The sequence below is a fragment of the Amphiprion ocellaris genome, chromosome 13 (genome assembly GCF_022539595.1).
Source record: "Amphiprion ocellaris isolate individual 3 ecotype Okinawa chromosome 13, ASM2253959v1, whole genome shotgun sequence".
NCBI classification, from domain to species: Eukaryota; Metazoa; Chordata; class Actinopteri; family Pomacentridae; genus Amphiprion; species Amphiprion ocellaris.
The window spans coordinates 18236172-18307421 of NC_072778.1; the positions used below are offsets into that span (position 1 = coordinate 18236172).

Consider the following 71250-nt stretch of genomic DNA (forward strand, 5'->3'; position numbering starts at 1 on the left):
AAAATCTGAACTCTTGATCCCTGCAGTGAGGTAATCTGGTTGCTCTTTTATGGTGTTGGGAGCATTTTGCTGGCATAATATGGGTCCACTTATCTCCTTAAAGGGAAATGTCACTGCAAATCAATACAAAGTTGTTCTGAGTGATTACCTTTATTGGGTGGCCTAACATCTTGTGAAGACACTTTGTGTTTGTTATTTCCTTCAGTTAGTCTGTACGTCATTGTGTCTACTGAATTCAGGAAATCTGGGTTTCATAATCATAATTCAGGAAACCTGGGTTTCCTGAATTAACACCCCTGCATATCAGAAAATGTAGCACTGATATTTTGTACCTCTGTTTGGTTAGGGTTAGACACAAAAACAGCTTGGTAATGTTTATGCAAAAATTAAGGTTTGGGTTAATTTAGAGGACCATTGTTATCACCTTTACTACAAGAAGCATGTTTCCAAGTGACATTGCCTAAAGGTGTTATGTGGGAAACAAACAGCAGCATCCTATGTTAAAATATGCAATTTTTAAAATGTGACTTTATAATTTTTGGACATTGTAAAGGGGTAGGCAAGCATGTAAAAAAAAATTACTAAAAACATTACTAGTATGTTTGACCTTTCTCTCTCTGCTCTTGATTTAGCAAAAAGGTCAAATGTATGGATGGATGCTAAACCTTATGAATATATAGATTGAACCAGAGGAGGGGTTTTGGTGATGTATGGTTGGGGGTAATGGGTAGCAATGTGCATTTAGCGCAAGCTACATGTCATGTGGGTGATAAGGGAGCTTTGTGGTGGATGCTGGGCTGGCAGGCGGCAGTTAGAAGCGTAGATATGGCAGTGGTGTGTGGAGCATTGCTCATCATTGGTAAGTAGTGGGTGGGGGAGAGCATACCAACAGTATTGGAGTTAGTCAGATAAACAGCTCTTCTTGTTCCCTGGGAGGAGAGGGGGTTAAAGCCTGGTGGCAGTCAGCCAGCACTAGTGATGGCACCAACTGTCACTGGCAGACCCTCACTCTCTGCTGCCGTGCTAACTAAAGCCTCTATGTGTGTGTTGTGTGAATTCAAGTGTTTCTCCATCCGTCAGTGGTCATTTCTGCATTAAGACTACGCATAAATTATGGCATTCAAAGTAGTGGTAGGTGGATCGATATCTAAAGTATTTACACTATTGATCCGGATAAGGCATGAGTTGTATAAAGACATTAATGTAGAAGTCTTGGATACGGATAGCATCAATTAAACCAGAAACAATTAATTGATTGACAGAAAATAAAGTAGCAGCTTTTAAAAAAAACAAAACATACTCATATAATATATACATATAATTAAGTAATTAAAAGAAATTAGTAAAAGAAAATGCTTAATGTTTAAGGAAATCATTTGATCGTAATGAAAATAGTAGCTCATTAATGATGCATTCATCTCATAAATCATGACATGGCTCTTCTCTACATAATAGTACATTAGTAAAAGTAATATATGTCACTATAAATATCTGTCTGTTGAATATGAGGCTGGAGTCAGTAGACAGCTGATCTCAAAGACAGAATACAAAGGGAAACAGCTAATCTAGACATAACCAGACATAACCTCTAAAGTGCAGCAATTAATATGCTATATCTTGTTTGTTTTATCCGTACCAAAGCTGAACATGAGGTTTTATAGGGGATGTGCCGACCTATTTCATTGTGACTTCCTGGAGTCCCTGCTGGTTGTCTGGCAACCTCTCAGTGATTACAGTACACATATAGTGGACAACATTGTGCTGTATATTAAAATGTACAAATGGGTGACGAATTACAGGAAAATCCTGAACCCTATACCTCTACTGTGAGCTGGTCTGGTGGCTGTGCTGTGTTGTAGGGGGCACTTTGCTGGCATATCCCCTTACAGGGAAGGGTCACTTCAGATCAATATAGAGCGGTTTTGAGTGATCACCTTTATCTTATAATGAAACATTTCTGTCCTCATGGAAGATGTCTCTTCCAGGGTGACAAAGCCCTTACACAAGGAATTAAATTAAATGGCTTAATGTGTATGAAAATGATATTTGTATATGGCCTTCACAGTCACCAGCTCTCAGTCCAGCTGAATGGCTTTGGGAGATTTTGGAACAATGTGTTGGACAGCGTTCTCTACCAGCATCATTAAAACACCAAATGAGCGAATATGTTTTGGAAGAATGGTGTTCATCCCTTCAGTAGAGTTAACGAGCTTCGTAGAATTGATATCAAGGTGCACTGAAGCTGCTCTGGTGGCACTCTAGTAACACTTTTTATGTTGGGATTTCCTTTGTCACCCATCTGTATGTGTGTCAGTAGTGCGCTGGTTGTCTCCGTGCTAATTCAATTATGTCTCCAGGTGAATCCTCTAGTAGTCACTGTACTGTGGTTCATATTCAGCACTAAGTCAAGTGAAACAGTCCCATCCTCTCTGCTGCTCTCTGTGTGCTCCCTCCCATTAATCACAACCTTATAAGACTCTCAACCACTTCCGCTCTACCACCCACTCCTCTGTCCTCTCTGTTTCTTTACCATATTTAATCACCTGCAGTCAGTGGTCAGGCAGATCTTTGGCCTGTGATGATTGGCTGCACCGACCACTGGGCGGGGCCATCTGTGATGAATCACAGGCACGTACCAGCGCAGCAGGACTGATCCTCTCTCATTCTCCCTCCCCCTCTCTCCCTCTCTACCTCTCACTCTGCCTTCCATACATATGCCAGAGCACAGACTGCAGCAGAACGCAGGGCCGGTAGGATTTTCCTCCTCATATTGGAACAGCCAGGAAACCAGCAGAGACAGTCCCCCACTGACTGGCAGAGAGACGTTATTCATGGAGAGTCCACTGAGGAGTACCTGACCCCTGAGCTGCTGAGTGTGTAGGTGAGTGTGTGTGTCTGTTTATCCGCTGTATATGTGTGTCCATGCATGTGAGTTCACTGCAGAAGCAGCAGCACTGCAGATACACCGACCAGGGGCTCTGCTCATCCCTCTCTCCCCTCCCCCCACTCTCCTCCTCGTTATCTCCTCTCCTCTTCTTCTCCTCCTGGAGCATCCATTGACAAGCAGCGACTTCACACATTTCTGAGAGCACAGTGCTGTGTATGTTGCTTGTGTTTGTGAGGGAGTAGAATTGGTCCAGCCACACCTGGACTCAGCAACTGCAGTGTGGACATGAGGTGCGCTTGATTTTTCTTGCTGTGTGCTCTCGTGAGGCACAAATCAAGCTCGCCGATTGCAGTTTGTGAACTGTTTTCAAATAATCCTCCTTTTGCAGGTTCGCGTCTGGCTCTCGGAAACACTTGTGTGGACTCCCAGACGCACCCATCCCTCCTTCGGGACTGCCCCACTCTCTCCCTACCTGCCCCTCATCCTTCATTTAAGGAAAGGATGCCCGGCTGTGCGCCCCTGTGCTGAGGAGGCGTCGGCGGGCAGCAGTATGGGCGCTGTGCTAGCCGACATCCCCACCACCCCCTCCACCACCAATCTGCCACCACCACGCTGCCCCACCAAGACGGGCGCTCCCCCCAGCCCCGCTGATGGGCGAAGACACTGACGCCACCCCGACACTCAACCACCGCGGCTTCCTCCCCGACCACAACTATGTGACTGAAGGTAAGACGATGACAGAGGAAGCTGTATATGTTTGTAGTGTGTGTTTTAAGTGTTCCCCATGTGAGTGTACATCTGTGTACTGAACTTTTGGAGAGTATATGTGTGACTGAGTGTGTGTGTATGCTAGTCTGTCAGACCAAGCAAGCTCAGGACGGCATCCTAATCTTCGATAAGCTCCGTGTTGAGAAGTGCTCAGACAGAGCCACAGAAAGGGCAGCAAGAACTAGGGAGCCAAACATTCTCCTCTGCCATATTAAACCATATTAGACGAGTTTTTCACTTGTCCCTCTTCTCATACTATCCTTTTCTCTTTTGTTTGTGCTTTCATAGCCACTTTCTTACCTTGTGTAACAGCTATTTTGTTACACAGCAGGGAAGAATTGATCCTGCTTGTGTTTGATTGTGTGTATGTGTGTCTCAGTTTGTGTTTGTCGGTCACAGAAAAGGAGGTTCTTTTTCTCTTTAGAATGTATATTTTTTCCAGAAACTTCCATCACGTTCTTGTTTACTTATTGCACTGCATGTCATCTCTCACATCATATGAGAGTCATGCTCATGTTCTGTCTGTTGCTCCCCCTCTTTTATCTAACAGGTGCGTGTGTCAGATTAAATAGATAGCATATTAGATCTCAGGTGGGGGAATATTGAAAAACCCCCCAGCACACAAACCGAGCAAACCTCTGAATTCCTTTGGTTTGTTTCGTAAAACAAATGGATTATAACCCTGGATCACTAATCTCAGTAACACGACTAATCTTACCTGCACACTGGCGTCCCTGTCTGCCCTCCTGCCTTGTCTGTTTCTTACACTCAGCTCATTGTTCGGCACGCCTCTTAGACCAGAACAGCGGATTATCATTTGGGGGTCATGAGCACGTTGCAAGCTTATTTGTGATCCTCGTATCACTGCAGAAAGGGAATTATGATTCCTGTGTCTGTGCTGTAACGTTATTTCTTTCACACAGAAGCCTATACTGTTGTCTGGAGAGATCCATAGTGCTGCCTGTTGATTGTGTAAACACTTGTGTGTACATTCAACACATTATATTAGATGCTATCTCTGTGCCTGCCTTTGTTTGTGCGAATGTGCTTGTCTGTTTCCTCTTATACAGTAGTACAGCATTTCCTTGAGCAATATGTGTCTTTGCCCACTTTTAGAAAATGATTTTGATCAGTGAGTGGCAAAAAAAATCATCACTGTTAACATCCATCACCACCCATCTGTTATTGCCATAGAAACAGTCAGTGATGATAAACATGCAGCTTTTCATGCTTGGCCAGTATGATTGACAGGTTGTCTCCACCCACCAATAATGGCAGTATTAATTATTCCACACGTCTCAGGCAGACACAGACATTATTCAGGATGAATTGCTGATGAACTCACGCCAAGGTGGACACAGCACTGAACGCTATTGGTCTGAAAGAGCTGTGCAGCAACGTTGACAGCCTGAATGCAGAAGAATGCAGACGGATGTGCTCTAAAAATCAATCATGCAGGAGTTCCCCTGATGACCAGCAAATGTTGTTTTCCGTCACAGATAAACTAAATTTTTCATTACCTGCCTCTTCTTCTACAACCACTCCAACCCCCCTCCACCTTTCCTCCATGTTCACCCCATCCCCCGTCTGCCTCCCCATTTCCATCCCCCACTGATATCCCCCACTCTTTCCCCATCGGTCCTCTAATGCAACTCGCAGCATTGCCCGGTGCTGAAGTGGCGCATCTGCCAAACAATTATCCAACAGTGCTCTAAAGGCTGCTCAAACACAATGTGCTTCTGTATGTGTGTGAGAAGGACAGATTGGTAGAGACAGACAGGGAGAGGTGGTACATGTGATTTTATGCTTGGGTGTAGTTTGTTGTCTCCTGTGTGTCTCCATCTTTCTTTACTTTTCGCCTCCGTTGCATTCATATTTCACGTGTGTGTTTGTGCAAATAGTCTGCATCTTTTGGTTGCTCAAGTTTGTGTCTGTATGTATGAGTGTCTGTCCAGAAGTGTTTTGTGTGCGTATATGTGTGTGTGCGTGCGTGCATACGTAACTGCGTGTTTGTAGATTTTCCCCCGGGGATTCCCTTGCCCTTTAACTCCTACAGGGAAGGGGTGGTTAACCTCCCGCTACCTTACTGCCCTCAACCCTTCCCTCCATCTCTTCCTGCCCCTCCTCTAACATGTTTTGCCTTTCAAAATATCTCCCTCTGCTACAACCTCGCCTCCAGTTGTGGTAGCATTGGATTCAAGGATGGATGGGGAGACAGTAACATATTCAAAATTTTGACATTTTCAAGACTTTTGTAAGTAAATTATTTATGAAGTGTAATATTTCATAAATAATGCACACACATCAACTCCATTATTATTCTGTACCATATACAAACGTGTCTGTCATTATTGCTGTTGAGTGAAACTGTCTGATTTCAAGGACCTAAAAGAAGCAACCTGGATTGATGTTTTAGACAGAAATGTTCTGGTTTTGTAAATGTTTCATAATCCAGAGTGGTTAGAGAATTTGTCAATGTTTTAAGAAGCTTACAGTCCTGTCACAGGTCCAGAAACTGAGAAGACAAAAATATTATTTGCAACTGTGAACAAGAAAGTAGAAAATAATGCGTTTTGTTTCATGTAATTTTAAAATGAACAGCTTTAGATCTTTGAATCATTCAGTAACTTGTATTTGGCAGATTTAATTATTTTTCATATACTGAACATAATTAAGGAGTAATTACATAACAAATTAATCAGAGATGAAACCAACTGGTCACAGGAGAAAATGTGAGGGAGTACTCCACACTTCTTGCTTTGTTCTCCACCTTGTGGCATGCAGCAAGCACGAGTATGATCACCTGCAAAACCTAATTTAATTAAAGAAACCAGACAGACTCTGTCCCGTTAGGTGTCTATCTCCGTTCATCCCTCACGTCTTGCTAGCCTTCCCGCCAAACCCAACATGTGAATATCTCATGTTACGTAGTTATAATGTGATCATGAATACACCACCAGTAGAATTTCTTTGGTGAGTACTCATGACCGAATGTGGTGATGTAGTAACTCAGTCCCTACCCTTGACCCTACCCCTTACCTCCCCTTGCCCGTTCCTCCCTTCCTTCCTTCCTTCCTTCCTTCTTTCCTTCCTTCCTAACCCTCTGCATCCCTGTTGCTCTCCTCCCTCCCTTCCCTTCCGTCCATCCTTGCTCCTCTTGCAGGGCTGCTCCTGGCTATAGCCTGAAGAGCTCCGCCCATCCTGTCCACCCCTCTCCACCCTGGAGTCCTCCCCCAGGATGTTGAGCCCCATCCAGGTCCTGTGCTCCGACATCACTACCCTTTCTCTGGAGCCTGAGCCGTTTGCCTCTTACACTGAAGGTGTGTGCTCTATCCTCTTCTATCCCGAAGGTCGTATCTATGTCACACAATTGCGCCACATGACCCCAAGGCGAGAGTTTATGTGTGTGCACCTGTGTATAAGTGGTTGCATGTGAGAGTGTGTGTGATTGGAGGAAGTGTGTGTTGCGAAGTGTGTGTGTGAGTTTGAGTCAGGTGAAATCTCACGAGTCCTGAGTGTTATAAATATCTTAAACATCCCTTTGTCTGTCTGTCTGCCTCATCCTTTTTGTGGGTCTCTATTTTTGTGCCTGCCTCTTTATTTTTAGCTCAGTCTGCCTGCTTCAATATGGATGGGTGTGTGTGTGATTGATTTCTTTAAATAGTTTAACCAGATGACACTCTGTCTCCTTCAAAGCACAGCTATCTTATTTCTATTTTTATTTAATATTGAGGAAGGCACATGCTGACACCCACACTCATGCATATGAACATGCAAGCTCTAAAGATATATACAAATATCTGTGCAGACATCCACACATGCAGAGCTACAGCTAAGGACTTTTTCACTCTTATTTCATCAGTAAATTATTTTCTTAATTTACTGATTAATTGTGCGGCATAATCATAGGGGAAATGTTGCAGTCTCCCAGAAAACTGACAAGTAGTTCAGATGTTGAGGTTTCTATTGTGACTAAAGAAACCACAAACCATTTACGTCTGAGAAGGTGTTACCAGGGAATCGTCTGCATTTTGTCCCAAAAATTACTTAATTACAAAAAATATTACTAGATTGACTCATCTAATTCATCCCCTCTCCATATACAGATAGTGACGAGGACAGCATAAAAAGAGCAAATAATCTTTGAATGAGGGATTAAGTTTCAGCATTTATGAAGCGTTGACACATAATCTTAGTTTTCAATATCACTGAGGTTAGACTGAGAGTAAACTAGCTAAGCTCCTAATCTTTTTTTATGTTACAATCTCACAAATCTGATGAAATAGATTTTTATCAAAAGCGAATCACCCATGGCAGCTTTGAGAATCCATGTGTTTGGAAGAGGTTTTCGTGGCTAGGTAAAGGAGGATTACAGGTGTATTCCACATGTGCTAAAGCTGGCTTGATTTGTGATTCTAATTGTTTGTGTCTATAACCATTAGGCTCACACCAGCTCTGCTCCATTGTGCCGATGTGTTTGGAGAAATGGCAGCTTCCCTGCTGTGCTGGGCTTAAATCACTCCTATCCACACGTGCACCTCTAACACAAACACATGCACCAGTTTTTTTTTTCCAGATAACACCAAAACTGCAGGACAGGGATCAATTTAACGTCTCCCTCCGGCAGTCTCTCCCCCTCGCCTCCTTCGCTCCGTCCTCTGCCTCCAACCAGTTTATTTCTCTACAGCGTAATTGAGTACACACACTTGTGCGCGCACACACAGGAAATGCTGGGTGCTTCAGCTACAGCAAGCACACACACACACACACACACACACACACACACACTCACCAGCACACACACACTCACCAGCACACACACAGATCTCCTGCTGAGTGGTGGCTTGTCCTTGCTTTTAAGGAGTGTGTGTTTTTGGCTCGGCTTTAATGGTCTGTGTTTACCCAGTCCTAAGATATCTATAATTGGGACTGTAGGACGTCTGCTCCCCTCTATGTCCCTATAGAAACCTTAACAAAAAATAAGGATTCCCCCCCCCTCCCTGTGCCTTCACCACCACCCTCATCTATTTCACAAGCCTCCTCTCCTCTCCTCTCCTCTCCTCTCCTCTCCTCTCCTCTCCTCTCCTCTCCCCTCCCCTCCCCTCCCCTCCCCTCCCCTCCCCTCCTCTCCTCTCCTCTCCTCTCCCCTCCCCTCCCCTCCCCTCCCCTCCCCTCCCCTCCTCTCCTCTCCTCTCCTCTCCTCTCCTCTCCTCTCATCCTTATCTAATTTTGGAAGAGAGCTAACCCTAATTTGCGCAGTAAATTGTTTTTTAGTGTTTTTTATTCTAACATTTCAGTACACAATATATCCAATTAGATTAATATGGTTTTCGCAGCGAAGAATTTACTTTTTTCATTATAAATCATATTGCAAATAAATTTTCTGACTGACTGATTAATAAACTGATCATTTCAGCTTTATCTGTCAGATATTTTTCTTACTTGTTTTGGTCACACAGCATTCACTTTTTTAAAATAAATTTTACACTGAATTAAAACATAGAAAAATAGTAAATTCTCTTTTTTTCACACTGAGTATTTTTGCATAGTAAATTACTTAACTCAGTCACAGTTAATGACTGACCAAAGTTGAGTTGTTTTCTGGTTGTGATCATGGAGGAGGTGCTTTTTTAATGTGTCATTGGGTTAATTCATGTTTGTGTGTTGTTTTGTGTTGATATGTACTGTATGTGTGGGCGCATGCACTTGCAGTCACAGTGTGTTCCCTCAGCTTCTGCACTGTGGCAGTGAGTCAGACAAGCCTGCTGATGCTAATGGGCTGTCTGTAGGAGACAGATACAGCTGGCTTGCTATATTGTAGCACACACAAATTTTCATCATAAGACAATGACATACAGTTTGACAATATAACAGTCACACATTCATATTACACAGTGCACTGGAAGGTGTCACCTTCTTGAGGAGAACCACAGCACATACGATGAGGCTTGTTCCCGCAATGGTTATTTGTATTGCTAGTGGTTTATTTGTCTGTAGTGTTCTAATAAGGAGAGTGAAAGAGACAGATGGATGTGAGTTTTGTGCGTGAGCACGAGAGAGAACCACAAAGACAAAGGGGGTGGAGGTTGAGAAGAGAAAAGAGGATGAGACCGGAGAGTGTGTGCTCCATATTTTATTCAGCCATAGTGTGTGCTGCTCCTGTGGTTTTGCTTAGGTTAGCTCTTTCTCTGTGTGACTGGACTGGAGACACAGTTGCTTGTAAGTGTTCAGACACTCACTCAGTGCATCAAGCATGTGCATTTTCCCTGCTGTGCATACATGTGTTTGTGGGTTTGACTGGATGCATAGGGGTCTGTGTGTTTGCATTACTTCCATCATGTGTGTGCATACATCAATTATCCGTATATCCTCAATTAGGACCGAAATGGTCTGCCCCTTCTCCCGGCATTAATTGAGCAACATTTGTTAGTGGACAAAACTACAGCAGCATAATCATTTTACCGTGCTCCTTCTTCCTGCGAGGATTGGATTGATGAGTCCCACTTCCTCCTTCACCAGACTTCCATATACGGCTAACCGTTACGAGTACGGCTGCTACTGGTTGGCTCGACTCGTTACCATGGCAACCTCTACTCACCGGAGGACCCCTCTACCGCCTCCGCCCCAGCGCCTTTTCCCTCCACCTTCCCGTTTCCTATCCTTCCCATTCTTCCACCACCAGCATCACCGCCACTATGTTACTGCTAACATACAGCCAGGCAAACTGAGTGCTGTGGGGGAGGGAGAGAGAGGAAGGAAGCTGAATGCATAGACAACCAAGAAGAAAATGAAAGAGTGAAATGGGGCAAGAGAGAGAGATTGGGGGAGAAGAAATGAGATATGAGAGAAGAGCACGTGGGGGGAGAAGGATCAAGAGAATGGGAGAAAAGCTTTAAAATAGAGAAAAGAAACTGAAACGGAATAATATAGACGGTATTACACCACCTGAGAGAGCAAGACACGTAAGAAACTAAGCGAAATGTGAGAAACAAAATTGTAATAACCAGCGGATAGGTGACAGTAATGAAGAAAGAGATAACCAGTAACACAGGAACAGGGTGAATAAGGTTGTGTTGGTGTAGAGATTGAAGAGCAGTCCCTGCCTCCCCTCATCATAAAGTCTCTCTCTCTCAAGGCCACCACAGAATAGGCCAGGCTTTGAATCACTCTGACTCTCAATAAATACACTCTCCACACTCTATTTTTATTACCGTGAAAGCTTATTGAGAGCCATGTTTTTTTTTTATCCAAACTGAGCACAGTGGATTTTTAAAGCTAGTCTGTGATATTTTTGAAGATATTATTTGAGTATTTGTTGGTGCAGTAGCAGATTTGATCTTTTGCTGCACAAAAATCTCTGTGAGGCAGAACTGCTCTGCAGGCTACAGCGCTCAGCCAGTCAAAAAATGTATCTTAAAATGCCAGATTTTTTTCTACTTGTAAGTAAAATGCCAGGAGAATCCAGTGCGAGCTTCAATGCCATCCATCCATCATCTATACACCATTTATTCCACTGTAGGGTTGCGGGGAGCCGACTCGGGGTGAAGGCAGGATAGACCCTGGACAGGTTGCCAGTCTATTGCAGGGCTACACATAGATACAGACAACCAAGCACACTCACATTCACACCTACGGACAATTTTTAATCATCAGTTAACCTCAGCATATCTTTGGACTGTGGGAGGAAACTGGAGTACCCAGTGAAAACCCATGCTGCACAGGGAGAACATGCAAACCCAGGAAGTGAACCAGGGATCTTCTAGCTTTGAGGTGACGGTGATATCCACCGAGCCACTGTAAATGTTATTTGAAAATAACTGTAGGGATGAACAATGTGGGGAAAATATAATTTTTTCTAACAGATGGTGCAGTTGCGATTTCCAACAGAATTTTTGAAATTAAAGCTTCAGTTCAGTTTTGACTCTGTAATATTTTTATACATACGATGGAACAGTGCCATGTAGTACCATCAGAAGAATTACAATCGTGTAAGGATAATCGCACAAATTTGTAAAACCATTGACTGTTTAAACTAGTTTAAACCATGGGATGTGCTACAAAATATATATTCTAAATTGTGGTTTTCGCGATTTGGGAATCACATTGTTTTAAATGGAAATTTCTATTTTAAATTGGTTAATAGTTTAGTCCTAAATAACAGCCGGTTCTGGTTTCAGGAAGCTTCAGTTTAAAGGGTCAGCAATGAGTATTCTGTTAGAATTGTCCAGCTTTTATGTTTCTTATCTTCTTAAGGATGATTCATTGTCTATAGCTAACTGTTAGCAAACGAGGAAGTATATGCAAACAATTTTATGTCCAGTGTTTTAGATGCTTTTATTATAAAGTCTGCAAAGACATATCTGGTCTCCAGCAAAAATTACGTTTTTTAAAATATACTGCTGCAGAAAACTGTTCCTACAGGGTGTTTTAACTCAGTCAAACCGTGATGTGTGCAACCAAAGAACATAGTGGGTTTCAGGATGATGGAAAGACAGATTCTTGTAAAAAGAGTTACATAAGAATACAACCTGAGAGCAAAATTTGTAGCTACAGCCACGGTCACCCTTTGAGTAGCCTTGACAAAACAGCTAAAATGGCTCTATCTCAAGTAAATAAAAAACAGTCTACCAGCACCTCTCAGGCTCTCTAATTACGATTTTATATCTGTTTATTCTTTACCAAAACAAAAGTGTAAAAATTGTATAGGTAAGAACATTCTTGAATTGTATTGTGTCAGCAGTTTTATGGAGCCTAACCTCTTGGCTTAACAACAAGACTGTAGAAAGCCAAGAAACTTTACTTTAAAATAACTTCATTTGCAACAAACTAATTTCATTAGTCTTCAAGAAACATGCACACTCAGTTCAGTTCTGTCCATAAACAAACTGGATCAGTTTTTTTGTTTTGTTCAAATATGTTAAATGGTTTGTATTTATATAGCGCTTTACTATACCCAACTTTACATTATACTTCACATTCACCCATTCACACAGTGATGGCGGAAGTTGCCATGCAAGGCACTAACCATGACCCATCAGGAGCAGTTAGGGGTTCGGTGTCTTGCTCAGGGACACCTTGGCCAAGATTCGAACCAGTAAATTTTTAACCACACTATGGTTACAAGACGGCCACTCTACCCACTGAGCCACGCCGCCCCATTCACGTTCATCCTGAATACATAAATGTAGATAGCATTTTAAAATTCATTCATTTGCAACCATGGCAATTGTGATCTCGTAGGACAACCTAGCTAGGGCAGAATAGTTAGTTTGAACATGGGAGTTTGAGACGACCTAAGCCTACTAGATATGGCTTCAAACCAGGTTAGCTACTTCCCTACTGACAGCATCATTTTTGTTGAAGCTCAGTCTGTAATCACTTGAAAAGAGGTTTAACCACTGGATACTTTTTGCGTCTGGAGCAGCTTTGTCTTCAAATAATTATTTACAACTAAATCTACAATCTGCTGCATAAAGGGGGAAATGAAAGGAGGATAAGAAGACAGAAGGACAGGAAGTAGATTACATGCAACATTAAACCAGATTCAGGCCTCAGATGTAACATTCACTTGCCCTTTGTTATACAGCACAGCGGAGTGCTTGCAGGAGGAATCGCTGAAAGCACTGGGTCAGTACACTAAATGCTAAATGGTTAATAATGTACTCGCTCCTCATATTGCTGTGTTTATCTGGTCAGAGTGTGTTGATGTGTCGGGACACAGAGCTTGTGATGTGGAATTTGTGGCAAATATACAAATTAATGTACTGAAAAAGAATGTCTCAGTGATGTTTAGTCACTAATTCAAACTGGCAGGTGTGAATGCTCATTCAGACACTACAGAGCTTGTAGAGTACACATTTATGTCGGCACACGATGAACTCAAGTGATGCTGTAATCTTGTGCGTCATTGTCTATGTGTCATCGTGGAACATGGATAACACCTGTGCCTACTTTGAAACAGCTGTGTGTGTGTCACTTTGATTTTCTGTATGTTTTGATGGACTAATATGTTCTCTTTAATATGAATTCTCTTTTAGAGCTTACGCATGGTTGCATAATCTGTGTGTCTGTGATCAAATATTGTCTTACTCCACACATTAATTTGCATATTCTAATCCACTTACATGTTAATGTATTGACTGTTTGTTTTGGTTTAATAATTTAGAGTCAGATAAACATTATGGAGATGAATAATGATGTGGGGTCAATTAGCTAATGGCTACTCTCTCTTTCTCTTTCTGCCATTTCTTCTCTCATACATCTCTCCCTCTCTATCTGTCTCTCTTTCTTTCTCCATCTCTGTCTCTATGTGTTGCTCTTTCCAGCTGATATCATCTCTACTGTTGAGTTCAACCACACAGGAGAGCTCCTGGCCACAGGGGACAAAGGGGGCCGTGTGGTCATTTTTCAGAGGGAACCTGAGGTAGACACATACATTTTTATACTGATACAGTGCACTCAAATAACTTTTCATTCCAGTTGTTGGAGTAGTGATGAATGCACTCTGTTCCCCTTCAGCTACACTCCAGATTGGTTGATAAATAGTACATACCCCTGCTGTGTCAGAGAGTGTGTCATTACAGCTGTTCAGAGTCTAAATCAGATCTAGAATGTTACATATCACTGTGAATGTAAGAAGTGCCCATTTCCCCCCCACACTTTCACATACCTTTTCTTTCATTTTTCTCATTTTCTGTCTGCAGAGCAAGACTGAGCCATTCTCCCAGGGAGAGTACAATGTCTACAGCACCTTTCAGAGCCATGAGCCCGAATTCGACTACCTTAAGAGTCTGGAGATTGAGGAGAAAATCAATAAGATCAGATGGCTGCCTCAGCAGAACGCCGCACATTTCCTCCTCTCCACCAATGGTGAGAGACTCCCACATGCAGACACATCTCGGAAGAGCCTGGAAGCTGTGAAAGCAGGGATGTGATTGATTGATATTTTGGGGAACACACTTAACATGAACCTGTTTGACTGTTTATGTTTGTAAAAGGTATTATTTTAGTTCACATGTCTGAGATGTTGGTGTTTCTCCCTTAACCTTTTCTACTCGCGATGTACTGGGCCATGTTTTTCAAACTGAAGCTATTACAACACAAATGGATGTATCATTGTTGTGGTCATTTCTATGGCATTGCTCTTGTTGTGTTCCGCTACAGAGCAAGTGACTGTGATCAATGAGTGTCTACTGATTCAATTGTTAAACACTCTCTATTTAAAGTTTTCATTAGGTGGAAGTAAAATAGTGCGCTTTTACTTCAAAATTCTCCCAAGTGTAGGGGTTCGTGTTCCTTATCCAATGAGGGCAAGGTTGTTCATTTTTACAATACAGTTGTGACACTATCACTGACTGAATTTGAGTATGTTTTCTCAAGCATGTTTGTGTAAGCAAAAGGCATGGTGTAATCAAGATCTTTATTTGAGTTTCTGAGGTTAGAGGCAGAGTTTCTCTTGGCTAAGTTGAGAGGAGTCACTGCTTGTGCTGCATTTCTGTAGTGCATTAGGATCTGAGATTGTCTTGCTTGGCAGAGAGGTCCCATTTTACAGTTTACATTCTGAGTTCATGACTATATTGGAAGATCTATAGATTTACTCTGAGAGCCCTGTTATTGATTTCTTCAAGTACTATATTATTTATAATTGAAGGTATGAAAAATGTAAGACCTGCTTCAGCAGTTGGGTAATAACGCTGCCAAGATGCTGGCTGTCATATTTTCAGTATAATACAGAGCGTGAGCGGCCTGTCAAGTCGGACAGTTTTAAGAGTGGTGGATTAGATTGTCTTTTATGTCATTTCTGTTGGATTTAATCAATGTCTTATTCACTAAAATCCTAAAACAGCTTATTTGAAGGTTTTAGGCTTGTAGCTCAACCTGTTAGAGATGAAATCCTATATTTAGTCTGCTCTGTTTTAATCACATCTAATCTGAGATCCAATCTGATCTGATCTTCTGATATACTCCTAACCTTAAAGCATTTCATCAAGCACCTTTGATTTAGTAGTCACACTTCCACATTATGTTTATTCTTATCAGATTAGTTAATGGCTCTATCTGTTTCCTAGATAAGACCATTAAGTTGTGGAAGGTGAGTGAAAGAGACAAACGGCCGGAAGGATACAACCTGAAGGATGAGGAGGGTCGCATCAAGGACATCTCCACGGTCACCTCCCTACAGGTAATTATCTATCTATCTATCTATCTATCTATCTATCTATCTATCTATCTATCTATCTATCTATCTATCTATCTATCTATCTATCTATCTATCTATCTATCTATCTATCTATCTATCTATCTATCTATCTATCTATCTATCTATCTATCTATCTATCTATCTCACAGGTTGGATAATAAAAACTGGGTCAGTGGGTACAGATGTGTTTGCATGTGCAAAAATGGGTCACTAGCACAAGTTACATGTGAGTGTGTGTGAGTGTGTGGGGGTAGTGAAATCCTTTATTTCCAGCTACACAGAGCAGCAGCACATCTGCACTTGATCTAAATTAGTCAAAGCATCAGTGTTTCTATGAGCAAGTAAATCTTTATTCACAATGGATCCCTGTGTGTGTGTGTGCTTAAACAGTATGTCTGTCTTTGCAGAGCTCTGAGAACATGTATATGTATGGTGGTGGTGCAAAACACTTGGCTTCATGGAAAATGTTTTTAAAATGTAAATATGTATCCACAAAGAATTGAAAATGCAGTAAATGAGCTTAAAGTCAAACTTGAACTGGCTCTTGATCTTGCTATCAAGCAGGGGAATTTGGGTTCTAGCAGTTATGTATTATTGATGTCAAAGGAAGCAATGCATTAAATATTCATTTATGACACAATAAAATTATTTCAATTTAATCTACTCTCTGCATCTTCACCATCTGTCTTCTCCTAAGCAGTTACAAGGGATGTTAAACTGCTCTCGCTTTCGGCTTTTCCCAGGTGCCAGTATTGAAGCCCATGGACCTGATGGTGGAGGTCAGCCCTCGGCGTGTGTTTGCCAATGCCCACACCTACCATGTCAACTCCATCTCCGTCAACTCTGACTATGAGACCTACATGTCAGCTGATGACCTGAGGATCAACCTCTGGCATCTGGATATCACTGACCGCAGCTTCAGTATCTTTTGTGGGTCGTTGTGCGTAGTGATCAGAGGAGATTAAGACTAGCATCTGCATATGCATTCATGCAGATTTGAGCATGAACACACATGCTCAAACACAGGAGAGGCAAAAGCAGGAACAGATTTATTAAAGCACAAGGACACAGATAATTAATGCATACAGTAACTCATGGATGCTTCTGCATGCTCGATAATCAATTCCTGCCCACACACACACACACACACACACACACACACACATACCAAACTCCTACAATGCAAATCCTACTTTGTTTTTTAAAGAAATGCACAAAGACACACAGTGCTGGGGGAGGGGAATATTATTCTTGAGGAGTGAAACTGTATCTTAATGAATAATTCAGAGCTGCATAAATATTTCAGCCTCTTTCTGAGGTCTAATCCAGCTCAATAGGACACAGTACAGTCACAATCCTGACCCAGACAGGATTTATAATATTACAGTTTATCTGAATATGGAATTATTTTTCTTCCATCAATTCCCCCAAGATATATTTATATTGGTTTGCTTTATTCTGCTGTAAATTATTTGCCTTCTGTTGGCTATGTATACATTTACATACACTTATGATTTTGTTTTGTATGCAGATTATGGGCCTTTGTGAGCTTCCACATGAATTAAAACATAGTTTAATTAGTTTTAAATCAGTCAGATAGTGATTAAAATTGATAAAAGAGGGAATGCCTAAATAATTGATGAATATGTGCAGTACACACGGTATGGTGGCGATTTAGCCAAGATAAAACAGATAATAGACTGCAGGGCCTGAGAAGCTGAGTCTTTGTTGTTTCCCTGAGTGGTGCCGCTTTCTATCAGACATTGTGGATATCAAACCAGTCAACATGGAGGATCTGACAGAGGTGATCACAGCGGCTGAGTTTCACCCCCACCACTGTAACTTGTTTGTCTATAGCAGCAGCAAAGGCACCCTGCGCCTCTGTGACATGAGAGAAGCAGCCCTCTGCGACAAGCACTCCAAATGTGAGTAAACCTGCTGAGAGGCAGAATGAAGACATAAATGTTCTGTTTTGTAACTATAGCCTGTTGTGGAAGATTTTAGAGGATCAGAATGTCTTTTTCTGGTAGTTTTGTATACTTTATCAGAGAAACTTTATTTTGCAGCCTAAAAAGTTTCACGGCATACTTGTACGTTTTTGGGAAAATGTCCTAGCCTTTTCAGGAAGCCATAAGTCTCAACATAAATGATCCATTGCTTTAGTTTCTGCCAGTAAATTTTTAACCACACTAGCAGCGTTACTTCAGGAATGGCAATATTGTGCTGTTGTTTGATTCATCACTTCCATCTAGGCTGAAATATCTCAGAAACTACAGAATAAAATCTTCATGTGTCCCAGCGGTTTTATCCTAACAATTTTGGATATTCTGTGATTTTTCCTGTAGTTCCTCCACGAAGTTCACATTTGTGTTTTGATTAAATGTCTTGACATTTTTGGATGGATAGTCATGAAATTTCCTACACACTTTTATGCCCCTTTCAGGATGTATAATAATGGTTTTGGTCATGCCCAAACTTTTCATTTGTCACCACCATCAGGTTAAAACTTCAGTTTGTCAAACATCTTGGTTCATTAAAAAATACCTGCAAAACCACATTCTCAACAGCTTTATCTGTACATTACGTTTACTTCTAACTGGTAAATGCTAAGAGGATAACTAGAATGAACATTGTGCCTGCTAAATATGGGCATGTTAGCATAGTCATTGTGGTTATGTCAGCATGATGATGTTAGCATTTAGCTCAACGCGCCATTGTGTCCAATGACAACCTCACAGAGCTGCTAACATGGCCAGAGATTGTCTCGTTAATAAGCTACTTGCGTGAAAAGAGACTTGCTTGAGGTACCTTAATCCATCACAGTGGATCATTATTATCAGTTCACTCCATTTATATGTCATTTACCTCATTAAGAACACAGACTGTGTTGACTGTCCATAATGTGTGTAAGTAGTCAAATCTGTAAAACATGATATATGCTCATTTACTGAGTGAGTGATCTGAAATCTAAAGTCTAAAAGTTTGTTTTCCCCAAAATATACTTTCTTACTTGTAACAGCATTTCTTACCACCTCAGGCCTGTTCTTCCATTAATATAGAATAGGGCTAGTTTCTCTATAAATCAGCTATTCTTAAGGGAAACAACACAGGCTATGGTACAATTTTTCTTGTATTTTAGATCCATGGCCTCCAACCTTTATTTTCTTTTTTTTCCCACTCTTTGTTCCTGTTGAAATGTTTTCCATTTGATTTACAGCTCTGACCATGAGTCACTAGTGCAGTGTTTCTGCACAAGCTGTGCTCAAGGAGCAGCTAGTGCTTTCATGTTTGTTTACTTGTTTGTTATAGTCATTTTTAGTCATGTTTACACACAGATTATTCACATGTTTACATCAAGGTGCAGAAGTTAATGATATGGTCTCTCTGCCACACACATATATCTGTGTTTCTGCCTGGCATTTTTCTTAGCAGTACTCACCTTTGTCTTTTTCTATACTTTTATCTTTTCTTTCTTCTCCAGTATTTGAGGAGCCAGAGGACCCCAGTGCTCGCTCCTTCTTTTCTGAGATCATCTCTTCAGTATCTGACGTCAAGTTCAGCCACAGCGGCCGCTACCTGCTCACCAGAGACTACCTGACTGCTAAAGTCTGGGACCTGAACATGGAGAGCAAGCCCCTGGAGACATACCAGGTGTGTGACTGACCGTGCAATGTCTTGGTTATGTTGTTTTGATATCTTTGCCTTTGAAGTTACAAAGTGGTAACAAAAATATAAAAATACTTTAAATCTTGCATGGAGAAAAGGAACAAATGCTCATTCTTTTATGCAAAACGTGAGGGGTCACTAAATGGTTTGATTATTATGAATACAACACGCTAGGGTCATAAATCTCAACCCAGCTGAATACATTTTGACTGATGTGTGTTAAACTCTCCACTACATCATCAAAACATCAAACCACAGAAAGTTTTTTTTTCCTCCACTGTGTTCATCCTTACAGTACAGTACAGTACAGTACAGTACAGGAGGATCTATTTCAAACATCTCTGACCCTGCTCTTGTGGCTTGTGGTGACCCAGTGCCTTACTAAGATACTCATCTGAGCTTTTGTCACCAAATCAAGCAATACAATAGAACCACTGGTGTTAAACGCTCACTTCCTTGATGTAAGTGAAATCACACTTGTGTTGTACTAACTGCTGAGTGACTAACTGTCTCTTTACTGAAAGAAGGCATTGTCATCCTGGAAAATATGCATAATTGGAGACAGAAATGAATCATGGACAGAAGGTTGCCTCTCACAATCACAGTGCTTACTGATGATTTTCCAAAACCTTTTAAGGGTAATTGAATTGATTGCAGGCCAGAGAACGCACTTCTCTTCATGAGACCCTCACTGTGGCCAAAGTTTTTAACTTTGGACTACAACCGCCTCTAAATATTTGTGTTTTTCGACAAACAATACAAATAGTTCATTATCAATATGCTGTTTATGTTTAGGATTGATATTATTGGAGTTCAACATGCTGTTTGTGCATGCTATCGTTCACACATACAGCTTAAGTTTGCCTCTTGTGACACTTATAAATGTTTACAATAGGTCACACCAGCTTCTGTTTATGCATTTATGGGTAGTAGAAGTATTTCTCTACTCTTTGTTTCAATATGTGTTTAGTATTCCTGCCTCGGGCGTGTGGGTGAACATGTGTGTTTGTGTATGTGTGTCTGCCTGACGTGTGAGGTCCTATGAGGCAGCCAGGAGTGGGAGGCTAACACACACTGGAGCTATTTATAGGCTGCCGAGCCTCCACTCATAAAGTAAAGCGGGAAGGAGGGATACCTTACACAGTGCCTGACACCTAGATCTGCAATGCAGCACGGGGAGTGAGGAAGAGGAGAGAAGGAGGGAGGACAGGGATGAGGGTTTGGGAGGGAGTGTGGATGGGGTGATGAGAGGAGGAGAGAAGAAGGAGGGTAAATGATAGGATGAGAGAGAGGAATGGCAGAGTTGCAGTGTGCAAGAAAAAGAAAGTAAACTCTCTGGAATTACCTGCATTAATGTATGAATTTATCTTCATCGAAGTTACAATTATAGACAAACCCAATTTGTTTTAATTAATAAATCACAAGATGTTGTTTTTTATTGTCCATACTTAAAGCATTATTCAAACATTCTCAGTGTATGTTGGAAAAGTATGTGAACCTCAAAAAAGAGGTTAAAAAACTGTAGTCCAATGAACAAAACAAGAATGGAGGTGTTGGTTGAAGACTCTGACTTCTAAAAACAGCATATTGAATTGACTGTTAAAGAGAATCTTCTACTGATGGGATCCATGTCTTGATGACACTACAGCTGAATTGCTTTGGTAGAACACACAGTTTTATGTGGCATAAAAAAGAGCGCTTTTACATCCACATGAAAACATCATCCCAGTAGATGGAGTATTTGGGGCTGCTTTGCTGCCTCTGAGGATGGACAGTTTTCCAACAACAAGGGGAAAAGAATTCTCAAATTTATCAAAATACAAGCTGGCTGATGCAGCAAGATAGTGACTCTACACATGGAAGCAAAACTACTACAGAATAAATTCAATAAAAAGAAAATAAAACTTATTGGAGTGGCCCATTCAGTCAAGAGAGCCATTTACACAGATAGACCAAAAATATGACTGAGCTGCAGCAGTTCTGTAAGGAGTGATAGACTAGTAGTCCTCCTGAATGCTGTGAAGACCAAAAGCTACTGGAAACATGTTGAAGGTTATTGCAGGCAAACAAGGTTCAGTCAGTTCTAAAGGGAATTATTTTCACGAGCACTATGAATGTTGATAAATTAATGTGTTCAATAAAGACAGGAAAGATTATAATTGTTCGTGTCTTATTATCATTAGCACATTGTGTTTGTTTACTCATAGATGAAGATTAAACCACTTTTAATGCCCCATTATTGAGAAAACCAGCTAATTCCAAATGGCTCACATACAGTATTTTTCTTGCAACTGCATGTGGGTAAATGAACTAAAAGTGCGAGAAGCTGGGGTGAAAAAGGATGTCAGGGCTAAACTGCTCCTTTTTTTGTACATGTACTCTCTTATTCATCTTGGAACATGAAAAATATGCACAGATTCATGAGGGATGAGGCACTGCACTCTAAATCAGAGATCATGTGGGCTGGAAAAAACAAAAAAAGGCTGTATATTCAGCTGCAGCTGACACTGTATCATTTCACCCCTGTGTGGAAAGGCCCATAGGGGAAAACAAAAATGTCACCGGGTTTGATGTACAACCGTGAGACGACCTCAGCTTGACCGTTTATTGATTGTAAGGTGGCTGTTGACTGCTGACTTTATGCAGAATGCGAAAACCAGGGGCTTAATGCAGAGCGCTGTGGCTGGAGGAAGGTGTAGATTTCAACCCCTTGCATCACCGAGCAGACACAGTGCTGACACAGGCAGGCTGAATGAAAACACAAGGGAAAAGAGTTATTAGTCAGTGAATGCGTATGTGTGTGTTCATATGTGTGCCTCTATTATCATGCCCTTGGTGGCTGTGATAATAGAGAGCTGGATGTTAATGGATTTAGTGAAATGGAAAAGGAGTTTAGATTAAAATGTACTCTTGGCCCTGGTATTGCTGAGGACTGGTGTTGCGTCTTATTAGTGTTGCCTTCGGGGAGGTTTGCGTTACAGCTTGCCCACATTTAATGTGTTTTGTCTCTGCTGAGTTTAGTATCAGTGTGCATGTGTCTCCTGCTCACTCCTCTATTTATAGTTTACGCTACAGAGTCAATACCTGGGAGTGAAGCATCTGTGTGCAGGCCTCATTTTTAATCATTTCTGTATGTGTGTGTTCATTCCTCCAGGTTCATGATTACCTCCGCAGCAAGTTGTGTTCCCTTTACGAGAATGACTGCATCTTTGACAAGTTTGAGTGTGCATGGAACGGCTCGGACAGGTACCTGATGTGTCTGGATGCGTTTGTCGCAGTGCTTTTGTGTTTCTGTACCTATTTGTGTAAGAACTAAATGTCCTGAGGACGCATGTAATACTGGTCACTACATATCCTTTATGGGACTGAATAGGCTACAACTAAAACATCAGTCTATTAAATGTATATTATATATATTAAATACTCAACAAAATGGTATTTTGCAGTGCATCGGGTTATAGTTTAATGTGCTATTGATCTTAGAAAAAAATTGTTCTTTTAAAATGTAATTGGAGTGAAAACAGTTCAGAGAGTGTTTGTGTATTAGCCAGAGAAACTGTTGTTTTCTAGAGCTCTGGGGAAGGCAATGCTGTCAATTAGTCCACCCCTTTTTGCTCAACAATTATTAGAAGGATTGCCATGAAATATTGTTTAGAGATTCATAATCCTGAGAGGATGACTCCTGATAATTTCTGTGACTTTCCACCCAACATCAACACTAAGTATCTACAAAATGAACAGCCTCAACTTAATGAGCAAATGTTAACATGCTAAAATTTGATTCGAATTAGGAAATACGGCAAGTTTGTCTGCTACACGGCATCATGTTAACATTGATGTAGTGAGCATGTTAGCATTTGTCACAGCCTCACAGAATCACGAGTATGACTGCAGACTCTTGTCTTGTTGTAAAGCTGCTTTTGATTTTTTTTTCAGAAATATTTAGTGCTGTTGTGCAAATGTTATTTCATTCACCTTCTTAGATTTATCTCAAAACCTGGGTACATTTAACTGAAACTATTTGCATGGCCATAAATCACTTGAAGAGAAAAGAAAAACACCTTTTTGTAATTTGGGTGAACCTATCTTTTAAATGTTGAACTGAAGCTTATCAGGTTAAGTCAAGAAATTAGTCAATGAATAGTGCATATTACTGCTTAAAAATACCCTTAGCACTGGAAAACAGCATCAACCACCAAGCTGGCAACCTACACATGAAAATGACAAACTTTGCCAAGCTTTTCAACTGCACAGGCAACCCCTCTTGTGTTTTTGATGAATTGCATTTTAACAACAGTGCTTGAATCCCTACATGCAAATATTCCAGCAAAGCATTTCCCTGACGCTATTACAGGGGCACCGTTGCTGCATCCTGGGCTTTGCGCCGCTCAAGACAACTGTGATTGGTTTAAAGAAATACAAAAACTCTGCAGAGGTTTTCCCCCTATAGCAGAACGATAATGAGGTATTGATACAGTACAGTGGAGAATGGTCTGTCTGTGCAAGACTAGATAATGAAGGTCATCCAGTGAAACATTTACATCAACCCATTAGCTATACCTGCTGATGCTTTACAACACAGCAAAGAGAATTAAAAATCTTTAGTCTATAGTAACTGACTCTCTCCTCCTGCTGTCCAGTGTGATCATGACCGGAGCCTACAACAACTTCTTCCGAATGTTTGACCGCAACACCAAACGCGACGTGACCCTGGAGGCATCAAGAGAAAGCAGCAAACCCAGAGCTGTCCTGAAGCCGCGAAGGGTCTGCGCCGCTGGAGGAAAGCGCCGGAAGGATGACATCAGCGTGGACAGCCTGGACTTCACCAAGAAGATCCTCCATACAGCCTGGCACCCGACCGAGAACATCATCGCCATCGCTGCCACCAACAACCTGTACATCTTCCAGGACAAACTCAACTCTGAGATGCATTAATGAATGGATGTCAGCGGTGGACACAAATGAGTTTACACCTGAAAACACAACTATGCCAGAATGTCCACATTATCAGACACTCTCTCACACACCCGGGAAGATGCCTAAACACACAACCCCCCACACAGCTAGAACGAATACACACATCTAGGTCTACAGTTTCACACACTCCTTCACCTCCTCCTTAGCCTCCCAGAACTGAAAGGACCTAGACAGGGCTAGAAAGGGAACAGGCTGGATTACGCAATGGATTATGGATTGCAAAATTGTACGAACTGTGGATTTCCTGATTGTTAGCCTCTGGATTGTGCTTGACGGTGTGTTGATTGCTGCAGCTCAGCTTGTGAGGGAGTCAACCTTCTGCAGACTGGAGAGACGTTGACACGTTTGTCTGTTTTTTTTGTTGTTCTTCAGGCTCTTTTGCTTTCTCCACCTCCTCCTCCTCTTCCTCCTCCTCCTCTCCTCTCTGTATTTGTGTGCTCTAGCAAAGCCTATTCTTATCCCTTGCCCACTGTTTTGTGTAACAAAACCCTCTGTGGTTGTCTACCAGCGGCACTGATGAGAAATGGGGCATTTATATAACTGGCTGTTTGTTTGATTTCAGATAAGCTATCCCACTTCAGTTTTTGTAACTTCTTGTTAAATGATGTTGATGATGGTAATTATGATGATGATCTCAACGTAAAATGATATCCGTGATGTGCAAGGATGAACTTGGGACCCTCCCCTTAACCCAAGTGCACCCGACGCCTCTGAGACGACCAACAACTGGGCTGCGTTCAGCGAGGTGAAGCATTTACAGTTCTGCTGAGAGAAGCAGAAGTTTCTAGATTATTACACCACGGCCTAACATGAGGACACACACTCATACCTGCTCCACACAGTGTTTCAGTGATTAGTGTCTTCTCTGCTGAAACAGACCCCGAGTACTCTGATTGTGGTTCCTGCTTCTGGTCTGGGGCTGTGTTGTGTGCTACTTTGACATTACTCAGATCAAGCAAAAATTAAAAAAACAAAAAATAAATAATTACAACAATCAAGCAAAAAGATGCTGCATGTCAAACAGATTTAGCCTAGGTGTTTATAAATTGACTGACTGACTGACTTGGCTGCCTTCTTAACCATTTAGACCCAGCTGTACAAAGGCTTCAGGGGCCCCAGGGCTCCTTGCAGCACGAGTAACCATAGATGACCGAGCTCTCCTACCTTTATTTGTGTCTTCGGACACTGAAGCATGTTTACCAGTGTTCGGTTCATACACTTACACGTACGTTTTGAATGAAGCCGTCCACGAATCAGTTTCTACTCAATGAAACTGAGAACCAAGAAGAATGGGGAATGTTTCTGATTAATGTTGTACTCTAAAAGAAAAAGAAAAAATCAAAGGGCCTAAATGGTGTCTGTATATATCAGCTGTTTTTGACATTTATGATTTTATTTTTTTTTAAAACACCATAAACGGACTGAGGATTTGATCATCTGTATTGATGATCGCCTCCAGAGCTACAGCAGAGATGGTACTTTAATCTCTTCAGCCTTCCTCACTGATTACTTTGCTGATGTGCAGAAGCTTTTATTTTTAGAAAACAGCTTATTCTTTTATTTGTCCTTTTTTTTGGGAATATCTGTCCGTCGTAATCCACGTCCTTCTCAAACTAATGTTGATTCACATATTTTTGTGTTAATGTATGTTGATGACAAAATTGTCTAATGGACAGTTATAAATAATGTTAATATGTTTTTTTCTGAATAAAGATTTCAACGAAATTGCATCCAATGAGCGTACAGTTGTGATTTTTATTGCAGTGTAACTATGTAGCTGGTATTACTGCCATGATGTTTATAGGAATCCTTTATAGCTTCAGTTAATGAGTCTATATGTCTTGTAGTCTGGGGCACCACCTAGTGTCACAATGCACATATTACATATGGAGATAGCAAATGTTCCTAAACTGTTTAATCTGGAACACTTGTGCAATTGAATTAACTAGTAATATTACTATAATAATATAACTTGCTAATAAATTTCCTGAATTAATTACCAAACATTTGAAATGTTTCTCTCTAGTTAAATTGACTTTCTGTACTTAAAAACACCATCACATCCTGCTATACTGATACTTTATGGCTAATTTATAGTTTGGATTTGATGGATGCATATTTTTACTCTTATACCAGTTTCTTCCTGAACTCAGACCTAATCCAAATTATAGCACCTCATTTCTAAGCTGCAGCACACTGACTCAATAAAAATATGCATTTAACATGTAGATCTATACATATACACGACTATAACTCTTGTACAATGTACACTGCACTTTAGTTTCACAATCTTTTAAAGCCTTATTTATGTCATTTTCAGTTTTTTTAAGAATGCTTTTAATCATGTCTTGTGGAACGGCTACTTTACATTTCATTTCACTGCCTATACTGCATGTGACGAATAAAAGCTCATTTTACAGCAGACATTTTGACTTGTCATAGTCCGACACTGCTAATTACCAGCAACCTGAACCTGAAACTGCTGAACTGGCTTCTGAAAATAATCATGTTATGATTTACAACTGTGAAGCACTTTGGGCTGTTGTAAAGGGCTATAGAAATAAACTTTGATTGATTGATTGATTGATTGATTGATTGATTGATTGATTGATTGATTGACATCTGTTCATTTATGAGTGAGACACGTCAAAATGCCTTCCACACAACCTAGAACAATAATATCTATTGCTTACATACGCAGGACTAAAAGTGTGCTTCAGACTTTATATTTAAAGCTAGCAATAAAAACAGAAATCGAAATGGCAAGAAGCAAACATTTCATCAAATTTATAGGTCACAATATAGAAAACAGACGTGACATCCTAAAACACAGCATCACTCGGGAACTGCAAATGTTCAATATATTAAATCCCTGCACAGCAGAGACAGAGACAAACAAGGAAGGAGAAAGAAGAGTTAAACTTGGTTAACCTATTCTGTAATAAATAAAAGCTCTGATGTAGCTGGGCTTAAAAAGACATGATTTAGTCTATTCCCTCCCAAATTATTTCTTAACTCAGACAATTTCTTTACAAGGCACTTGAAAGTAACACAACCAGCTCGGACATGATTTACTGGACATGTGTAAAATGTTAAATGATTAATGGTTGACAGGAAGCCTTTATGAGTTGTGATAAGAATTACAACCTTAGTGTAAAAATGCAACGTTTTCTTCAATAATTGTAGGCTACACAATGACAGCACAGTTCAACAGGCACACTGTAAAATGTCAATACTGATGATTTTGGCCACAAAATATGACATGACATTGACCAACATACAGAAACTTTTGTGTGCAGCAGACATAGTGTTTGTACAGTAAACAAATCAAAATGACTTCATTATGGGGCTCACTATGGTGAGCAAGCAAGCAGCTTACAGTAGATGAAATGTTTATAACAACCGCACAACCAGGTACAGCTGAGGAGGTTTACGTCACGTGTTTCTTAATGTAGTGTTAAAATAAATTGCCTGAAAACCTGATTAGTTTGTGCTTCTCCCATTTGAAAATTAGGTTTATTTCAATCATATATACACTCACATATTTTGGCTCAAAAGCTATAAGACTGCAAACACACAATGTCTGAGGATCTGTCCACTCTTCTGACAGTAAGTAACTTAGCAATATTGCAAATCTCTTAAATGCAGTTTTGCACAATTATCAGTGTTCTTAGGCTGAACATAGTATTATCACAATCACACATCTTGTCTCTCCCAGAGGTGTTTGCCACATTTCTTTCCCTCTATCCTTCCTCCTGTGTCACAGTCTCTGTTTCAGTCTCTGTCTCAGAGTGTTGCTCTAGCTGAGCGGTCAGGAAAGGGTTAAAGAAGAAGTCAAAACCAAACTGGAGGGCGTTCTGAGCTGTGCGCCTCCAGTCATGCTCGATCTTGTACTGCCTGCGGCTGGGAAGGCGGGCATCCATGCACGACATGCAGTGGATTGCTTTCAGTTCGAACACGGGCCATTTGGAGCCTAAACGTCCCTCCAGTATGGTGCTGAACTCCACCAGGCTGCCGGTGCTTAAGTGTAACAGCACAGACTTGAACTCATTGCTCGCCCGCAGAACTATGTCCTTAGTCGCGTCTTCGTCCTCCACGATTGTCCCGTTCTTGGTCTTCCTTTCCAGCGGCATCCCCAGCGTGACTTCAAATTTGTACCGGTCGAACCGTTTGATGTGGCATTCGTGCTTGGCCAGTTTTTTAAGTTTACAGAGGGGATCCACTGGAGGAGGAGCTGGAGCAGGCAGAGGCTGAGGCTCAGCTGTGGCGTTCTTCACCTCATCACACAGAGGATACGGCTCACCATACAGGCACCGCATCCAGTTCCCCACAACCACAGGCAGCAGGTTGATAACCGACTGCGGTCCATTCTCAATGTCCGTCACACGAACGTACTTGAAGCGTCCTGTCCAGGTGACACGGTGTCCTTCGAGGTGAGAGCAGAGAATCTGGGTTTGGGCCATGTTGTACTCTTTCCAGGCCAGAGGGCCGCAGAGGTTGCTGTACTCAGGCCACGTCAGGGTGGAGTTATACACCTTCATGCCTTCAGATCTGTAGACGTACATCCAGCAAAAGAGCACCACGGCACTGAGCCACACCAGGATGAGCTTGACGATGCTGCTCCCCGACAAAGAGCGAAAAACCACGATGGGGTTGAGGCTGAAGCGGGTCCACAGCCTCAGCACTACTGGCACAAAGCAAATAGTCAGCGTGACCACCATCTTGGTCAGCTCCAAAGTGAGAAACCACTGCGCTAACTGGATGATGAGCATCGCAGCCAGGCCCAGTGAGAGTATTGGAAGGGCAAACAGGAAGAGGAAGTAGCCCACACAGGTGCGGATGAGTCCAATTGCAGAGGCGTTATTGAGGAACACCAGGCACAGCTCACACCAGGTGAAGCAAACCAAGTAGGGTACCAGGCACAGGTAGGTGCCCTTAAAGCCTCTCAGCTGGGCCATACGGAAGAGGAGATAGAAAAGGTGTCCATACAGCAGACATGGCATCCCCAGGTTTAATACCACGATATCTCCAAGAGGCACAGTGATGAAGGTCATCCCAAAGACCCTGAGGATCCAGAGAGAGTCTGGCAGGAAGTGAGTGAGGGAGCACGCCCCAGAGAGGACTTCTGTGAGGAGGGCTTTACGAGCGAAGAGCTGAGCGGAGGCATGAAGGCTGAGGAAGGCAGTGATGGTGAAGAAGAGAGCGACGGCTGCCAGCTCAGAGCAGGGAATCCAGGATTTATCAGCAACAGGGAAGGAGAAAACCACAAAAACCACAGAGAGCAGGAAATACCTGCAGAAATAAGACACAGGATGTACTTAGTTACTTTCATGGTATATACGCATTTCTCAACTTGATTGAATTTACTATTTTTGGTTTAACTGCTTCTTTTGAAAATAATAATTCACCAATACACCTCTTTGACCTTTTTGAATGACCATATTTGGTCAATTTTCATGTTAAATAAGTTAAAATGAAAAAAAATTATTCTTTGCATCTCGATTGTAATAAAATTAAATCGTTTTTAAAATCAACCTAAACTAAGCAAAAACCCCATGACTGTATCTATGTGACAATAATAGCCGAAACCAATTTAGTAAAACCTGAACCAAACCCAGCTTTAAACGTACACAGAAAAGAGTGTAAACTGTAAAAGTGGAAGCTAAGAAAATGAGTGAATATGTAATGAAGGCAAACTGAGACGGACTCACAGATAAGGCTCCAAATGGGTCCATCCAAAGTTGGTCTCAGCCTGCTCCAGGTCAATACCAGGTTCAAAGTGAGCGAGCAGGTCTGTCAGAGCCCGGAAGTTTTCCCACGCCTTAGAATTCTGTAGAAAAAGAAAAACAAGTTAATTTCTGTGTACTGTCAGATTCACAAATCTATTTTCCAAATTCTAAAGCAAATTTAAGAGCTTTCATTTACACTTGCACATTCTAAATATTGCTAAAAATCAAGAATGCAAAGTCAGAAAACAATTGAACTCATCACCGACCTGAAACACTCGCAGTGTGCAGATCACCATGGAGAAGAAGGAGAGGTAGAAAACCAGCAGCGGGATCAGGAAGATGAAGAACTCGATGGTGAGGTTGGAGATGATGAAGAAGAAGATGAGTGCGTTAACGTGGTGGGTGGGAATCAGGGCGCTGAGCCACTGCATGCCAGCTCGTGACGCCCAGTCAATGAGATGCTCTTTTATCTCCAGCAGGGCGTACAGAGGAAACTTCAGCAGCTGACAGAACCGCGAGAAAGGAGGAGGACAGAATCAACACACTGACAAACCCAAACCTGATTATACAAATTATATACAGACTTTCTCTGGCAGCGTTCCTGAAGCACCGTCTCTACAAGACAATCGATGGGACCACAGACCATATTTATCAAACATGACAGACTCAAAGTTCTGGCTAAATGCGAAGAAAGGATCAGTCAGTCAGAAAATCATCAACTACCATGAGAAAGTGTATTTTTTTTGCAGATAACTAATATGTTACTTTCAGCTTTGGGATGTTTTCAGCCATTTTAAAAAAAACATCTGAACTGATAAAATAAACATCAGACTATGTGATGATGAAGACAGCAATACCAGCTGCAGATCCAGTTATTTGAACTGATTCTACATGAATCCCTTTGAAAGAGCAGAAAATCTTAATTGTGACCGAACAATCAAAACTAACGACTTGATTAAACTATCTGCTGTTGCCTTGATTAGTTAATACATTGTTTGGTTCACAAAATGTCCAAGAATAGTCAAAAAAAGGCCCATTACAAACACCCAAATTGGTGTATTCAAATCACTTAATCTGTTCAACCAACAGTCCTAAACCAAAGATAGCATTAGAAGTAGTTTTTAATCATAGAAGATTAAGAAAATGGGCAAATATTTACAGTGATTTTTGGGGGGATTTTGCTAAAATCACAGGTTAATTTTCAAAGAAGTGACTAATCAAATAACTCATGAATTGTCACAGTTTTGCAAAATAAACAGAAGCACTCTACATCTTTTTTTTAATGGTTTTGGAGCGCAATTAATAAAATCAAAATACTGACAAAACCATATCAGCATCTGTTGACACAAAAAATACTCAATCCAATACCGTAAACGGCTTCATTATAACAAATCAGCTTAGTGACTGAAAATTATTTGCAGGTTGATAAAAAACAACACACAAACTGCATGATCTGGAATGACTGACACCACCTGTTTAATGATTAAGATTACAACCAACTGTGGACACATTTTAGCAGGGGATTCACTGCTGGCCCACTGTCACGGTTCAGGTGCATCTGTGTCAAATGCACATTCAGAAACGAGCTATTAAATGTTTTTACTTGAACAAATTTAGATGAAAAATGAAGAAGAAAAATGCGAAGCTACGCTCTCTATTGACACAGCTTGTGACCTACTAGAAACAAGGAAAGCTGGAAAAGGTGATAGAGGTGGGAAAGAAGTCAAAAGACTACACAGAAGGTCAGTCAGAATAGAATAAACGAAGGACAAAGGGTTAGAGTATAAATATAATGGCAGAATAAAGTTTTGTATATCTGTTCCTGTTCTCCACAGATCAGCCATGGTTTGTCACCTTTTGGTGCAGGGGCAGTTCATCTGGATTCTTCACTACTACGTCGTCGTCGTCGTCGTCATCATCGCCTCCTGCAGCAGCCATGACTGGAGACGGTGCGATACCCTGAGCGTACTTCTTAGTCATCTCAACAAAGTCATCAAGATCCACGTGGGAACTGGCTGCAAAGAAGCACAGAAGGAATTTGCTTTGATCTTACTGTTGGTATGATTTCATTATTTTTACAGAATAAAAATAATTACATAATATAACAACAATAGTTATTCTCCTCTGAGCCAGTTTGGGCATGACCTCAGGGGAAGAAATTACTAATTGTGCATGACTAATCCAATTATCAGCCATGTTTGAGACCACACATACCCTCACTGGTGACCATCGTCTCCAGGACTCGCCTCTGTTTCTTAGCAGAGCTGTTAAGTGGACCAGGGGAAACTGGTTTGCCTATAGATGGAGGATAAAATAAAGATGATAAAGATGTATGAATTAGGAAATGTGGAAACGCAGTATTTTCGCTCTCGTACCAGGCTCTGCGTGGACATGTTCAACGTTTTCCAGCATCTCAGAAACTGCCACCGCCTTCTTCCTCTCCGGGTTCAGCTTCCAGTACATGAGCAAAGCTGCCTTCCTGACTCCTCTCTCAAAACGTGTTTCTGTACACAACTTCTTCACCTCCTCAAAATTCTCCAAAGTGATGCCTGACAAACACAAAAAGGGAAATGTGGTGACTGATAAGTCGGCTCAAACTATTTCAACAATCAAGTGTTACCATTAATCTAATCCTAATGTAATTTGTAACATCATACCAATGATACTTCACTGATAGCTGTAGATTGAGGGTGGCAGTGGGACATTGTGGTACCTTTTCTGGAGGCTAAGCACTGCTGAAGCAGTCTGACTGCATCCTTGCGGCCCTGTTTTGCAGCCTGGATCAGCCAAGTGACCGCTGTGCAGTTGTTCAGTTCCTCATCGCTTTCTTCTGCCAGTGCCAGGAAGTAACGGCCCATCTGGACAAACACACACACACTCTTAGACTTGCAACACAAGCACTGCTGTGACGCAGTGACCTTCCCTTCAATATGTCACTCTAAGATAACAATTATCATCCACCATATGGCCATTAAAGTCAACAGTATTTGCAACATGTTAATTGCCACTGACCTTCGTCTGCGCCTTCGCATCACCTGACTTTGCTTTTTCCTCCAAATCCTCCAGACTGACCTCTTCCTCTGGCTCTTCTGAAACAGAAAACAGTTTACAAACACTGTGCAGAAGTTTTTATAGGTCTGTACAACTGAGTACACATTATATTAGTGACACTGTATTGAAGACAGTCCCACAAAATCCCACTTGTGAAAAATGTGCAGCTGCTTATGATGATAAATGTAAGAGACATATTTCTACTTGTACATATTTCTATTTTAGCCATGGCACTAATACAAAAGCTAAAATATTACAGTAAGTGCACATCTTTAGTCTGGGGAATTGCTGTGTTTTTCTTTGTCTTGGTAAAGATGTTCCCACACACATACAGAAACTTAAATGTGATGTCTTTCTGATGCACTTGGCATGAGATGAGTGAGATTTTACACTCTACAGTGACAAAAAGATTTCATTTACAAGGCCTGAAAATATTAGACAAGTCATTTTAGAATAAAATCAACTCTAACCAGACAAAAAATATTTTTATTTATCTAACAGAAACACTTGAGCTACCTGTGTATTAAAAATAAGTATGGATTCCAACTATACAATATATTCAGTTTTCTTCATATTGAATAAGTAACAACTCCTTTAAATTGTACTTAGTTTAAAAGAAAAAAAAACAAAACTCTGCAGACATGTTCCAGAAAAGCATAAATAGGCATGTAAAAACCAGTTCAATGTGTCAGTCAAAGACACATGAGAGATTCTAGAGCACGAGAATGAGTCAGATCTTTCCAGAAATAGCTGAGGTCTTGATAACACTCGACCTCTGAACCCTCTTAGTTTCATTATCGTCTTCTTTTAGCTGATACGTCCTACTGTTCTCAAATCCCACTTCTCCAGAGGAGTGAAAATGTGTGTCTACTTTCCGTAAAGTAAGGCATCACATTTATTGCATTTAAAACAAATGACAGGAAAAAGATGTGACTTGGCAACAAGCGTGGAAACCCTTTCCCAAGATTCACAACGCCCACATGCTGCAAGTGATACTGGTGAGTGAGATGGGAGACTGTCAGCGCCTGCCTGTCTCAGGAGGCTAAAGGAAAGGCGATGGGATCTGACAACTTATATCAGATGCCCGTCAATGCTCCCGGTACGCTGCTCATACTTTAACCCTGCGCCTGAGCCCTAAAATAACTGTTTGTTTAGCACAGTCAACAACAGCTGCAAGATTTCCTGATGCAGCACACACACTGACACGGTGATGCAATCTGTCTCCTATTTTTTTATTTTCATTGGCTACATTATACAAATTGATATTATTACTAGTTTTAGACAGATAGACATGAAGAATCGTGTGTGTTTTTTTCCAGAGGACTTGTTTAGCGCTAATGGAAAATTGCTGTCCTAGTTTAATGACTGAAGTGTTAGATTTCACACTTTCCAGTAACGCTCCATATTTACACAACATGATATCATTGCAAAATCATTTAACAAACTCAAATGTTTTATTTCCAGTGCAGCTAAGATTTCATCCCACACATCAACTTTACATGCTGGATTTGGTTTGTTAACCTATGAAAAAAATAGGGGTGAGACAGGATTTTCTCCCCAGGTCAGCAAAGTGGGAGAGGCCGCTTTACATGTCGTGGTAAAAGTCCACAGTTGTCATGGAGGCACTGCTGTACACACAGTAAAGTGGGAGTGCTGGCTGCGCTGATTGTTGAAGAAGTGCAAAGCAAAACAGCGAAGCAAAGCTTCTCTTTTGCAACTGCAAGAACAAAGACCAGAGTTTAATTCTCACCTGGTTCAGGCGTCCGAGGAGGTTGTGGAGCTGTAGCAGCAGCTCCAGCGGCTGAGGATCCATTTGGGGGATTCTCTGTAGATGCTGCATTGAGCTGAGATCTGCCCACGTGAGAAAGGCTCCTGATGGGCTGGCGCAGAGGTGAGGCTGTAGGTGTGAAAAGCGAGGAGGACCGGGACAAAAGACCTGGAGAAGTCTGAGGCGAGGCAGTGGAGGGAGAAGATGAGGGTGTGGTTGGAGGTGTCAGCATGGTGAGTTTAGGCTTAGGCCTTTCTGAGGTCGATGTAGTTGCAGCAGCAGATGAGCTGAGAGAGGAAGGGTCTGGCCTCCGGGTGGTGGGAGAGGAAGGGTTGAATTTTAGGTTGGATGAGTTTCCGGTCGGTGAAGGTTCCATGGCTGAAACTACATTCAAAAAAATCTGTCAAATAAGTTACAATCCCACTGATTGTTTATGTTTTTTTTTAAATACCAAGACAATAATGCTAAAAGTTTACACCATAGCATGGCACCAGTGCATAGTAGGAGGTGCATGTTCGAAAAATAAAGCTAACAAGGAGGGATCTAAGTAGACAACACCTGTTGCAGAGTAACAGGTGGCTTGAAAGAGCGGGTTCTCTTTTCATTTGAACATACCACTCGTTAATCAGCTATTACTATCTAACAAAACTGTAGTGCACAATCCAGTAATTGAGGTTCCTGAGTTTTCTATAGATTGGTGGAATAAGTACAGTCTATAGTATCAGGGTATTCTGTGCACCAGTACCAAACAGATAGGTGCCGAATGTTTGTGCAATTTCATTCAAACATCATGCAGACTGGGGAGTTTCAACTGTGTTTTTAGTCTGTGTGGTCAACAGCCACATCTGTTAGAAAAACGAAAGACTAAGCTTTGCAAAAATTGTGAAACCAACCATGTGGCAACAAGACCCATGCAGATTTCCATCCTCATCAATTTCACAACAACATGTTTGAGTCTATCTTCGACCTGCACTGTACTAGATAGTCCAGTTCCTTATTTTGATTTAGGCTAAATATCCCTTCATGTTGTGCTTGCATCTAGTTTGGTTCAGCTGTGTAAAAGCTTTTGTTTTCTGTGACAGCAAACGTATAGCGTGGTCTACAGTCTATTTTTAGAATGATAAAGTAAGCCATGTGCAGCTATATTGAGAAGGTGACATCCATGCAACCCACTGACTGGAAACCAAGTGTCCTGTTGCAATTTAGGGAACCCCCTGTTGGTCAGCAGACTGGGCTCCAATGACACCAATTCATCCGAAAGACTAGGCTTGCAAATAACCTTCTGGTGATCCCAGTTTCCCACAACCCCTTTCCACAATTACATTATTATGTTTATGTGGCGCTGCAATCTTTATGCAGCTAACGTTTAGCTAACAGTGGCAGATGTGGCAGGTAGTGCTAGCAGCAATACCCGGTGCTTTTGTAGCTAATGCTAACAAGGATTCACATTAAAAATGTCGTTTCTGTTGTCCGCTCACCTTCCCCGCAAACACACCGGCTTATTTCAGGTCCTCCAAGTGAAAAAGCGGTTTAATATATCTCAGGTTCCTCGTTATTTAATGTCCCAAGTCATTTCGCCCCGTTGCCTTCTGTAAGATCTGCCTGTCCTCTGTGGTCAAACTCCAAACACACAACGTACAGGACACTCTCAGCTTCACGTCCACGCCCATTTTCAATGTGATTGGACAAGGTTGATGACGTCAGTTTGTACAACGCGAAGTGATTGGCTGCACAGGCCGGAAGTTTAAATACTTTCTCCGAGTGAACAATAATCAAGAGTCGATCGACCACAATAGTTTCTGAATTATAAAACAAGTAAAATTTCTCTTCATTTAGCTTCTAGCAGCAATTTAAATGGGCTTAGTCGTGAAATAAGTTTCCGTGATTTAAATTTTGCCTGTTTTATTATTATTTATTATTCAATTTCATATACCTTCTTGTACAAACGTGATATTATTTGTACCAGGAGATGGCAGTACAGAACATGTTTTTGTTCAAACGTGGCTTGTCTATAGAATGTTTCCTGTCAGTATTTATTTAAAATTACAAAAAATATGCTTTTTGCAACAAATAAAAATAAACCTGCCAGTCTACTCTAATTATTTTAATTGTCTTTGATTTTTATTTCCATATATAAACTTTAATTGTGCATTATGTCCATTGTTATGTATTTTTACTGTCATGAAAAACGGAATAAAAATGGAACAGTATTTTGGTAGGTGAGGTTTGGAGGGAAAAGGCAGCATTTTAAGGTCATACTGAGCGTGAGAGTATGCAAGAATTACCACTAAGTGACAAGTGTCAGAATTACAAGTAGTATAAGATGCTTAGACCTAAATACTATACAATCGGATTTAGTTAAAGCTTCAGCAGTTTTTCTAACGACTGTTGTAATCACAGAGTCCAAACTCTACACATTGGCACAGACAAGTTAGTTGTTTATTCTGTAAAACAACCGATGCAAACTGTGATAGCCTTCAACAAAATCTAGGATTTAGTTCTAATATTGGAGGATTGTTCAGTGAAAACAACATGTTGATTTAGACCAAAGCAGGGTTTGTAATTATGCTCAGTGTGTTTTTTCTGGAAACATGCAGACCAACAATAAAGTTCAGAAAACATTCAGAAGAGGGTCACCTGCGAAAAAAGGAAGGAGACCAGACAATTAGAGGACTTTAAAGGCAACAGGACTCAGGGGAAGCAGTGAGATTAAAGTTCAGTCTGGGAATGAGAGTAGATACCACACTGTGGGAAAAGAAGGAAATTAGGGCAGTAATTGCTTAACTGCAGCTGCATTGAAGCAGTTATGTAAAGAGTTCTCGATTAGTAGATTAACGCAGTTCAGCTAAGAGGATAAGCAGGACCCTTATACTGGTTTTGGTCTTTTGCATGCACACTTTCAATCTATATTAGGCAATCTGTCTTTCAATGGGTTTAGACACACATGCACTCACAGATGCATCTCATCTAAATTAGGCAAGAAAGCTGAAGACACATATTTGCAATAATAATCAGCTTGTTATGAGTGCAAATCTTCTGATTATGTAAATCCCTTTGCAGATTTTTGAGGGCCACACTGCCCCTGCCCGACAGTCACAGCCAACACATACAGATTTTTACCGTGGGGTCATTACTTAAGTAATTGGAACTGAAACAAGCTGATCTTGTTAGCTTAGTCTGCTTGTTTCTCAGTCTGCATCCCCTTCCAGGAAATAATGACTCAAGACTCAAGTGGTGGAGAATCCCCATCATATTTCCAATCCGGCAAGCCTTCTCGCTTCACTGTAGTGATTAGAAACTGCTGCATTTCACAATATGGAATTAAAACTGGAATTCAAATTCCTCTCTTTGTCAAGTTAACAGTCCCCGTATATACAGTACAAGCCTCACCCAAAGACTCCCCCCAGCAATGCCAAGGACTCTTGCAGGAAGAGAGACCTGAAGAGGAGGTATAGTCAGTAACCATAGCAACCAGAAGGGTTATGCGAAAACGGACACTGAATGCAGTGAAGATGAGTATTACCAACGCAAATGCAGCCCAGTAGCCATTCTGACCTTTGAAGTTTCTCTCTGCAGAGGAATGCGCTGTATTACTGGATGGACTGCAGCCAGCTGATATTTTTGTCAAATTTCAAGACCGTTGGCAATTTTTAATTGCATCCTGTGAAATGTCAAACCAGCTAGCTTATGTTATAGTATTAAAATAAGAACAGACAACATGTTGTCACACAATCAGCTTCATATTGAGGAAAAGCAAGAGTGAATGCAACTTTTGTAAATTTAGTGCTGCTGACTACACCTCTAAAAGCACAAAGCATTTGTTAAATCTGCTGATGATTTGTGAATATTCTGCTTTTGATTAGTAATAATGCCATTTTTAAAATTATTTGCCAATCTTAATAACCTTTTCATGTTTCCTTCCTCTCCTGCATCTCATGCTGCTGTCATTTCTTTTGTATGTAATTTGTTGGTTTTTTTGTTTGTGTTTTGTTTACTGAGCTAATAAATGCAACTTAAAAACAAAATGAATAAAACTGCCTACAATCACAGGAAAGTACTCCACAGTTTCTAAATGGGGAAAATGTGACTCCTTCCTGTGGGTTATTTCTCTTCTTCATCTTCCAGCCCCTCTAACTATTGATCTGCTGCTATTTTGGGGCCTGAGTGGCAGAAAAAACACCGGAGAGAATGAGAATAATTGTGTAAAGAGCAGCTAAAGCTGCCCAATTTCTGGGACATGCTTATGTTTCTGTTGATTTTTTTTGTTCTCATTCAGATGCCAAAGCAAAATACAAATATGGCTTTTTACTGAAAATTCAACAAAGCTGATACTGAAGTCATTGGGATTATAAATGGAATATGATTCACAACAAACAACACAAACACAGACTGCAATATCTATGGAGACTTTAATAATAGATCTTGCCTGAAGTTCAGTTTGAAAATTGAAAAATTTTGCAATACATTGTTTACATATCAGCCACTGGAACTACAGCACCAGGACTCTCCTAGTTGACTCATATTCCCTCCACTGTGGGAACAATAAAAAAAGAAAAAACTTGTGTTATGAATCTGGGAGTAGACAGTTTAATAACACACTGTATTCAGGCACTTGGGATGTCTAATGGAACATCTGACTGCATTTACCATCTGTACTTCTATTAAACACCTCATAATTTAACCAAATGACACAAGAATAGAGAAAAAATAGTGCTACTTTGTTTGAAAATGCTTCAACAAATCACATATGCTTCAAACTCACTGGAATTATTCATTCATATTATGAATGAAACTTTTGGAAATGGACATGGAACATCAGCCTCAGATTTTTAACTGACTAACAGCAGTGACTCATGCCCGCGAAGCCTAATTACCTTCATATGATAGTGTTACGTCACCATGAGCACTAGAGACGTGGGTTTACATTGTGTAAAATAGGTCAGTTTGGTGGATGGCTGCAGAAATGGACTGAAAGGTGAATATTGTTTGATTCAGTGCCTCTTTGTGTATGTGAGTGCTTCCGCTAAATCCCGTATAGGCAGCAGGTTAGGTGGTTATATTCCTCCTCTGATCCTTTGGCCCTCTTTGAATACTGAGGGCCGTCACTAAAAGCTATAATAAGTTTAATCTGCCCACAGTCATGAATATGTTAAGCTTATTATGGACAGCTCTCATGGATATGCTGAAAACCTCAGATGATTATGCTAAGTTAATAAAAACAGTGACTCCTCACATTACCATGTTCCATATAACTGAACAAAAGAAATGTAAATAGTCAGACTGACTCGCGCTACCAACCACTGCTAGCGAGACAGTTACATTTTCCTCTGAAGAAATTTACGAAAAGATGCTTCACCACCTCCCATATTCTCCTAGAAGCATAATGTCAGCTTATTTTGTTTCACTCATACCTACAAGCACTTTAACATTTTTGTCATCACCAGTATTATCACCTAAATCTAACAACACGCCAAGCTCTTCTTTCATGAGATTCCACAAGGTTTAATCACAAGGTTACTGTGACGTCAAATGGAGAACTTTTCTTCATCCTGTTTCTGTGAACTGTACTGCTATTGTTCTTTCAGAGAGAGCATAGTTCAAAAACAGACTGACAAACTACCATGTTGCCTAAAACAGCTTTTTTTTTTTAAAGTACCTCAAGCAAAAATAATTAACCAAAAATAATCATTACAGTTCTCTGACACACATTTGCTCCATGAGTCAATTCTTCACCAAAACACAACAGGGCACACATCCCTCCCTCTCCTCATTGCTCTCAACCACAATGTTTTTTTCACTTTATTGCTCCATCTGTGAGCTGGTTTTCTGTTCTCCGCAGGAACATGACTGAAGTAAAGCATAACACTCCAAACTCACCTCGTTTGCTTGTCTGCTTCATCTCACTCAGATAAGTCCAATAGCTACATATAAATAGTGGAACCTTTTAAAACCTGGAAAATCCACTCAGGGAGGAGAGATAATGTACACAATTGAAACTCATCCCTGAATGTGTGCATCTCTTTCCTTCACCTCCTGTGGCCTGCATTGCCTTGCAGCAATTCTGTGCATATGTTGCAGCCACAGAAAGCTGCGAGGCTGAGTGTGTTGCTGCTGGTGAATGGCAGACAGGCAGGCGCAGTGTGGAGAATCAGAGACGGGCAGCTGTGCGTAAGTAATGCATCCTCCAGAAACTGGGTCACACTCACACCACTTTCATATTGTCAGATTATTTCACCTACTTCTATAATTTGACGAGTCATATTGTCCTAGATAGAAATATACTCAATTTAGAGGCCTAGCTGAAGCCAGTGCAGATAAAGATAAAGGCAGAAGAAAGTCTGGAGGGATACTTTTGAGTTGGTATGGTAAGACAGTGATGGTTAACCCTAATAATCGTTATGTAATATGGAAGAAATTCTTTTTACAGTGATGCAGCAGAGTACAATATATATAATTGGCACATTAGGTACAAAACAAGTACAGGACTGCTGATAACATTTAACACTGTAGGTATTCATGAAATAAATATATTAAGAAAAAATGAATGAAATAATGAGGAAATGTAAATATAAAATTTTCGATAAATTGAAAAAACATGAAAGACTGATAGAATTTTATATTGCTATATAATGACAATATAGATTATCAATCTCTGCTATATACTGTTCATTTATCTATGGGAACATTTTTTATTCAGAAAGAGAAATGTGTCAGGTTCTGTTGTCTTTAATCTCTTCCTTTAATGATTTGAATATGCTTCGTAATTATCTCTCTCTGACAGACAGTAACAAAATATGCTTTTAAATATTATAGACATATATTTGAAGAAACACCTGGGAACAAATTAACTGCCTTCTGATTACATTGGTTTGTTGGTATAGAAAGCAATTAGGTAATTTTTACCCTTATCATTTCTGCTGTAATCAAACCATGCAAAAGATCTGAGAGAGAAATAATGACAAATTTGAGATTTGATAAAACGTCTGGGTAGATTCTCATCATTTCAGGTCATGGAAATCCAACTGGACTTCTGCTTAAGGTTTAAGAATCTAAATGAGATTTCTCGAAAATTTCACAGTTCTGATGCTGAAACCATTTCTTTGAGGTTCAAGAAGCTAAAGGTTGTTTTGTGAAGACTTGTAGAGAATGTTGACACATCAGATGTTTTCTGTGAAGGATAATGAAGCTGTCTTTTATTCATTTTGAAACTATCCTCACAGTAGGAGCTTGAAAAAGGGATGTAAGTGCTTTAGTGAAATCCTCGGAGCTTCAACAAAAAGCAGTTGGGCTTCTCATCTTGAAAAAAGTACATGCATATTTTCAAAACCTTCTACTGTGATGACACCTCTAAAGAAGTGAAACACTGCTTCATTAGAGTCCTGATAGAGAACTGATGAGGTATCAATGTTTTTGCTGTAAGTTTTGCAAGATAGTGGCTGTGAATCGATTTAAAGAAAACCTCTTTCACTTTATTACTTGTGTATTTGTAGGGGTGATGTCCAAACAGGCAAACATTAGAAATGAAAGTTGTCCAGTAAAAAACAACACAAGGAGCAGTCAGGACATTGTATTGTTTCAGTTCAGTGTCTTCAAAATATTACAGTGCTGACGGTGAAACCATTTAGATTTTATAGGAATTTGGTTTACAATACACAACATACACAGACTCTAAGTAAAGATTTCTATAATAAATCATGAGAGAATTTCAGTTTGCAAATTAAAAATTATGCAATAAATATTTACATGCAATAAATCTATGTCTATGCAATGCATATTTACCTTTAAAGCACTGAATCTAGCTCTACAACACTATAACTTTACTAAATCTGTTGACTCATAGTCCTTGCACTATGATTCTGAGTATAGACAGTGCATTTGCTCAGTGTTCAACCGCTTGGGAAGTCTAATGGAACATTTGACTGCTTTACCAGGAGTTAACTTTCTGTTTAATGCCTCGTACTTTACCAAAATGAGAAAAAAAAGGACAAATCAATATCACTCTGTTTGAAAAAGCTTCAGCAAATCTAATAAAATAAGGTTTTTGGGGCTGACATAGACAAGCAGACTCAGAATTTTTAAGGAGTGCACAAAACAGCATTATTCTATTTTTAGACAACAGAGAAGATGTTTTTCTATTGGTGCACCAGCTGCAAGAGGAGCAAAGCTTGAATATTTGAAACATTTTTGAAAAGCATTTTTGTTGTAGTGGGAATAGCATCAGAAACACAGAATACTATTTTGGAGTAACAAAGAGGCAAAAAATTTACTGAGACTGTATTATATTGCTATGCATGTAATCTATAATGTCTCTAACATCTCAGCCACTGAAGCTTGTAACTCCTTCATAGGAGTCATAGGTGTCTTGGTGGCCTCGCTCACTAGTCTCTTTCTTGGCACTCAGTTTTTGAGGATGGTCTGTTCTAGGCAGATTTATGAATGTACCATAGTCCTTTCATTTCCTGATGATAAATGTAATTGTACTGAAAGGAATTCTCAGTGTCATGGAAATTTCCTTGCATCCATCCCCTTACTTAGAGAGTTGCTTGGAGTTTTCTTTTGTCTTCATGGTGTTGTTATAACCAGGAGTACTGATTCACTAGTGACTGGACCTTCCAGATATAGGTGTCTTTATACCTACAATCATTTAAGACACTTTTTCGTCACACTGAGATGATCTTCATTTCACTGATTTTGTGACTTTCAGCACCAACTGTCTGCACCTGTGTTGAATTAGGCGAGTCACATTAAAGGGGTGAATACAATCATTTTACATTTAGTACTTTTCATGATTCATGATTAACTGCAGAGTAATCTGTTTTCTCTTTGGCAAGAACGCTCTTTTTAGGTTAAAAAAAGTCATTAAATTGATCATTGTTCAACGTTTACTGCACTACTGGTTGGACGCCACACTGGCTTTCATTGTCTTTGTAATTACACTCCAATCTAATTTAATTAAAATGTTTTATCAGTTGAGTGTCCGTGGTAGAAGCATTTGTTTGTGAAGAAAAGATCGTGTTGCTTTTTGATATTTGTTTTTAATTTTAATTTTATTTTTATAGGTGAGTATTGGTGTGGTTTCAGTCTATGCCGCGGTTCAACCCTGATGACGTACGTCTCTCCCGCACCGGCTGCGTGTCCACGCATTAACCGCGCGCGGTGTCATTCTTGAACACGCAGTCAGGTGTCGCGCTTCTATCACGCTTACCGGCGACGCCCACCCGGCTTCTTCTCTTTTTTTTTTTTTTTTTTTACTTCCCACGTTCACGTCGACTCTGGCACCGAATCCCTCCGTTACTTATTTATTTATTTCTCGTCCACTCATGTGGATGAAATGTAGGCGGTAGGAGCGGATGACGTAGCGCGTGTACTCGGACGTTTCTGTGTGTGTGAGCGCGCGCGCGCGTGGAGGAAGATGTCAGCGTGCGGCGCGAGAGCAGGAGGAGGAGGCTCGAGGTGCTGGAGGAGACCGTGAAATGAAACGAGCCGCTGCTGCCGGATAGGGTGTGCTAACGTCTGAGGAGTAAAGTTGCTCACGACGGCGGTAGTTAGCGGAGCTCCTCGCCGTCTGAGGTGAGTTAAATTCGGCTGCCCACATCGACGCCCAGCCTCCCTTTCCTGGATGTGAAGCAGCACCAGGCAGCGACCCTCCTACATCAGGCCACTTGTGAACACCGCACCTCCATTTCAGGTAACTTTGTCCGCTCTTAAACGCGAACACAACTTCTGGGCAACACATTTTTGTAGCCTGACAGGCGGGTAGCTGCCGTGACACACACACCCGACATCCGTGTTTCGTTAGCTAGCAGTGCGGTGACGGACAGAGAGCCGCCGGCTGGGCTTCATCGTTTCTGGCTGTGATGTGAGTTCGGGCTGAACACAGTAGCTGCCAAGCCTCTTAGGGACCCGCAGAGGGATGTGGATGTGGTGTTTTGGCTGCATGCTGAACCCGTGTGACAGGGGCCGTGTCTGCCAGCTAGCAAAGAGGAAGCATGAAGCGTGATGATAACGACACGAACGATCACCATTAAACTGTTTACTCTCCTCCTTATCTTAGCTGTTTAATCGAGCTTTGCCCTCCTCTTCCACTCATGACGAGGGTGGCCCCTGCAGAAATATGGACCACGTTAGGCTGCGGTCGCACCACCGCACCACAGTGGAAATGCTACTCGGCGGTGGTTTCGCACTGAAACAGCCAGCACACGAGAGTGTGCAGCCTGGGTGCAAGGACAGCCGTCCTCTGTGGCTGGAGGAGGATGCTGCAGCAGCCCCTCGCATGTCGCCGTGGGGTGTGGTTGGCAAGCCGGACAAACAGGCTGTCAGCAGTGTAAACGCGCTCCTTCTAGCAGCACTATGCCCTTTAATCTCCTGTTTGACAGCTCATTAGAGAGCTGGCCATATCGCATTAAGCAGCATATTCCCTTAAACCATACCAGCCCTCTCTGCCATGCATGTTGTCTGCCTGTCCACTGTGTTTAACCGGCAGGGACTCCTGTCTGTCTGTTGCTGTTGCAGGCGGCTCTGGAGGCTCGTAATTCTGCCCCAGTGGACAGCCAACATGTGTTACACATTCACGTCTGTTTCATCAAATACTATGATGCATCCTGTGGTGCTCCTTGTGTGTGCTGGCTGTTAACTGTGCCCCAGACAGGGGGCTTGTACAGGAACAAGGCTGTAATTATTTTCACATGTTGATAGGGTCACTGGTCATTTATGATTATATCAAAACTAATCAGATTAAATTTGTTTAGATAGGACGTTTTAAGACAACCCAAGGTGACAAAATATGTGCAAATAAAGCAAGACAAGATACAGACATTCTAAAATCAACTTATAAAACAAAATATGATTGATATAAAATACTTCAAGCTAGAATAACCAGGATAACAACACAGATCAATTACTAAAATTTAACAAATGTAACATACTTCATTGTTAAGATCACAAAGAGCAACTAAAAGTCAGTAAAAACATGCCCATTTTGAGATTTTTCTCTAAAATATCACTGAAAAGGAGCATGTGATTGCAAGAGGAAAGCTATTCAAAAGCCTTGAAGCTGCTACTGCAAAGACAGGAGCCTCCACAAGTAACTGTTAAAAGCAGTTTTTCTGAGGCTCTAAGAGGCCTAGATATGCAGCAGGGGAAGAGAAGTTCTGAAATGTACTCAGGTGCCAATCCACATATAGCTTTATAAACAAATAAAAGACATTTATAATCAATTTTAAAGTTTATTTAACACTGTATTTATCAAGTTGACCTCACCCTTTCGCAGTCTTTTCTGTTATTTGAGCTAACTGAGCTGTAGCATCTAATATTGAGACTCCAATATATGTCACATTACCCCCCTCTTTTTCCCTCACTCCAGCCTTTCTACACTCTCCTCTCCCTAACTTAATTTGCACGGCTTATTCTTCATTCATAATCCTATCTTTCCCTCCATACCAGTGGCTTCCTCAGCATAATGCACTGAGTGACAGGCTGCTACCAGAATAATCCCAGCGAAGCATTAACCTCATATGTATGACTCTCACTTTGCTCCACTACTGTACCTTTCTCGTAAACCCTACGTTAAGATATACAAGCTTATCCTGACTATGCTACCATGTCTCTCTAGGGTATGGGGATGATGCTATCACTGCTAACATAAGCACATATGCACCCATGCATGCAAATGCACACACACAGATGCACATGCACACGCTGAAAACACACAATTCCTCCAGCAATGAATAACTGGAATGACCTTATTGACACATTAATAGGTACCATAGATTACAGCCTGAGCAAAAAAAAAAGAAAAAAAGAAGCAATACCATGCATGTGTAACAGAGACACAGAGCCAGAGAGACATTTTTTGTTTATCTGTTTGGGTTGACTAGTCATTGGGGTCAGTAACTTGTAGTCATTCTGCGGGCGGAGTAGTTTTTAGGTCATATGCTCCCCTAGTGTTGCGTTTGCATGGGTTACTCAGGCTCTCAATGGGATCTTATAGTGTCTTAAATGTACCTCTAGACTGCTGAGTGTGTGTGTTTTGGCTGTGGAGAGATGTCTGGAGTGTGGCCAGACCACTTCTGACAGTCTACACTACTGATGCTGATATGACTGCAACGGGATGGTGTGTTTGTGTGCCTGTGTGTAAGCCCAGGTGTTGTAACAAATGTGCAATGTAAAGAAAGTATATAAATCAGCCAGTTGACACCCTCACTGTTGATTTTTATGAAGCCAGCGAAGTAAGAAGTCTTTGTTTGAGCTCCCATTTGCCTATGATTTTATTGGGCCTTTATGTCTCACAAAAGTCTAGTTAATATTTGACACTGTGTGAGTGTGTGTGGTCTGTGTTTGGCTGGCTTTGAAGAGATCCATCTGTAATTGTGTAGCAAGCTTGTGACCATTGCAAATGCATTTGTCAACCTCACATGTCTCCTGAAGTTAAAAGTTAGCTGTTAAAGTGCTTGATTATGCATTTTTAATAACAATAAGAAACTGTTAGATTTAATTAATTCCATCAATTAAACTATTGCAGGATTTACTGATTTATTTTTTTGTATCCAGTTAGTGAAAATGTATTATGGTCATGTTGTAAAACCTGAAAACTAATTTATTGCACTGGAAGTACTTATTTAAAATCGCATGATTAATTTTAAATATGTCTTCATTTAAATACACCTAAAAGAAATTATGAGGTCTGATAAATTAGGTTGCACAGAAGCAGGCAATAAATAGCATTCTATAGGAAGACACAATTAAAACACAATAAAGCAATTATGCAATTAAACAAGACCTGACATTAATAATGAACTATTAGCAGAACTGAAAGGCCTTTGAAGAACTGATGCTTCCCCCTCTGCTAAACTGCATTACAATATGTGACATATATTCAAGCTTTGAACTGTGGGTTGAACCACAAAAACAAAAATGTTTTTCACAAATTATTATGAGAATTTCTCACTATTTTGTTACTTACAGAACAAGCTACCAGTTCATTAATTGAAACAATAATCTTGGGGTTAGATTAAGCTAACTGGGATGACATAAAGTGGAAAAATGTACCTATTGTAATGTCTACGCTTCTGAAGTGTGCTACAAACTCACAGAAAGACAAATGATGGAAAATTTTATTTCCAACTAGTAGATGGACTTTTTTTTAAAGGCCTCTTGTTTCAAATGGTGAAAACAGTTCCCAGCTGTTAAAGTAGTTTACTTTAAGCACCTGCTTTAAGAATGTTAGACCATTGTCCACTAAGCTGTACACATCACTTCCAATGTTTAGAACAGTAAATGTTTGCACCAAGAAATAAATATTTTCACATCTTACATTTACAGTGAATTTCAATCTAAATGGTAAAACCCAGAAACACCCATCGCAATGCACTGCCGCAACACAGAGTAAAGAGGGATTTCCTCAGGCAGTTACGAAACTACCTATATGTTTGTCATGCTGTTTTCAGCCTGGTGTGAAAAGATCAAGATTACAAGGTAAAGCCATGTTAGGCAGGTGGTAGCTTGGATACACAATGAAGCAGTTTATGTTCTTATACTGTATTGATGCCGATGGATACATTTTGTTCTTGGCCTTTTTTTCTCAAGTTCATTTCTTGTGCAGTAGTTATCTTAATTGTGAAACTGAGCTGCAGCATTTCATCAACACTTCTTTCTTGCTGTCACAACCAAATGAAATAACTCCACTGTTAAGGTTGATCCTCTCAGTGCAACATTGACTGCATTTAAAAAGGCCTTGGAGGTGCACTGTTGTTGGTGTTTTATTCAATTTATATAACTTGCAAAATATGACATGTGTTTGATGTAGTGAGTCACACTGTTTTTTTTTCTTTTTTAGTTATGAACGTGGGATTATACCAGCTATATATAGGCAATGTTAAAGACCAGGCTGTCAGTTTTGAAGTCAGTTGTGTTGAAAGGTTTTTCTTCCACTTTGCAGCAGAATATAAGCTGAACTAACTTTATGCTTTGAGTGGATGAGATAATTTAAAGTCTATGACCTGTGTGGCTTTTGTTTGCGTCTGTGAACATTAAAGGTGCTTGTTAGCTTCTCGGTGCCCCTATAAAATGTTCCAGTTTCCCATGTAACATTCCTGGTTTTCAATGAACTATAAACTTTGAGATTTAGTGCCTGGCTACCAGCTTGGGAACATGTGGTTTCAGAAAGGGACTGTAGGTAGTTGATGTCTTTGTGCCTGTACACACATGTTAGTTTCATGTGTAATGTAAACATTTATATTCCATTTATATCATAGTGTGTTAAATAGCAATAAGATCTCATTGTGTAACAGCACCACAAATTATCCACTGTAATAATCATAAAGTTGAACATCCCAGTTTTTTTTTTATTACATTAATGCCATAAAAATAGTTATGCTAGTGGTACTAAGACAGATAAAAAAAAGGGAATGAAAAAAGGGATTCACATGCATCAGAGCACTGAGGAAGAGCGTTACATCCAGATGTTGTAGGATGAGCATCCACGCCCCCATACCTTAGTAAGGAAAACCACTGAAACCATCCGTCATGCCTCTCAGCCATTTCAGCTTGGGTACACCTGGTCTCCCATAAAGGCACAGACATGCATAAACACACTAAAAACATTGGCAGGTTGGAAAACATTTTTTGTTCTTGTGAATTGTATGTGAAAATTCCACAACACATCCTTGTAGTCTGAGTCTGTTGGCCTACTGTAAACAAACAGGTGTTTGTTCCCAGTGTGAATACGCGTAGAGATATTTTGGTGCCTGTGTGAATGTGTGTCAGCTGTATCTGTCCCTAGCTGTTCAGCTGAAGGCTCGGAGAATGTGTGCTTGTGTCAGTGCTCTGTGTGTGAATGATCTTCCTCTCTCCCCCTCTCTTTCTGTCTCTGTGAATGGGAGTGAGATCAGTAACATCACCATGCCAGCAAGTGGGAGTGGAGAGATGGAGGTTAGGGAATGTAAGAGGAGAGATTGGTTTCTCTGGTAGAGGTTTGCTCTTTCCTCTTGTCTGCCTCTCTCTCTTCTAGGCTTAATCATCCTCCATCTTCCTTTCATTCTTGTCGCCTCCCATCCCCATTGGTTCCCAGCATCTGACTGTGAATGCTGCGTAAAAATTAATGTGGAAAAAAAGCCTCGTTGCCCTCCAGCTTCAAAGCATCTCTTTCTCTCAGTCAACCTCGGCTCACAGACTGGACCAGATAACAGAGTCAAGTATGTGTTTTACAAATGCACAGCCCTTATACAGTGCAACTGTGTGTGTGTATACTGTCTCAGTGTGTGTTTCGTGTCCACCATGAGACTTCTCCTTCCCATCATCCTTTGCTGTTAGAGGAATAGAGTTTTTGAGAGCAAGTGTTGCCTTGGTAACTATTTCTGCCATCTGTGTGTGTTGTATGAATGTTTGGCAATGTGTCTGGTAGAAAAAGACGGAGGTGCCTGTGATTTTAATGCTTCAGCTCCCTCATCGTTGCATTATTTATTTAATAGTCAGCAGAAAGACTGGAAGGTTACTGGGTTACAAACCACTCCAAGAAGAGATTAGAGGAGTCCATTTTCAGCTCAGCGAATGTGTGTCATTGTAAGGCATCTACAACAAAATGTGCAAATAAATAGCTGCTTACATAGCCAAAGCCTCTTCTCAGCTGGTAAAAAGGAGTCGAGACAAGTTAATCATTAATTTAAATCCCTTTGTCTTTGTTTCTTTACAGCCTTGCCTGAGGCAGTAAATGCCAACAATTTTGATTAGTGAATCATAGATTTTTCGAGCTAAACATTCCTCTTTTAGCCTCCCAAATTTGGTTGGATTTTATGGTTTTCTCTGTTTTATATTGTGACTCTCATAAATAAAGAAGTAGTTTTAGTTACCATACTGGACATACTGGTATGCCCAATATGTTTAGAAGGTAGAGGTGAAGAAAAATTTTGCAACTCTAGTGCACTGATGGATGTTGTGGAAGGATTGAATGACAGTAAGGCAGACAGCTGCTGTTTATATTCAGCTGGTCTACAGGCAAGACAAAATCAGTTAGATGTCTGTTTTAAACTGTAATTTGTTTCATGATGAGAAGGTGCAAGGACCAAAAGAATGCAATAGGAAAACCAGACATGAACAAGAAGGAAATAATAAAGTAAATACTTTTAAGTCAAATTTAGGATATTTCTCTGTGGCTCCCAAGGAGTGCTGATATGTAATTAGTTTACTCTAGACAAGAGAAGATTATCAGATCTCTGGATAAAGCAATTTCAAGAGTATCAAACTAATTGTGGGATTTATTAGTTTGTAGAGTGAAAGAAGGGTCCAGTGTGATGCTAGAGGCTGGGGATCGTAACAGCGGTGGCCAGACACATTTTCATGCACTATGGAGCCTTTTAAGTACAGCCGAGGGACTCCAATAGGATGATGATAAATGGCCAGTGTGCAGGTTAGGCAGAAAAGGCCGACAGAGGAGAGTGTAAATGTTGGTCCCCAGAATAGTCTGTTTTCCCCTGGCTATAGTGCGTCATGTGCCTTGTGCACAGAGTATTGTACAGAGTAGTTTTGTCTAACCTAGTTTTTAACACTGACTCACCCTTTTTCCATCTTTTCTTTTTCTTTCTGCTTGCCTGGCTATCTTTCTCAAACAGAAACTCTCAGCAGCCTCTAGCAACGATGTAGACTTTTCAACGACTTGATGATGATGCAGGGCCTTAAGGGGAGGAGGAGCAGTAACTGACTCTCCTCCACTACGCCACAACCTGCACTCTATGTCCGTCCTGATTGGGCGGCTGGAGTGCTATGTCATCAACTACACCCCCATCGGCCCAACCCGCAAAGAAGGGAAGGAAGCCGGAGAAATCGGAGGTGATGGCTGATTCGATGCAGGCCACCAATGAGGAGCTGAGGAGCAAACTTATGGACATCCAAATTGAGCTCCAGCAGGAGCGTGGCAAGGTGAGCGGGAGGGAGAGGACGAGGAAGGAGTAGAGGACTTCTATACAAAAGCATGATGGTATAGAGGTTGTGCCCTATGTGTGGTCACAACAGAAGGAGATAATGACCCATTTTAAATAATTATTTAGATTTTTTTTACATATTCATGTAGGTTCACAGACTTAGAACTAATGTTCAACACAAGCACGCTTGTAACAAGTAATATCTATAAAGGAGCTGTAACAGTAATTGTACATAGTATTACCTTTTACCTATGTAAATACAATGATATGCCAGCTCCTTTAGTTGGATTTTCACTAAGTAACATCAGCTTTTTTCCAGTTTCTCATTAGCAATGCAGTTTAAGACTTAGTGATGCACACATTTCCATTACTGTACACCATATAGCCAGTCAGCATTTTATTTATTCAGTGGCTGTTCGGCCTTTCCTTCTCACAATGTACATATTTGGAAAAGTCGTCAGAACAGTTTGCATCCCCTTGTGTCTTATGATTCAAACACAAAACACCTCTCTGTGCTCTTCTTTGTACCCTTTATGGTTGCATTTGGAAAATGGCAGTAACAGTACTGAAGTTCAGATCTTAATAATGCAAGGCACACTCAAAACATCTTTCAGATCCATAAATTGCAATTAAATGCATGGAATTAAATTCACTTTTTATGCTGCATTAAAAAAACAGCTGAGCGTTGTTTACTGAGCATCTCCTGCTCCCAGTTGGAGAATACATCACAACTTTATAGCTGTTCCATTTTGTTTTAGGCTACCTGGGCAAAAAAACTTGTAAATTAAGTCTGCAGCTCAAAGTCTGAACAAATGGCTGAACATTGTGAAGTACTGATGCTGATATAGGGATGCCAGCTTGACAGCAGTGTTACCCTCTATTATATCCTTTTCCCAGGCATGTAAACTCCGTGAGCGGCTCCAGGAGCAGCGTCAGGCTCGGGAGCTTGAGCAACACAAACATGCCGTAGCACTCACCGACCTGCGTGCCAAACTCCATGAAGAAAAACTACGGGAGATAGCGGCTGCCCGTGAGACCCTGGCGCGGCAGCATGATGTCGAGCTGGCCCGGGCCATCAAGATCCGGGATACCGAGGTGCAGAGGCTCCAGGGGCTTGTAAATGCACTGAGAGATGGAGCAGCTGACAAACTCAAAAATGCTCTTCTGGGAGAAGCTCGGGAGGAGGCCAGGAGAGCGTTCGATGGGGAGAGACTAAAGCTACAGCAGGAAGTAGGTTTTATTATGTTGTAGATTGTGGAAAACTTACAAGTGCTCTAGTACCTATGTACATTGTCAATTGTAATGGGCATTGTGTAACTTCACAAAACTGTAGAAAGAGTATGGAGGTCTGGATATTTTCTTAAGGAGCTCTGTGCTGTTAAGATAAAGACACTTTTTCAAGGAAAGCTGACATTCTAAAACCATTATGCGAGTGAATGTGTGTGTCTGTGTTCATGTGTGACTGTGTACACCTTTGTCAATTTGCTGTTGAAAAACAGGAAGCAGGGTGGAAAAGCCTGCTGCCAAGCTATTGTTTCACTGTAGCCTTCCCAGACAAACAGGGCATCTATCATTACAACATAAGACAAATGTTTATAAATGCACGATTATCAGTGTCTTTGTTGTTTTTGTTTTTGAGTGTATTAATACTATCGTGTGTGGGGGCGTTTTTTTTGTTTTTTTTTTATAGATTCAGGAGCAGAAAATGGCTAGGAAGCAGGCTGAGGAGGCACTAGCAACTGCTCTCCAAGCTGATAAAGCCAAAGCAGCTGATCTCCGTACAGCCTACCAACAGCACCAGGATGAAGTGCATCGTATTAAACGAGACTGTGAGAGAGACATCCGCCGGCTGGTGAGACCACATGAAGTTTAGAAGACACAGTACAGACACTACTTACCTGTCTTGAGATAAACGCTATTAATGAAACTAGTCTAATGGAAATACATGGAAGAAGACTGTTGCAGGAATATTTGCCGGTGACTCTGATATTGCCTAGAAGTTGCACAACGGAATCTTATTAACTGTATTTACCTTGGCACGGTAGTTAACAAATTTGTATTTGCAGTATTGACATTCCCGTACTGTCTGATATTCAGTAATAATTTGAAACATTCTTGATCAAATATGAAACAGTCACACATTTTGCTATTAGTATTTAACACTAAAAACTGAGCTAATCTGCCTCATCACAAACTTGTGGATGTGATTTGATTAGAAAGTCCTGGCAAAATGAGCTAAAAACCAATTTAAAGACTTGACTCGTGCAAACACACACTGACACTTGGTTAGAGAAGGTTTACTTTATGTAAGATTCCACTGCCAAGAAGTTTCTTGAGAAAATATATTTTCTGTGGCCTTAAAAATAAATACCATGCGTACTTCTCTCACAGATCCTTGTTGGAGAGTAAAATATCAACTAAAGTAATTGAAGTTGAAGTACAAAATGAGAAGGTCTTATCACTGCATTGAAAAGACAAACCTGCCCAATGATCCTTTACTCCTGTGACAGGTTAGCTTGACAGACCCAGCAGCTGTTATTGTCATAGTCTGTGTCTCTTCTGACCACATTTGAATTCAATTCTCATCCACTGACATCTGTTTTCCTGCTGGTGAAGTTTAGCTCCACCTCAACGCTTATCTCGCTAATGTTGTATGAGGGTTAGAAGCTAATTGCTCCAGTGTCTGTCTTGGCTTTAACTTCACCATGTGGTGCTTATCTACAAAAATAAATGTCTGTATACCAGGTGCAGTTACTTATTAACCCCATTACATACAGCAGGGCTACAATAGCTGGTATTGTTACTGTAAAGGAATGTGTGAGCAGGGAAGGTGAAAGAGTAAAGCAGAGCTGATTGATGGGAGTGCAGGAAATACTGGTATTAAAGAACAAAATAGGGAGGGAAGTATAAATTGTCAGAAGCAGTTGTGTGAATGCAGAGCAACAACAAAGCTACGTCAATTAATCAGCACTGTTAGTCTCCAATTCTGCTTCTGGCCTTCAGAGCAAACAGCTTGTTAGCGTGAAGGTGTAAATGGTGTAGGAAATTAATATAGAAGCTGTTGCAAAATATTTATAAATAAAATGCACAGAATAACATTTTACTTCATATAAACTGGACACTCACACATTACTTGTAAAATTGGTAAAATAATCAAATTGAATTACACTTTTTCTTAATTTCAAAAACAAAATTGGATGTTTTCTCCAGCTTGATCTCAGAAATATCTCCCTGTGTGATTCACTCACTGTTTATACCATCCCACTGTAGATGGATGAGTTGAAGGCAAAGGACCGGGTGGTGTGTGCTCTGGAAAGGGAGCTGGGGTTGCAGGCTGGCTATACTCAAAAGCTTCAGCTACAAAAGGAAGCCCTGGATGAGCAGCTGGGTCAGGTACGAGAGGCTGAGAGACACAACCATGGCAGCCCCAAGAGAGAAGTGGTGCCTGGGCTGGGGGACAACCCAGACCTGCTCAACAACCAGGTACACACATCTATGCTTGTGCCTGAATGCACTCATACACTTGGAAACACACAAGAGCTGAAATGCACACACTACGTGCATAAAGTCAAATTACAGATATGAAAATTATATGTTTTGACTTGCATTTTTTGAAAGCTGATATTTTTGTTACTGGTGATTTAAATGACAAATATATTTTTCTAATATTATCTATATTTTATATGTTTTTCATACCAAAATGAAAAATGTTAGGTGTTTTCAGCCATGATTTTTGAAGGGGCAAAAATCCTCTAAAATTGAAATGAAACTAAAGCGATCACTGGCACTGGGTGCCACACAGAAAAAAATTAATTTCTCCCTCTCTGACTTTCTTTTAATCACTGAATAGTTATTACACACTAAGGGATATCATAAGCCATAAGGTGCACACTTTCTTTCTACTTTACATGCACATTCGCACTGAAATACCAGCTCATCCTTCATCTCATGACCTCCTCTTTCCTATCCATCTCCATTACCTGCCTGCCTGCCTGCCTGCATGTTCTCCCTTTTTCAGTTTTTGTCTGCCTCCTCCTCTCCTCTCCCTGCTGTTCAACAGGAGGTGGAAGAGCGTGACATGAGGAGGTTCCAGCTGAAGATTGCGGAGCTCCACTCAGTCATCAGGAAACTGGAGGACAGAAATGCATTGCTGGCTGATGAGAGGAATGAACTAGTGAGGAACACACATGTAGAAGTACATATATGCAGTGATTATTGGCATGCAAATGCACGCACACACACTGCATAGTACAAATATACACACAATGTGCATTAAGACAATGATCCTACTCAACCTGAAGATTCTGTCACTAGAAGTGACAGAGAAAATCTTTTATTGTGTTTTGTGGTTGTCATAACCTTAGAAGTGTAAAATATAAGCTGACAAAATATAAAGATTTCTGCCATTCCTCTAGACCCCCCAAAATTAGTCAGCCTCCCAGCTCTACAAGCGAGTTAGAATTTAAACCAGGTGCTTTGCAATACCTAACTAACCAACCGTCGTCCAGCTCAAACTATGATTTACAGGGAGCGGGAGCAGCAGCAGCAGCTCATTGGTTTTCAGATCAAAACAGCCTCTTTAGAACAGTTCTAAAATCAGGGGTTATACAGTTATGGTGAAATTAACCATCTTTGCAATATTTTGAGATGAAAACGTGAAAGACACACAATGGGGGCATGTCAGACTTGGATTAATTTGCTGAAGAAGAGCACAATATGGGACCCTTAAGATTACATGTTTCCCCTCCGTTTCCTTCCTTTGTTCAGTTGAAGCGGGTGCGAGAGGCAGAGAGCCAGATGAAGCCCATGTTTGAGAAGAACAAGCGGCTGTCCAAGAAAAATGATGACCTCCTGCAAACACTGCAGCGCATGGAGGAGAAACTCAAGAACCTGAGCCGTGAAAATGCTGAGATGGTAAGGTGCCCACAAAAGTGTTGTCCTTTACTTTCTGTTGTTTTTCACTTTTACCTGGTTATTGACCTAAGACAAAATAAAAATCAAATACTAGAAGGAAAAAAAAGATATTTTGCTGTATTCAGTATGAAAGAGGGATTTCATCATGGAATTTTAATTCTCATTCAGGCCTTCATCAAAAAGGAAACAGGACCTCTGCTGGCTGTTTGAGAGAAAGCATGACATATAATTTGGTCTCTATCTCCTTTTTCCCACCATCAGAAGGAAAAAGCTTCCTCCTCTCGGACGCCCTCACAGCAGCAATCCATTCAGCCCCAGCTGAAACGGCCCAGCTCGCTCACCGACCTGAGCCACGCCCACGAGGAACAGGAAGTGGAGTTCCTCAAGCTGCAGGTCGCTGAGCAACGTGGCGTCATTGACGAGCTCATGCAGGTCAGGATTTCAATCAAACCACTACTTTTGCTTTGCTGTTTGTGCTGTGGTGACTCTTTAACATCTCTTGATGGCCATTATGAGCAAAGTTGTTACCAAATGATTAACATTGTCATATGGTAAAGTTTTTATATGTATAGGACAGTATGTATCAATATTATGACATTTTCCAAGGATAATTATAGACATTCCAATCCATTGTATTATCCATTAACAAATTCTCAATAGATTTTTCAAAACATTTACCATAAATTTATATATAGCACATGCGCAGTAATTTTATTGATATTTCCTTTGACTAAATGTTGTCATGCCATGTGACAGGACTATTACACTATTCTTTACCCATGACAGTCTAACTAATAACAAGCTGCTAATTCCCATTATTTAGAGCCTTATTCCTATTGCATTGTTTGCTGCTTACTACTCAATTTCAGTTGTCAGCACACTCAGGTTTTAACTTGACCTTAAAATTTTGTTGAAATTATCTAAATTGTCAATGCTGTATCAAACATTATATTCTGATGGCAGCTCATGTCATTACCGATCTATATGAATTCTCTGCCCACGGAGACCTGTCAAAATGTCAGATGTGCGAGTGGTCTTGCTAGAGAACAATTTAAGATGTTCATCTGCTATGTGTTTGTCTTCAGGAACGTGACCGATTGGTGATGAGCAAGAAGAACAGGAGGAAACCTCTCAAGCTGTCAAAAGTAAGCATCTATGAGTGTTTTATAACAGCTGCTAATCCAGTGGTGTGTAACTAAGCAACTACCCTGTCTGTGGTTGACTGATTCTTGAGTACTCTTTTTAGTTGTGTGTGTTTAATTGGGCTCAGGGGACAGTAATGACAGCTGGGAGCATCAAGCTGAGCATGCATACAACTCCTGCATGAACCATTCCCACAGCTAGTTGAAAATTATTTCTTTTCTCTGTTGTTGATTTATGTTCCGAGTGTATTTAATGTCACTGCAGAACAGTTTATATACATACGACAAATATTGCAGTCTGTGTGCAGCAGCATGACTTTGTCTCTGCTTCCTTGTGTGTGAATAAAGAGGGCAAAGGCATCTAATTGGATGAGGCAGTAGTGCTGGAAAAAAATTGCTGTGATACGTGTGTGTGTGTTAGTTTGAGTTTGCATGTTTGGGATAATACATCAGGGACATATTAGAGTCTGTGATGTTGCTAGGAGGAGGAGTTTGTAGATGCATGACATATATCTTCTCCCTCCTCTCCTGCTGGAACCACTTTGTTAGTATGGCAAGTTTCATACAGGGTTGGGCACAGCTGCTTGGCTTTTGGACCTGCACCTGGAATTTTGCCTCTCTTTTTAGGAATTTAAAGCAGAAGAAAAACTGAGAGACAGAACCCAGAAGCTGGCCTTATGTTTTTTTCGTAGGAGTTTTATTGTAACCGCAAGCTTTATTGTCTGGTTTTCTATTTTGTGTGGGAGTGCGAAAGAAAGAAATTGAGCTTTTTGGACATTACTGAAGCCCTGCAGTGTTTCCACAGATTGGCTGGTGTAGTCTAAGATATGATATATGGATACTGAGGAGATTCTTTTAGTTTAGTGTTCGTGTTTTCGATCTCGTGGCAACATGACTGAATATATCCTCCTTATCCTCTATTTCTCTTCCTTCATTTGCCTGTGTGCTCTAGTGTGCCTTTATTTTTCTGGTTGCCAGGAGATGACTTATAAACATGATGGTAAGGGCTCATTGGGAAAAGTTAATAGCAGACAGGAAGTAAACAAACATGCAGGGTCTTGATCCAATTTGCTGGTTTTGACAAATTGGTGAAGATATTACTATAAGCAGATATGCTACATTAGGTGGAGTTATACTCCATTTTAGTTTCTTTATCTGAAAACAGGTGTGATATGATTGTAGACAAGTTAGTTTTCCATCTGACTTTCTATAGGGTGGGCAACATACATTTTTAGATTTTAAAGGGTTAAATTAACATATGTTTTTCTTCTCTCTACTCTTCTCTGCAGAGGCATGTTGTGGAGACATATTTTGGATTTGATGAGGAGTCGATAGATTCTGAGACCTCCTCTCTGACCTCCTATAACACTGACCTCACCGACCGGACGCCTGCCACTCCAGAGGAGGATTTGGAAGAGGTAGGAAAATTCTTTGTCTACACTGAGAAATAATTTAAGCTTCACCATTCATTGTTATAGTAGCTTAATGATGTGCTCTGTAAATGTTGTGAAAACTGATTGAAAAAGAAGCAAGACAGGTAGTTCAAAAATAACTTACAGATTAAGAGATGGTGTAATGAATAAAAAAATGTGAAGGTTTCTGTTTTAGTTTGACCCTGTCCCCCTTTGACACCACAGAGTGTTTCCCGTGAGGAGTCAGAGCTTCGTTTCCGTCAGCTCACCAGAGAGTACCAGGCTCTTCAGCGGGCCTACGCCCTCCTACAAGAACAGACCGGGGGCTCACTAGATGCTGAGAGGGAAGCCAGGGTTTGTATTTGCCTCCTTGCTTTCAAAACACTGTTTAGTCTAACTTAAGAATTAACCATAAGTTCCAAGTTGAGAAGATATTTAGAATTCACATTTTCGGACCACCTGTATAATTAAAGACCCTGATGGCTGGTTTTCCCTCCCACAGACACGTGAGCAGCTTCAGGTGGAGCTCAACAGCTGCCAGGCCAAGATTGTTGATCTGGAGAAGGCGCTGGCTGAGAGGGGGCAGGTAATAAAGACGAGGGATGGGGACAGGAGCTCACTGGTCCTGCTCTCACTGGCCCTCCTGCATGTCTGTCTGGCTGCTCTACTACTGGGCTGGCGCTATGCTGACCAAGTCTGCCGCAGAATCCTGTGATGTCACTTCCTGCACGTGTGATGTCACAGATCTGTGCCTGCATGCTCTGCTTCGTCCTCTGTCCTTACTGTTGTTGGGTCTTTCTGTGCTGCTGACCACAGTGGAGAGGATTAACCCTCTTTGATTCCTGTTAGTTGTGATTAATATATAAGATTTTATGTAGAAATATCTTAATATCTTTCTAAATATGAAAATACACATTTCAAGTTGATTTTTTTTTATTATTTAATATGTTCAAAAGTCACCCCTAAACATTTCAATCTGAGAACTAAGCCAAATCAAGGCACACTGTCTAAACTAAGTACAGTAAAAGACATTAAAAATCTTGATTCTTACCTTTACTGAATGTCACCAGGAAAACTTAAAGTATAAAGCTGACTTCTTGTCACTACTCCTAGTATAGTTTAATGTGAAGTTTTTCTATGTGTTACTGCATGTTGCCTGTTCCACCTCTGTTATTCTATTATTTGCTGCTCTGCTATTTTTCACCTCAGATTGCCTTCTGTTCCTCCTGTTGCTGTGAACTCTTGTTGACTGTGAATGCATGTTTTCTGCCTCTGTTATCTCAGGAGTTGACTTCAATTCTCTGGATCAATAAACTTGTGCTGCTGCCACTACGTTTCCGTCTTTTTGTGTCTGTGTTACATTTGCATGTGTCATTTGGAATTGAAGGAGATTGTCACTGAGCAGTAGGTTTTGGGTTGACTGGTTGTGTTGCTAACAGCTTTGTTTATTAGACCCTGTCATTGGGGATCCATTCTTTCCTCTCCTGTTCCTGCCAGTGTCATTTCTTGCTGATGTTGTGTTTGGTTGTTATGACAGGATTCAAAATGGGTGGAGGAGAAGCAGTACTTGCTCAGGACTAACCAGGAATTGCACGAGAAGGTAGATTATATTATCCCAGACTCGCATACATCAAGATCTAGTATCCATGTTGTTTTTTGCCAACTAGGCCTGATTTCTTCTTTGCTAGCTGTAACTCAGTACCCAGGTTTCAGTAACAATATTGAAACTATACTTTGTTAGACTAACTTTCAGAAATGTCAACCTGGTTTTCACGAAATCCCTCTTAATTTTAACAAAGAAGCCAAATTACATTTTGTCTAAACATAAGCAGCCACATAAATTGCCCAGATAAAATTGTGGCTAAAATTGAAAAATGATAAGATTTTAATAATCCCAAAGGAAACTGTTGATATGTAATATGTAAATTAGTAACTGAGCAGTAGACCAGTATAAGTATGGGTATGAATGTTTAATGCCACCTTGAGGTGCAGGTCAATACTCTGTGTTTGTGTCTGTAGATGTGTGCGTTGCAGCAAACGGAGTCGCGGCTACAGGCTGAGGTTCAGGATGCTCGGGACCAGAATGAGCTGCTGGAATTCAGGGTGCTGGAACTGGAAGTAAGAGACTGTACCAACATCAAACTGTCGCCAGGAGGCGACAACAACAGTCTCAGCTCCAGACGCAAAACTTACATACAGTGACTCACTAGACAGACAGACCGACATACATACCATCCAACACACTTTTTAGTTCTTCACTGTATGCATCTGTGTTTCCTTGTTTTGCATGGCAGCTGTGTGCATATCCTTTCACTGAACTGGAATATTTTTTAATGAATGAATGTTGTTGTTGAAAAGAATTTAATTTTTACTTGAATAAAAATATATTTAAATTCACTATTCATTCCCATCTTTGTTCATATTGTGTCTCATTTTTGCATGCACATCCTACTTCTTGTTTACATTTTGCATATGGTAAAAGTTAATGGAAAATTGAGGACAGAATTTTCTGTTGGTATTGGTTATATTAGATATTAGAGTTAATGATACACATACTATTTATACTATAATATGTAATGAAACATTTAAAGATATTCACCAGTAGTAATGATAATAGCATCACCAGTCATTCATATCAATCAACTCTACATCTGTTTATGCTGCGGTTTTATGTCCATAAAGGCAAAATGGTGGATCAAATCCTTAGTTGCGACTTTTAGCATGTGTCCCTATTGGTTTGGTTTGTTTGTCACTTTTGAATCTGAGTTTTCACCTCCCTCATTTTAGCAGATCCTGACAATGTTTTCAGTGTCATGTAAGTAAATCCCTCATTCACTCCCATTTCACTTTGACAGTCATTTACATTTATTCATATTTTCCCTTTCACTTCCCACCACCTTTAATGGCATGATGACTTATTACATTACTGTAGAACTTACATACATGTTGTTACCTTGTCTGATAGCATGGTGTGTTTACTCCTGTAGGAAAGGGAGCGCAGATCTCCTGCCCTCAATCTCCACATGTCTGCGTTTCCGGAGAACAGTAGCAGTGCCCTGCAGATCTACTGCCACCAGGAGGGAGTCAAGGTGAACACACACTCATAAAAAACAGACAGTGTATAGGACTGGCGGGGATGAGACCATTACTCAAAATGAGGTGGCACAGAAAGAGATGTCTTTTTCATTTTATTTTTCCTCTGTGGCAAAACATGCTTTACATCAAATAGTCAAATCTTTTTCATCACTTCTATTATTTGCCTATTCAGGCATGACTGTAAAAGTATACCATGGAGATACATAAGCTTGTTTAATGTAAAACTGGAACTGATTTTTTTTTAAAGCTATGTAATCGTTGTTCCAAGTTTTGCTTTTTAATCAATAAGATTACAGTTTCAATAACAGTAGGATTAGTATATAACTCCAGGTCAGTGAACACGTGCATAACTCACAATGAATAGCTTCATGAATAGCATCACTGTTGGTTGTGAGGGTGGATGTCCCAGGTAGCTCCTTAGCTCCACTCCTTGATGTCCTGATTTTGACTTCTGTGCAGGATGTAATTATTCCTGAGCTGATGAAGAAGCTGGATATTCTAGGGGATAACGGAGTGAGTTTGAACATTGTGTTGGATTAACACAATCTCCAGCATCTCCCTTTTTAATATTATTCAGTCTTATAACATCTGAAAAATCTATGTTTACATTGTATTTTCTTTAGAATCTCAGAAATGAGGAGCAGGTAGCTGTGATCCAAGCAGGGACGGTGATCTCACTGTGTGAAAAGGTGAGTGAAAAGCCTCTCTGGCACACTGTGTTTTTAATGCCACACAGTGGACACACATTGCTACTGTACAGCACTTTATTCCAATACCTGGTGCTACTGCATTTAAGTCATTTTTGTTGAAAGTAAATGTAAATTTGATAAATACAAAAACTGAAAATAACAGCCTCAGAGAAGGTGTTAATCCCTCACCTCTCTGTTTCTTCCTCATTGTCCAATCCGTCTGCAGTGGTTGAAGCAGATAGATAGCACAGAGGCTGCCCTCACACAGAAGATGATCGACCTGGAAAATGACAAGGTGAAAAATCGATTCAGAACCACCACCTTTGGATTTGTTCATCTGATATTCCATTGGAATTTCTGAACTGACATTTTATAACACTGTGAAATATTAGTGATTTTCCACAGTTACAGGAGAAGCATATTAATATTAGTGTTTTTCTGCTGTTGAAACCCTCATAGGCTCCTTCTTATTTTGATTTTGGATTCTGTGTTTTATATTTCACTGTTGATGCACTTTGTTGCAGGAGCTGTTCAGTAAACAGAAAGGATTCCTTGAGGAGGAATTGGACTACAGGAAGCAGGCTTTGGACCAGGCGTATATGGTACGAAGCCTGGAGCAGTATTACACAGCGTGGTGTTACCGGCAGTATCTGTGCCTTTTTTTAATTAAAGATGGCCAAATTCTATCATTTATATTGCTTACATATTAACCAGGACTGTGCAAAAAGCATAATGGCTCATGATAAAGTGACTCAGGAATGCAGGGGTGCAACATTGCCATTTCAGCATGACACATAAACATTTGGAAGCCCATTAAACACCATGAATGCAACATGCTCCATGAAGGTAAAATTTGTCACATTGTGTTGGGATACTGCATCTTTTACCTCTGAAGTCTAAATTATTAGTGATTTTAGCCACGGAATTGGCCGAGGTACTTGGCTGCTTGTTTATTAGCCTAAATCTCTTAGTTTCTAAGAAGGCAAACCATCAATTTAGGTTCTTGAACAGTAGAAAATATAAAGAAACTATGTATCTGTAAATATCCCATTTGACTCAGTTTAAGTGGAAGTTGAAGAAAATTCTAGACAAAGTGATTTTAATAAAATTTTAATGTCAGATTTGTTTAGCATGAAATATTTCAAAACATTCTCCCTTTCCACTGACTTAAATAGACTGTACCTACAAAACAGAAATGAACACCTAGGTCACTCTCCATATAATTCTAACCATTTTATTTGGTCAGTTTTGGTGTTGGTTTGTGTTATTGGTTCCACTTGATATTGTCTTGGCCAAATCTTGGTTTTTACATGGTATTTGATCTGTCACTGTGAATTCTCCTTGTGGGGAATGACAATACTAGCGCAGATTGTGTTGTTAATTACGTTCAGTTACCATGTAAAGGTCAAGCCTGAATTGCCCCCAATATACAGTGGAACAGTGTTCCCCATATCTGCCATGGTCACAGTGCTGTGTGTCTGTGTGTGTGTGTGTGTGTGTGTGTGTGTGTGTGTGTACATGTATATCTGTTCGTGTGTGCCTCCATATGTGTGCTTGTGCATGCTTGTGTGTGTTTCTGCATGCGCATGTGCACGTCTCTGTGTGTGTGTGTGTGTGTGTGTGTGTGTGTGTGTGTGTGTGTGTGTGTGTGTGTGTGTACCTGTATGTGTGTATATGTGGCTGGCTGTGCAGAGGATCGAGGAGCTGGAAGCCACGCTGTATAGCGCTCTGCAGCAGGAGCAGCCGGCATGCCAGGCGGTGGCCGAGTCGCTGACAGACAGGCAGAGGGAGGAGCTGAGGCTAGCCGTGGACAAGCTGCGGCGTCAGATTCTCCGGCAGAGCCGGCAGTATGACAGTCAGATCTTACAGGAGCGCATGGAGCTCCTACAGCAGGCCCAGCAGGTAAGGCTCAGAGCAAACCCAGTCAGGTTGTTGAGTCCTGCCCGCCCTCAATCTGAACCCTGGTACCTGTCTGAAACTTCTGACCCCATCAGACCTCTGGTGCTATGAAAAAGATGCAGTATCCCTGTACGTGCAACCTGTAACTGTGTCTGTATGTGCATATGTGAAAGTGGAGGAGTGAAAGATGAGACAGAATGACTAGCTTTGTGTGAGTATGTGTGTGTGTTTCATTGTGATCTGAATACCCCACTCTTTCAATATCCTTCCTCTCAGCAGCCCTCCCTCAGTAGTTTTACACCCATGGCTTGTACACTATGTTGTTCATTGACTACATCAACAACCACGGCACCTTAAACTTCATTTGAATCAGTTGTACTCTAACTCACTAACACTGTAACCTCTAACCACCGAAGACGTACAGCACATTGTTGATCAACTGCTCATGAAATACACTAACTTGATATGTTTAAACTACCTAATGATAAAAATAAAAAAAGAGCATCTCATGTATTAGGCAACAAAACATAGTTTCAGAGGTCCACAGACATATATCTGTTAGACTTTATCCATTTTATCAAAGAAAAACCTTTAGAAAATTATTTCCTCTAGCTCACAGCTCGACTTTTATTTACACACATTCCCATATACTTAAGACCTCAGCAGCATTTTTCATGTAAAGTTGTGTTTATTTGAAGCATTCAGCATCAAACATATATTTGCAACAGTCATTGTGTCTCTAGTATATAGAGTTGCAGTGTGTAGTAACAGTAGGTCACAGATATTTTCTGTAGAGTGCAAAGCTGTTTAAGCTAATACGTTAGATACAATGATCAGAGTCAGTGAACAGACTGCTCAGCTTTAAAGTCTCAAAACAGAGTCCATTCCACAGTTCAGTTAAATCTGCTCTTTGGTTGCCATAGCAGCTCATTCTTATTCAACACAGCTACCATGGAGACAGAGGGCATGATGGGAAGGCGGGAGATTATTCGGACCTTATGCAGGAATAGTTGGATCACAATCTTATTAACTGTTAAACATCTGTTTGTTTTTGTACTTGAAGGAATGATTGTGTGAGATTCAGTCAAATGGTTTTACTTTTGTGTTTCAAGCTAACCACTTCTGTCTTTGCGTTTCAGAGAATAAGAGAGCTGGAGGACAGGATTGACTTGCAAAAGAGACAAATAAAGGAAATAGAGGAAAAGGTACATATTCAGATTTAAATTGTTTCTGTCCAAGAAATCTCTCTGTCATGACTGCGATAGCAAATGTGATGAGGATGTGAGGGAGTTTATATCTACTGTACTGATGCTTTGGGCTATTTTACAAACCTTTTGACACCAATTTTCTTCTCTCTCTTTTCTCACCTGTTAATTAAACCCCTTGTGTTCGTTTAGTTTTTGTTCCTCTTTTTGTTTTTCTCTTTAGCATTTATTCTTTGGCCTTAATGAAAATGACTGTGGACCCACATCAGGTAGAGCCTATATCTACTGTATTATATCAGTATTTAACTTGGTTATAGTACTGGTAGTACCAGTAATAATGATAAGGAAAGAATTTGAAAATGTTTTCCTCTTCCTTAGGTGTTAAGGTGCTGTGGAGGAAAGCGAGGATGAAACAATTGTTTTTTATGCATTTGTAGACAGTTCACGAAAACCTTATGGCCTTTTTGATAAATGCGCACTTTTGCAGAAAACCCTTACCTGGAATGCAAGCATATTTGAAAATTTAATAATTTACGAGATGTACATGAGATCAAAGTGAGATTTATTTATAGGTAACATCTACTATAGTGGTTCTTGGACCTGGAACATAAAACCCTAACTCCTCTGTGAGAAGCAAACACATGGATTTACTGAGAAAACTCTGAATCGGGAGATTTACTGAAGGGAGAGGAGCCACAGCCTCAGCGAAGGAATGCCCAGTAGGACAATAGAAAAGGAGAGATGGTGGGAACAGAAGAAGAGTGAAAGAACAGGGCTGAGTGAGGGGGTGAACAAGCAGAGTGCCAACTGGATATGGAACATTCTGGCAAAGTCCAATGTCTGCGGCGTTTCTAAGGAAACTACAGTGCAACTAAGTTCACAGAGCAGAAGCTGAACTTACTGGAAGCTTGTTGCGATGAGAGGATGAAACTGTACTCAGCGGAAACACAAAACCAGGTTACTATGTAAGTTTATATTTAAGAACTTGCTCCTTTGAATGTCTATTACTTAGAACAGCTAATTAAAGGTCTTGTGAATTGTGTTGCTTTTAAATTTCAAGAATACGTCTCAAAATCTGTAAATTAATGATTTTCTGATTATGCAATTGTGAACTGGTTGTCCATTGACTTTTGAGTTTTTTTTTTTTCTTTACTGAGTTATGTATTAGCCAAACCTGATTTCTACGTTTTTGCTGAGCTAAAAGGATAGATTCACATTTTTTATGTCTGCCTTAAAAACAATAGCTACTAAACCACATCTCCAAACAGCAAGGAGGCACAGGGATATTATTTCTACAGCAAAAAAAAAAAAGTTTTAGTAGCACATGCAGACATGTGAGTATTGTTTTAAGAGAGACTTGAAAATGTGAATATATCTGTGACATTTTGGAATGGGAGTGTTTGTGTAATGCAGAGGGGAGAGGGTGATTAGGAGGTGGGGTAACCTGAGAGATACCTGTACCCAACAGCATGCTACCAAGCTGTTGACATGGTGAATAATAGATAGCCGTATTTTAAGTGTATGTATCTTTTCCTGTTTTTGTGTTTATTATGTAGATTAGAAAAAAAAGCCCCAAGCAGCTCCGTAAAGTATATAAAAAAAATGTCTAAATCTCGTTCTCATGTCACAGGTAAAACTCACTTCGTGGGCACAGACTGACCAATGGAGGATCACATGACTTCATCAGATGCAGCGGGTACCGGAAGCAGTTCAGTTGCCATGGGAACAGACTCTGTAGGAGCTGAGCAGGACCTGCAGGTTCTGTGCAATAGACTGGACATCTTGGAGCAGAAAGCTGGTCCAACCATCCAGCCTCAGAGCTATCTGAGGAACAGGTAAGAGACTCTAGGAGAGGGGATCCAGTGACACACACACACACACACACACACACACACACACACACACACACACACACACACACACACACACACACACACACACACCTGCTACTATATACTCACTTTTGGCCAAGGCGATATCACGTATCACACAACACACCTTACTGCACTGCACACTGTGCATGTGAGCACACTGCTGAAAACGCTACAGGAGACTTTACCTGCATCTTTTTTCATGTTAGTCTGATTTCCTGCAAATTTAGCTAAAGCTATTAAAATGATGTAATGTAAGCTTGTTTTGCTGCGCTCTTTGTGTTAGGATCAGGGAGTTAGAGAGGTCCGAGAGGAGCCTGCTGCTACAGCTATATCAACTAGCCTCTTCCTCCCAGCTCCCCAGCATGCAACACTCCCAGAGGCTGGACCAGAGACTCCATATGCTCAGGGAAGAGGTTAGGAACATGGTGAGTGCTTTGGTTTTTTTGAGGGCTTCAGTGGGCATCGATGTAGAAATGGTAACAAAAAACTCACAGTTGTGAGCATGCAAGTTTTGGAAGATGCTGCATGACTGCTTGAGTTCACACAGGTCGTACCTACTGCAGATACGAACAAAACGTTTGTGCAGTGTATAAAGGATGGACAAAACAATGGAGAAGGAAATTAACTCTGAAATAACTTTATTTATAAGGCTAGGTTCATAAGGTTGAATGCACAGGAGCATTTTTCTGTTATGAAAGAGATTTTGGTGGTCAAAGGTCATTGTGGCTTCAAAAAAACAGTTTTTTGCCATAACTTAACAATTCATACACTAATTGTAACAAAATTTTACACAAATGTCTACTATACCAAAGTAATGACATATTACATCTCAAAGATTAAATGTAAACTTTACTGGGACAGTGCAATATTCTGAAAAAATACATTTCTGGCCATTATTTAACACTTCAACTCAGGAACAGAAAGGGAAATTGTGACTATCTGTCACATTTGGTCGAATACTGAATTGGCGACCATAGTCTTGGTTGCCCACTTTTAAAATGCCTTTAAAGTTCACCACATGTATTGTATAGATGGGGACAGACATTAATGTAAACTGTAACCTTACTCCAACCAAATTCCTCAAAGCTGTAATTCAAATTCTTTCTATACCTTCTTTTAAGTAATTAAAAGAAGTTGTTTGTTTACTCAAGCACAGTAAAAAAAATTAAGAAACACAAGTCAGACAAAGGTGACAGCTGATAACATCTACGGTTAAAAACTACTATTACCACAATACTAACACAAACACAGAAACTAGTGTAGCTCAGGAGGCGAATTATCCACAGCAAGTTGTAAAGCAAGCTTTGGGTAAAGGCATTGTGATTATTTCAGGAGTATTTCAGACTTAATGGTGGTTTGTGTATCTTTTTGGGTTTCTCTTCTTCCTCCCATTCAGACTCAAGAGAAGGAGCGAGGGGAGCGAGTATGGAGAGATCGACTGCAGCGCTGTCAGAGACAACTGAAGGTCAAAGAGGAGGAGATGACTCGTCAGTCGCAGTATTTTGAAAACTTTAAAACTCAACTCCAACACAAGCTCAGCATTGCCCGGGACAGAGAGCAGAGTCTACAGAATCGGATCTATACTTTAGAGAAGCAGCTACTTGACATGTCTGTGAGTGCCGCTACTGGCATGGGATCAGTCAGAGCCATCAGAATAACTGCTGGGACTGTACCACACTTGGATGAACGAGACAGATTACCCTCCATGAGAGAAGAGGGAGAAGGAGAAGAGGAGAGAAAGGAGGAGAAGAGGAAGCAATGGCAGAAAAGTGTGGCAACTGAGAGAGAAGAAAGGCGAGAGGGTGATGAGGGAACGACAGAGAAAGATACCGAAGGAGGAAGAAGCAAGGACATTAAACAGACGTCAAATGAGGCCAGACTGCAAGGCTTCATTATCAGCCTGCAGGAGGATCTGAGGGTGCTGCTGGAGAGAGAGGAGGATAAGATGACTGAGCAGAGGGGACTAATGGAGCAGCTCCAGAAGGCCCAGGAGAACAGCCACTTCCTGGGCTGTAAAGTGGAGGAGATGAAGGCAGAGGTGCACCAGCTAAAACTGTCTGAAAGCTCCCTAATGGATGAGCTTGAGGAGCTGAGAGAGGAGAACCAAAGACTCCAGCAGATCCTCAGGGACGCAGCTACCCACGCACCTAGCCAGTCATCCACAATCCCTGAGTCCACATGCCCGAGTCCTGGGACCAGCTCACCTTGCTGTAGTCCTGCTGTTTGTTCTTTGCCCTTCAGTAGCCTCTCATACACCACTGCCATGGGACAATCCTCAGCTGGGAGCCTGGGAGAGGTGTGTAAGACACAGTTATTGATTATTATAGTTCTAACCATTGTTTAATCAGCAGGGTTGCTTGCAGTTGAGATAATTTTTGAAAGAAATGTCTGAAGAGTGAACAACAGAAAGAAATAGAACATAAACACTCAATGACCTCCATGAAACAGTCCAAAATTTGGAGTTAAAATTCATCAAACAGTTTTAATATTCTTTGGAGTTTATTCCAGTTATATGATGCAACATTTTGAATGCCAGTCCTCCCAAGTTCAGTATTTACTTGTGGAAAATCAGAAGTTAGCCCATCCTGAAATCCAAGAAGTGTACTTTCAAATTTGATGTGATTGGAAATAGATCCATCATAGTGATGCAGCTAGTAGGAGGCATTTATGAACAAAAAGTCATAGTATGTAGCTGCCTTGTAGTTACCTTTGAGAGCCAGCCTACTTTTTCATATTGTACACAGTGAGGACAATATTTACTTCCTGTCCTGAAAATCAAAGCACAAAAGTGAACTGCCTCAAGGTGTTCTAAGGTGAAATGAACAGCATGAGAGTACAGGATATTTCACAAGTCGAGGACAGACATGACGGTTGATTGCACAACCGTTTTCCTCTCCTCAAGAGAAAACATGCCTCGTTATGCTATAACAAGAGGGGAGTTTTTATGTTCAGGTTCTGTCCCAGTTGTTCTATGTGGTTTATAAGTAATGTTGCTACAGCATCTAATTAAATTGAAATTTCATATTTGTTATATCAAACTTCAGGTTCAGTACTGTTGTGT

At 40.7% G+C, this 71250-nt stretch overlaps 4 protein-coding genes across 8 annotated transcripts in view; 3 read left to right on the forward strand and 1 right to left on the reverse strand.

Moving 5' to 3' along the window:
• The first annotated feature begins 2662 nt into the window (after positions 1-2662).
• On the forward strand, positions 2663-26227 carry LOC111583656 (serine/threonine-protein phosphatase 2A 55 kDa regulatory subunit B gamma isoform). 4 transcript variants are annotated; one of them, XM_055016615.1, is made up of 12 exons: positions 2663-2881; positions 3276-3613; positions 5315-5396; positions 6819-6975; positions 13981-14078; positions 14359-14524; positions 15724-15836; positions 16598-16775; positions 17615-17779; positions 19336-19505; positions 22675-22766; positions 24161-26227. In XM_055016615.1, the coding sequence occupies exons 4-12, from the start codon at positions 6894-6896 to the stop codon at positions 24453-24455; spliced, it is 1359 nt and encodes a 452-aa protein (XP_054872590.1). In that variant the 5' UTR covers positions 2663-2881; positions 3276-3613; positions 5315-5396; positions 6819-6893; the 3' UTR covers positions 24456-26227. The 4 variants fall into 4 exon arrangements, with proteins under 4 accessions (XP_054872590.1, XP_035814338.1, XP_035814340.1 ...); XM_035958445.2 differs by lacking the exon at positions 5315-5396; XM_035958447.2 differs by lacking the exons at positions 5315-5396; positions 6819-6975.
• A 1042-nt stretch (positions 26228-27269) lies between these two features.
• On the reverse strand, positions 27270-36683 carry wfs1b (Wolfram syndrome 1b (wolframin)). Of its 2 annotated transcripts, none has more exons than XM_035958444.2 (10): positions 36524-36683; positions 35028-35429; positions 33239-33312; positions 32940-33084; positions 32602-32775; positions 32441-32521; positions 32081-32241; positions 30493-30729; positions 30209-30327; positions 27270-29789 (listed from the first exon to the last, which is right to left on the reverse strand). In XM_035958444.2, exons 2-10 carry the CDS (start codon positions 35419-35421, stop codon positions 28241-28243), a joined length of 2934 nt encoding a protein of 977 aa, XP_035814337.2. In that variant the 5' UTR covers positions 35422-35429; positions 36524-36683; the 3' UTR covers positions 27270-28240. The 2 variants fall into 2 exon arrangements, with proteins under 2 accessions (XP_035814337.2, XP_023148613.2); XM_023292845.3 differs by having other exon boundaries at positions 33239-33315.
• Positions 36684-44291: 7608 nt separating this feature from the next.
• On the forward strand, positions 44292-66832 carry jakmip1 (janus kinase and microtubule interacting protein 1). Its single transcript, XM_023292844.3, has 23 exons — positions 44292-44733; positions 51650-51956; positions 52856-53188; positions 53649-53810; positions 55229-55441; positions 56019-56132; positions 56726-56872; positions 57134-57304; positions 57958-58017; positions 59304-59432; positions 59652-59780; positions 59929-60012; positions 60964-61026; positions 61446-61544; positions 62414-62515; positions 62982-63035; positions 63146-63211; positions 63438-63506; positions 63736-63813; positions 64904-65113; positions 66250-66315; positions 66508-66584; positions 66694-66832. Exons 2-22 carry the CDS (start codon positions 51801-51803, stop codon positions 66556-66558), a joined length of 2556 nt encoding a protein of 851 aa, XP_023148612.2. The 5' UTR covers positions 44292-44733; positions 51650-51800; the 3' UTR covers positions 66559-66584; positions 66694-66832.
• A 310-nt stretch (positions 66833-67142) lies between these two features.
• The window catches only part of LOC111583652 (uncharacterized), a 14316-nt gene continuing 10208 nt past the window's right edge, over positions 67143-71250 (forward strand). The window contains exons 1-4 of the mRNA XM_023292838.3: positions 67143-67280; positions 67946-68150; positions 68473-68614; positions 69586-70485. Coding sequence (XP_023148606.2) covers positions 67978-68150; positions 68473-68614; positions 69586-70485 — 1215 coding nt within the window. The 5' untranslated portion in view covers positions 67143-67280; positions 67946-67977. The remainder of the gene's footprint in view (positions 67281-67945; positions 68151-68472; positions 68615-69585; positions 70486-71250) is intronic.

Bases quoted from the DNA above. Each gene is read 5' to 3' on its own strand.
- LOC111583656 (XM_055016615.1), top strand. From the start codon at position 6,894: ATGTTGAGCCCCATCCAGGTCCTGTGCTCCGACATCACTACCCTTTCT. The intron at 14,525-15,723 runs GTGAGAGACTCC...TCTGTTTCCTAG, and splicing joins TTTCCTCCTCTCCACCAATG to ATAAGACCATTAAGTTGTGG. The intron at 15,837-16,597 runs GTAATTATCTAT...GGCTTTTCCCAG, and splicing joins CCACGGTCACCTCCCTACAG to GTGCCAGTATTGAAGCCCAT.
- wfs1b (XM_023292845.3), bottom strand. From the start codon at position 35,421: ATGGAACCTTCACCGACCGGAAACTCATCCAACCTAAAATTCAACCCT. The intron at 33,316-35,027 runs GTGAGAATTAAA...TTTCTGTTTCAG, and splicing joins TCCTCGGACGCCTGAACCAG to AAGAGCCAGAGGAAGAGGTC. The intron at 32,522-32,601 runs GTACGAGAGCGA...CTCCATCTATAG, and splicing joins ACATGTCCACGCAGAGCCTG to GCAAACCAGTTTCCCCTGGT.
- jakmip1 (XM_023292844.3), top strand. From the start codon at position 51,801: ATGTCATCAACTACACCCCCATCGGCCCAACCCGCAAAGAAGGGAAGG. The intron at 62,516-62,981 runs GTGAACACACAC...ACTTCTGTGCAG, and splicing joins GCCACCAGGAGGGAGTCAAG to GATGTAATTATTCCTGAGCT. The intron at 63,036-63,145 runs GTGAGTTTGAAC...TATTTTCTTTAG, and splicing joins ATATTCTAGGGGATAACGGA to AATCTCAGAAATGAGGAGCA.